Source organism: Pecten maximus, chromosome 5 (genome assembly GCF_902652985.1).
Source record: "Pecten maximus chromosome 5, xPecMax1.1, whole genome shotgun sequence".
NCBI lineage: Eukaryota > Metazoa > Mollusca > Bivalvia > Pectinida > Pectinidae > Pecten > Pecten maximus.
In genome coordinates this window covers 31,966,874-32,038,962 of record NC_047019.1, presented here as the reverse complement: position 1 = coordinate 32,038,962, position 72,089 = coordinate 31,966,874, and the positions used below count along the sequence as shown (strand labels likewise).

At 38.4% G+C, this 72,089-nt stretch overlaps 3 protein-coding genes across 3 annotated transcripts in view; 2 read left to right on the top strand and 1 right to left on the bottom strand.

Moving 5' to 3' along the window:
* The first annotated feature begins 19,346 nt into the window (after positions 1-19,346).
* On the top strand, positions 19,347-54,299 carry LOC117328562. Its single transcript, XM_033886088.1, has 2 exons — positions 19,347-19,435; positions 52,920-54,299. The coding sequence occupies exon 2, from the start codon at positions 52,931-52,933 to the stop codon at positions 54,152-54,154; it is 1,224 nt and encodes a 407-aa protein (XP_033741979.1). The 5' UTR covers positions 19,347-19,435; positions 52,920-52,930; the 3' UTR covers positions 54,155-54,299.
* Positions 27,528-28,370, bottom strand: LOC117328411 (G-box-binding factor-like). The gene has a single exon (XM_033885939.1). It carries the CDS (start codon positions 28,368-28,370, stop codon positions 27,528-27,530), a length of 843 nt encoding a protein of 280 aa, XP_033741830.1.
* Positions 54,300-68,017: 13,718 nt separating the features above from the next.
* The window catches only part of LOC117327806 (cystatin-A-like), a 5,849-nt gene continuing 1,777 nt past the window's right edge, over positions 68,018-72,089 (top strand). Inside the window, exons 1-3 of the mRNA XM_033884991.1 lie at positions 68,018-68,229; positions 70,525-70,626; positions 71,381-72,089. The exon at positions 71,381-72,089 is cut by the window's right edge and continues 1,777 nt beyond it. Of these exons, the coding sequence (XP_033740882.1) occupies positions 68,083-68,229; positions 70,525-70,626; positions 71,381-71,509 (378 nt within the window). The 5' untranslated portion in view covers positions 68,018-68,082 and the 3' untranslated portion in view covers positions 71,510-72,089. The remainder of the gene's footprint in view (positions 68,230-70,524; positions 70,627-71,380) is intronic.

The following is a 72,089-nucleotide window of genomic DNA, read 5'->3' as shown; positions in this document are numbered from 1 at the left end:
ACTTCATTTCTGCAACTAATATCGATACTGATTCCTACTATTCGTTCCTTTATTTGCCCATTTTCATTTGATAGCAGAAGATTGTGTATGATATTACACTGCACAGGATAACGTAGTTTTTCTAACTCTCAAAGAATATTGGAACTAATTAAGCATTATGTGTATTACATAACCAAGATTTGTCTTGAAAACAGAATTTTATCAGGTTTACCGGAAATATAAATTTAAGATATTTTGACGCATTTTTTTTCTCCTTTGTGAGGTCACAATGAATATGACGTCACACAGGTATTACGTAAAAATAATGCTATTACAACATATAGTCACTCACAGGTTTGTTATGTTATTTCCAGGTTTTATCGCCCCGTAAACAACTTACAGATTATTACAATCCGACATAGTTAGGCAGCGTCGAACTGATGATTTTTGTTTTTTTGTTTTTGTTTTTGTTTTTTTTCATGTTTTCCTTTAAAGATTATGTGCTATTATACTCATCAAACTAAATACAGTTGATGGTCAGATGTACATAATTCGTTTAAGAATACTTCTTGTGCGGGTATCTAGTGTAATTCTCCATTATTATTGGGCATTTCATTTGATCTTACTAAGGAAGATATCACCAAACACAATTTTGAGTTATGGAATATGAATGAGGAAGGATTCATGAAAATTTCACAGGAATTCAATAGTTTTTAGTGTAATATTATTCAGATATGGGCCTCGATCTTGTCTGGTACACCTCCCACAACCCCTGATGAGCTAATCTCTCAGCCACTGTGGCTAAATGATCAAATATTAATAGATAATAGGCATGTTATATACTATAAGTGGATAGAAGGTAATGTCTTCTTTATAAATGACTTAATAAAGGAAATTGGTGAATTCTTATCTGTGAATGAGTTTAAACAGAAATTTAATATAAATACAAATTTTGTAACCTATCAGGAGCTACTTTCTGCTATTCCAAGAAGTTGGAAACAAAATATCATACAAAATGGTAGAAATCTTAACAATATTTTAAGCAAATTTACAAGTCTACTTAAGATAAACATTAAAGTTACAAAATATTTCTATAACCTTATAGTAAGTAAATACCAGAAATTTCCAGTGAAAAACATAGACAAAAGGAATGAAAAACTGGAAACTACATTCAAGTCAGAAGAATGGAAGTTAATGTTTAAATCTCCGATTTGGCTGACTGATGATACAAACATGCGAACATTTCAGTACAAATTGCTTCACAGAATTATTTATACAAACACTAGACTGATGAAAATGAAATTAGTAGAAAGCGAGCTTTGTACGTGTTGTATGGCAAGTAGGGAATCCTTAGAACATCGTTTTTAGGAATGTCTTCACTCCCGTGTTTTATGGGAATTTCTAAAAAAAATAGGTCTGATACTTTTTCCACTATACATTTTCATATGACATGTTCTTCTGTGATACTAGGTTCAAACAACGATCCACAGTTTGATAGCATAACTTATTGTATTTTACTTGTGAAAAAATATGTATATGCTTGCATATGTAAGTACACTACTCCATCCGTTGATGGCGTCTTGTCAATGTTATCCTTCTACAGACAGGTTGATAATCATAGTTTAATATTTTATCCCCATACGAAAGCAGAGACAGTTAGGGATAGATGGATAAATATTGCCACAGCATTGGAATTAGACAACTAATTTATTGTGAGACAATACAGGCACCATATCTACACTGTATCAGTTTTAATATAAAAATATAATTTAACACTGTTGTTTTTTGGGGTTTTTGTTTTGTGTTGTTTGAAAAAAAAAAAAAAATTTAAATTTTTTTTTTTTAGATTAACCATTAATGTAAATAAAAAAGTTTTGTTTAGTTCAATTTTTGAATGAATATTAATATGCATATAAACATTAGTTAACTGTATATGTCAATCAACTCTGTTTTGTTGTTGTTTTTTGTTTGCTTGTTTTTTTTCATTAACCATTAACTTAAATAAACAAGTTTTGTTCAGTTTCATTTTTTAAATGAATATTAATATGCATATAAACATTAGTTGACTGTACATGTCTACCAACCCTGTTTTTTTGTATTTTTTTTGTTTAAATTAACCATTAATTTAAATAAAAAAGTTTAGTTTAGTTCAGTTTTTGAATGAATATTACAATATATATAAACATTAGTAAATTGTACATGTCCATCAAGCCTGTTTTATTTTGTTTGTTTGTTTGTTTGTTTCTTTAATTAACCATTAACTAAAATAAAAAAGTTTTGTTCAGTTTCACTTTTTAAATGAATATTGATATGCATATAAATATTAGTTAACTGTACATGTCCTTTAATGGGAATTGATAGGTTGTTACCCGGTACTTGGACCCGAGGGGGAAATATGTGGCAGTGACTGAGAATCACGGAGGGGTAGTAAAGTTAAATACACATTTATATGTATTAATATTACAGTTTGGTATAAGCCCAGTATGCTTGTGCAATGTATTAGGATTATGTTATCATGTATAATGTAAACATTGAAAAATAAAAAATGAGAATAAAAAAAAGAAGAAATGTATAATTCTCCACCAAGTTACATGGCTTTTTATAGGCTTTTGAAGATAGACCGGTGTTGTGCGTCGTTTTAAAATTTTATATGATCATGCAAGCGTTAAATAAGAGATACACCAAGCACAGCCTACACAAACTACCTTCCCAACAGTGCAACATGGGTCACACACAGATAAATCAGGCTGATATACGGGCAAAATGAGTTTGTCAAACATTCGGGGAAGGCCTATCAATAGACGAATTATGCAATGATCCGTGTATATGAAATTCAAACATTAAAGTACATTGTATTTAAAATGATAATTAAGTAATCTTATAAACAATGATAAAGAAATAACACATATAATCAAAATCAATCTAATTAACCTTAACAAATCAAGATGACACTGTCAAGAGAGGGGTAGGTAATGGTCATGTTACTATCATGTCAATTTTGGTCAATTTCAAGTAAAAATGTTCATGTCACAATCAACGTAAAATGGACATGAAGAAATATTATACAAAACGATAGTTACTTAAACATGGAAAATACATGTATCATTTTCTAAAAAAAGTCCGGTACCAGTAGAATATATATTAAACCAACAATGTCCAAAACAAAAAACAGTGTTAACAGATTCAGCAGGAATTTACAGGATTATACGTAAACAACATTAATAAAAAAAACACACCTACCTGTTATAACACTATGTATCTAGACAAAGATGAACACGCAAAATATATCCTTTGAAATTAGCTGGGCCATTACAAATATACTTCCATTCTTCACTGACATTTTAAACATTACCAGTAACAATTTAGATATATAATCGTGACTAAACTTTTAGAAGTTGATATTGCATTATTATGGTGAGAATATGAACTAACTATATTTGGTGCTCGTGAAATATCTTGTACAATCGCTTTTTATTCCCTTCAATGATGCCGATGACCAGTAATAAGTGAACTACCAAGTTACGTGTTAGATGGCAGGGATGATACATACATAGGAACATACTGCGCAGATGAGCTGAACATGCTATGGTCTTTAAATGTCAATTGTGACACTTATCTTATATCCTTAAACTGGTCTTATGATGGATACATTCCAAACGCATTGACGTGCGAAAGTCTCCGAATTTGCTTCGCTGTAATTGCTATATGAAATCCAACAATGCAGCTAAGATTTTATTTGCCTCAAAGACAATAATTCAATTTTTGTTTGTCAAAAAATAATTAGATATGCATTCTTAACAAAACATTTTTCAGCTGTTTATTCCTTTCTAGGAGGATTTTATAATGTTGATGAAAAAAAACATACAGATCCAAAACTAATCACGGCATCCCGGATAACTTTTGGGTAATGAACGATGATAAACGGATGGATGATGGATGAGATATCCCTCTCCACGAAACAGATTCATGTAAGATTTTATTATCGTAGATACAATTCAAAGAAAATTATTAGTATCGGTCCAGTGCGAAGACCTGTGCATACTCTGACTGGGTTCTCAAGAGGTTAAGTCATCAAAAAGGAAATAACAAGAAAATTATCACCAAGTAAAAGAACAGTAAGAAAGGGTCCTACAGGGATTATCGAAAACCACCTGAAGGATATATCGAGAATATGGCATCGCAACAGCCATGGAACCCAAAATGATGTGTTCATTGTTTACCGCCTTAGTGTACATAGAATTATAGTGTAAACGAAAAGTACTGGTCATTTGTTTGTTGAAGGTGACAGAGTGTAGTCACCAAAATGTCCACCTGCAAAACTGCTGTGGCAAAAATATCCTTTACTCGTAAAAACATGCCTTCATGAATACATATGAACGTTTCTGTTTGGTGATGTGTTGTTCCTTCAGCAGCTGAATCGTCGTCTGGTTTCTTTGAATAGACGGTTACTGTACTTTCAGACGTTTCTGACCGTAACTGTTTGCTAGATATGATTCATAAAGTTTAAACGGGCTTGTTGATTCAGTTTGAAAACATTCCGATGTAATGTTATATTATCAACCTTGCTGAAATACGAACAATTCGAGGAAAATTGAAGTTTCACTTCAACCCGATTGTTTTGACATTTACTTGATGTTTTTATTTGATTGAGTGTGGTAGAGATATAGAATGTGTTGTCTGGCTAATAATGTCTAGTAATTTGTATAGTTGTGGTTTCAACGCCCCCCTCCCCCTCCCCCCCCCCCCCCCCCCCCCCCCCCCCCCCAAAAAAAAAAACAAAAAAACCCAACACATTTGGGCTATGTTACGAAAAAACTATATTGCTCTTCATGCTCTTCATTGCGTTGAAGTTGTTCGTTTTTAGTTTACGCTGATAAATTTTCTATGGATGCTAGTAAGTATCCCTATTGTCAGAAGTACAAATCATTTTCAACAAAATCTTATTGAGTTTCAATAAGCCTGTTTACGTCCTATCCAAACTTTTAAATCAATATTAATATCTACATTTGTAATTCCGCAGTGGTATCCACTATCACAAGTAAGGGGAGATAACTCTTAATTAATTTGAGTGTTATAGAAATTAATTAAATTTATTATTCTATAACATATCATTTTTTAAAAAGTACAATAAGAACACGTGGGTTAAATGACCTTTAATAAAATGTGGTAAGGCTAAATAATGCAGCCAGTCAACTATTGTATGCTCACGGCTACGGCTACATTATGAATACCGTGAATCACTTCCAATGTTAAAAAGGCCAAAATAGACCTTATTTTTTTTCGTGTAATGACGCTGACGGTCAAGGCATGTGGCTAAAACAGACCCTTGAACACATTTTTGTTTCAGTTTGTCGTATTTACATAGTGGCAATGTTATATTACTCACGACAGGTAAATGTGTGACCTTATGTCTAAAAATAAATACAAAGATACATGCGAAATGCGTGGACTGCCATATGTTTACATTTTGCTATCTTTCGAAGTTTGACCTGCTCCTGCTGGACACCAGCATAGAAAAGAAAAAAAAAAAACAAATATTCATGTACATTTCGAAAAAAAAAAAAAAAATATAACGACCTCATTTCCACACGCAATTTCCAGATATACTACAAATCTCGGACTTCCGTTGCAGTTAATGTGTTAATTATCAGTACAAGAACAAAGTTGGACCTCACACAGGGTAGCCTAGAGGAAAACCGGACATTCCAAAAACCTCTCACTGTGCAACCCGGGCCACATTATATATATATAATATGCGACCACATTGCCTACACGATCTTATCGTTGTATTTTATTTACAAACATTCGTGGAAAGCGTATTTATAGATGTATAATGCAATGATCAAATACGGACATCAAAATATGTTGTGTTAAATTGGTGGATATACTCAAAATATTTACATTGATAAATAGGTAATCTTATAAGACTCAATAAGGAATTAACACAGATAATCTTTATCGATAATACTGAGTTGCCTAGGTGACAGCTCTAGACATAGGTAGGTAATGGATGTTACTGTAATTTCAGTTCTGATCAGTTTTATGTAAACATGTACTGGTCTGTTTTATATTGAATAGTCAACAAGTCCAGTACAAACCAATAAACACATGAATAATATACCATTTGAAAATAAGTCAAACAGTTAGCGACTCCAACACAAATATACCCCCTCTTTTATCTGTTAACATAACCGATTGTAATGCCATTGGGCGAATATGAACTAATTGTGTCGATGGGCTCAATATATATATGTATATTTTACAGTTGCTTTTATTTCCAAAATACTTAGATGTGGACTTTAACCGTTTATTATTGACCGATAACCACTTATTAGTGAACTAACAAGTATTGTATTTACAACAAAATGTAAGTAACATGACAATACATTGTAAGTAAAACAATAAAATACTAACACTGATTATCAAAAGTAGTAACAATCAAGTTGAATATGAACTGGATATGTAGTGCACGGCTCTGTTCTGTATCGGACGAATATTAGCTTTTATCCTTACACTCAGCTAATGATCTAGGTATTCCAAACACATTTAAATGCTAAAGTCTCAGTAAATCCCTTCATTGATATTGCTATATGAAATCTTACAATACAGCAAAAATTCAGAAAAAAACAGAAAATGTTCCAGCTATTTATTTGTTTCAAGGTGGATTTGATAATGATTATGAAAGAGGATGCATTGTTTAGTTTATAAATTAAGTGAAGACTTTGAAAATATATGTATAGTAGTAATGAAACATCAAAATGTTATGTGAATGAATGGCTTTGGTTTCCTTTTTAATAAGTATTTTTCTTTCGTCGACAGCATGGCAGTTTTAGAAAATTTGTTTTATTCCCGTTTGTTGTGTTTTAGGTATATTTGTGGCAGGACCATGTTTGGTTTAAGAGTGATGAGAATATTACTACTGGATTAACAAACCTATTTATATGGTTTACACATCAATGTAGAATAGAATAGTATTTCTCTGGATTAATAGGATTAACAAACATAGTGACAATAATCAACGTACTCTGCCCCACGCAGTGTTGAATGGTTATGAAGTTATAAAGGCAAAGTATGTTTCATACCAACAAAACAAACGTCACATTAATTTCAAACAATATTGTCAAGCATATATCATTAACATTTACTTTGTAAGCACAATTAAGATTTACATTATCATGATATAGTTTTTCAAACGAAGTGACACGGATGACTTAGCATTGCTAATACTGGCATTAAATCAATAATTACTTCAGTTCTGCAACTAATATCGATACTAATTCCTACTATTCGTTACTTTATTTGCCCTTTTAATTTGATAGCAGAAGATTGTGTATGAGATTACACTGCAAAGGATAGTTTTTCTAACTCTCAAAGGATATTGAAACTAATTAAGCATAATGTGTATTACATAACCAAGATTTGTCGTGAAAACAGAATTTTATCAGGTTTACTTCAAATATAAATTTAAGATATTTTAACGGCATGCTTTTCTCCTTTGTGATGTCACAATGAATATGACGTCACACAGCTATTACGTAAAAATAAAGCTATTAAAACATATAGTCACTAACAGGTTTGTTTGGTTATTTCCAGGTTTTATCGTCCCGTGAACAACTTACAGGTGAATACAATCCGATATAGGTAGGCAGCGTCGAACTACTCGCCTCGGATCTTCACATAAGGTTATGTGACCGGCTGTTTCACCGACTGAGCTATCGCGGCCAATAACAGGACAAACTGCTTTCTTGAAAATGATTTAATCGGTTGCCATTTCAGATTCGATTTAAACACAGGAAATAATAAAAATGTAGGAAAAAATACCTGCTTATATTAAATCGTTATTACAATCTTATACTTTATTTTTTAAGTAACTATCACGGCACCATCAAACTTATTTGAATGTCATTCGCTATTTATCTCCTTTTAATCGTTTTAGAGATCATTATTGTCTTCTTGTTTTCCACATTGATCGTCATCACAAAATCATTTATATACATATATATTTCAACATCAACACCTAAACTTCAACAAGTCAAAGGAAGTATTAAAACGTAACAATAATCGGGTAGAAGATTTATCAACGGTGGATTGCTTGGGGTCGACCCTAACGAATGCTTCATTTTGATTGAGACAGTTGGTACGCCGGATAAATCACTCGTTTACCAGTCAGTAGAATCCAATATTACCACAAACACACGACCTTGGTTTATAAAGCTGCACGGAATTGATCTTTGGTTTGTCTTGATTCCTTAGATTATCGTAGCCTCAAAAACATTGATTTCGACAATTGAAAAACCTTGATACAACCTGGTATAATGAAATAAATGTTTCGAGATCACCGGAATCGAAAATCTAAGTGTAAGTCACTGGACAAAATCAGAGATGTAAGAATCTTCCTAACAAGGGGAAAAGCAAATATATCTCAAATAGACACCATGATATTAATCTGGATACTAAATTGAAAATAATTTAATTCCAATAAGTATGATTAGATATTCCGTTAGATAATTTTAAGACCGCATGACAGTGTTCAATTGCCTTAAATCTGTTTCGCGCTACATTCTGTATGTCCGTTGGAAAAAAAACATAGAAGAGTGATACTGTTTACTGCTAAGTATATCAAAGAGGTAGGTGTAGAAATGTTTGTAATGGTGATCAATTCAAATAAATGTATAAATTTACATATATCTAGGATATGGTCAGGTGCGAAGCTACAAGCTACAAACTGATTCCAATGTATCAATACGACTCCCCCTTTTTATGACTAATCTACCTATCACTCAACATAGAACAGCGAGAACATCTGCACGGGTGAAGGAAGGATATCTCTATAGTCTAAGTAGATACAGGAATTACTCAACTAGGATTTCGACACTGTCTTATTTAGATACAGAAAAGACACAAATAGGATATCCCCATGGTCTAGATAAAAAAAGATTTCTCCATGGGCTAAGTAGATACAGGAACGTCACGACAAGGATTTCTCCACGGGCTTAGCTAACACGGAAATGACTGAACAAGGATTTCTCCACGGGCTTAGCTAACACGGAAATGACTGAACAAGGATTTCTCCACGGGCTAAGTAAATACAGGAACGTCACGACAAGGTTTTTCCATGGGCTTAGCTAACACGGAAATGACACAATTAACACAATAATGAAACGACAGGGATTTCTCCACGGGCAAAGTAAACATAGGAATGACACAACAAGTGTAGCATATACGTATTCCGTGAATCCGCGATCCGATCCGTAAACCAATCCGTGATCCGTTTCGGTGTATTTATGATCACCTGATGTACCTTCGTTTTTACCTTTGTATACGTGTGTGTGACGTGGTGTATTGTGTTTGTCCATCATGTGTTGACTGTACTTGACTAATCATGACTGACCACGGACAGCTCGTGGGACTCGCTTTGTTTTCCCGCGCTCTTTCCTTCTTTCTTTCCTTTCTGCTCTCTCCCGGCACTTCCCAGCTGGCCGTGGAGCGAACCACATCTGACGGGTCCATGATACATAATTACTATATATTTTATACTGGGTCCCCCAGCACCACATGCAGGGTGAGTAAATAGTTTTAGCTTTATGATTATTGCTTATATCCTATAAATTATTGGAGTATCATATCTAATTTATATTATCCAGTCTAATTATCTTTATTTCCGTCCGGGTCAGAACGTTTTGTTGTTAGTTCTTGCTGCTAAGATGTGTGGCGCATTCGTTTGTATAATGTTTTATTAGTTTTATCCATGTCTTATTACAGGGGATTTATTCTACCCCAGAAACTCCGCAATACCAAATAAAGTATTGAAACTCTGACAATGTGTTGGGTCTTGGCAATTTGGATGACGGAAGGAACCCGATAAAACCCTCATACCTTCACATTGGCGCCCATGTTTGCTTCTGTCATCGAACGCACCCGTTGTGATATTCACCCGGAAAGTATCGGGAATCTTCCTAATGTATGATGGTACAGACGGGATTGTGTGTACGTAAACAAGAAACACGTGTGATTTATATCTTTTCATGGACCGGATTATTCCCAGGACTGTGCCCCCAGGACTGGCATGGATTCTCGTAATGGTGAGCGATACTAGTACTAGAGACATTGACAATTTATTTGCGTGTTGCCGTTCCCAGGCGAAGATCTATGTGCTGTGATAATTGACATTTTATATTTGTTTATTGTGTGGAATTGATATAACTTTACTACCTTAGTCTACCTTGTGATTGGTTATACCATTTTTGCTGAATTTTTAGGTTTTTGTTTGCATGATTGACCTTGACCTTGCTCGTTTTTTTCGATTTCCGGTTTTGTACTTCCGGGAAATATTTCAATTTTCTTGATTGATCAATTTTTTTTGCGTAAACGTTGTTGTATTTTGATATTTTCAACCCTAGGATTTTTTTTTTATTATTATTTATTAGTGGTAAATACGTTTGTCTAGGCCCGATTAAGTTGTGGTACTATTTACATGGTATTTTTGTTTATTTATTGTTTTTTTTTTTTTTGCTGTTTCGCTGTAATTCTTATTAGGTTTTGGGCAGGGAATATTACTTAGTTGTTTTTCCCCACACAAAGGCCACCTTGTTTCTTTTTCATTGCTCATCTGTTTTCTCTAGTAATCATCAGTACCTTTCATTTCAATTCTATTTTCTTAGACATTGATATACTGACATTTGACTTGTGACTTTATTACTTTATCATTTGTTTGGATTGACTAAATGTTCTTGTGTGATTTGTGTTCACCGTTTTTTACTTGATTCGTGATTGATTATAGTTTGCGCAAATTGATTCGTGTGCGTTTATCAACATATATTGGCCAATCTCGCGTTATTTTGGGTTGCTGAGACTACACTTACCGCTACTCCGTTCATAAGAATATGATATAACAAATTGTGTTGTCTTGTTTCTTAAAACTTGTACTTATTTATAATCTTCAACCTAGCATATTTCAGGGTTTTTGTTTTTGTTTTTTTGTTTTTTCATATTTCAGGATTGTACAGTGTCATTATAGAGGTACGGTACAATACATGGTGGTGGTAAGTAACCTGTGTGTACTCTTTGTTTATTTTTATTACTTCACCTTGAACATTATGGAACTCAGCCCCGAGGAAACTGCAGAGGCTACTGCTTTGTTTAGGGCATTTCAGAACCTAGGTGCTAGGCCTAGTGATCCAGACTCTATTAGGGATTGGATACTTGAGTACGCCTCCCAGCAGAAGGAACCGGAGACAGAGGAAAAGGTTGACACTAAGGCCTTAGATATGGCGGTGATGGCCGCATCATTATCCTCGTCGTCCAGGCCTAGGCTCTCTACGTTTTCTGGCGACCCACCACTGTCCAAAAGTGATGTTACCTATGAACAGTGGAGATACGAAGTTAAATGCCACATGACAGAGTCACGTCATTCCATGCAGAGCATTTGTGAAGCAATGCGGATTTCCCTTAAAGGTGAGCCTAAAAATATTTTGATGAGACTGAAGCCAGATGCCAGTTTGTATACTATTCTGGAGAAGATGGAGTCAGTGTATGACAGGAATGAGACGACAGAGACGTTACTTGGAACCTTTTACAGCTCTAAGCAGAAGGAAGGCGAGTCTGTCAGCGCTTGGGGACTCCGGTTGGAAGACATGTTATGCAAGGCTGCAGAGAAAACTGGGTATACAGACGCGAAGATAAACTCTATGCTCCGTTCTGTATTTTACGAGGGATTATTACCTTCCCTGAAGGATGTCAGTGGTCATAAGTTTGATTCTATTTCCGATTTTGATCAACTCCGACAAGCCATTAGACGGATTGAATTCAGTAGAGGTTTTGAAGCTAAGGAACAGGTTGACAAGCCGAAAGACCCTAAGCAGGCCCAGGTTAGGATGATGTCAGGGAACTCTGATATTGAAGAGTTGAAGGAGATGGTAGCACAACTCACCACAAGGTTTGAGAAGTCGGAGCAGGACCGTAAGGGTAAAAATGGAAATGGTAAACATGGACGTGGACGAGGACGAGGGAGGGGCAATGGCAAGACTCACTTCTACGGTAATGGACCACCTAACGGAAATGGGAGACCAGCTCATAGTGATGGACAGCAACGACCATTTGTACCTGAACCACCTGTCCAGTATCAGGAATACCAACAGCGGGATGAGCCCCAGTGTTTTAGATGTGGGCAGTATGGCCATCTACAGCTTGGATGCCGTGTTCGTGTGGATCATCAGCGTGGACATTTAAACTAGACAGGACCTGTAGGAGGAGGTTGTCTGCAGGTCTGGATATACAACCTCAAAATATGGAATCGAGGGGGATTCCAGATGAGGGACCACCTGGTCTTACAGGGAGGTGCAACATAGCAGATCTTTTTATTGAAGGAAAACCTGCCAAGGCACTTTTGGACACAGGGGCTACGGTATCGAGTGTCGCTGAGGAATTCTACAAAACCCATCTTGGTCATCTACCTCTTCATGAACTGAAGGATGACGCACTCAAGATTGAGGTGGCTGGGGGAGAACTTTTACCATATCTAGGCTATACAGAGGTAGACATCCAGGTCGATCGGTTGAAGAGAGAGGATGGGACCAAATGCTTGCTGTTGGTTATACCTGATTACGACTTCAATCGTAAAGTACCTGTATTACTTGGAACCAACATACGCATTTTATGGAGCGGTGTGAAGAATGGTTCGGACCAAGGTATCTGCAGGAGGCACCTCTCACCACGCCTTGGTACCTGTCATTTAGATGCGTATCATTGCAGGAGAAGCAACTTAGGCATAACAGCTACTGCTTAGCTGTTTTGAAAAGCTCGGAGAGGGGGAACGTAGTGATACCACCAAACCGACAGGTTGATATTAGCTGCCGTGTTGATAAGGAGATGCTTTATCCAGAGGTGTGTGCAGTGATACACGCCGCACCCAACTCAGTCCTTACAGATGATTTGGATATCTCTCCAGGAGTATTCACATACAAGTACAGGAGAAATGGAGTCGTTAACGTCAACATATCCAATATCACGACCCGGACAGTTGTTGTGCCACCACGCGCATTAGTTTGCCAGCTGCAACCCGTTACCGTGTGCAGTTTGTTGACCCCAAAGGACGCGGATAGAGAAGGGAGCCAAACACCAGATGTACTGGAGCAAGTTACTTTCTCTCCGATCCTGGATGACGCTTACCTACGCCAAGGCAAGGAGGTAATCGGGGAATACCTAGATGTTTTCTCTCAAGGAGAATTGGACTTGGGGTACACCAAGGCGTTTAAACACCGTATAGAGTTAGACGATGACCGCCCTTTCAAACAGCGTCATCGAAGGATACCACCTGGGATGGTACAGGAGGTTAGGGACCACCTCCAACAGCTTTTAGCTTGCGGGGTTATCAGAAAGTCGTACTCCCCTTGGGCGTCCGGAGTGGTGTTGGCACGCAAGAAGGATGGGAAGCTGCGGATGTGCATTGATTACCGGCAATTGAACAATAGGACTATTAAGGACTCGTACGCCCTACCAAGGATTGAGGAAATCCTTGACTCCTTGTCCGGTGCCAAGTACTTCTCCGTGCTAGATATGAAGAGCGGGTACCATCAAGTTGAAGTCGAGGAAGAACACAAAGAGAGAACCGCCTTTACCGTTGGACCCCTAGGGTTCTACGAGTACAATAGGTTGCCGTTTGGATTAGCCAACGCACCCGCAACGTACCAACGGTTGATGGAACAGTGTCTGGGGGAACTTCATATGGTTGACTGCTTCATATATTTAGATGACGTAATAATTTTCGCAAAGACTTTTGAAGAACACTTGGAGAAGCTGACCAGAGTGTTGGATAGGCTACGTCTTCACGGGATTAAGCTATCACCGAAGAAATGCAACTTCTTTCAGCAGCGGGTGAAATATCTCGGTTTTATTGTGAGCGAGAAAGGGATAGAGGCTGACCCTGAGAAAATTTCTAAGGTGATGTCGTGGAAAACACCAACCTGCCCGGAGGATGTACGCCGCTTTTTAGGGTTCGCAGGGTATTATCGAAAATTCATCAAGGATTTCGCGAAGATCGCCAGACCTCTTACTGACCTTATGCCCGCCCCAAAGAAAGCTAAAAAGGGGGCCGATAAGAAGACTTGGGACTGGGGAGAGAAACAGGAGATTGCTTTTACCCTGCTTAAAGACGCCCTTTCTTCACCACCAGTACTGGCTTATCCTGATTATAGGAAACCTTTTGAGCTTCATACCGACGCAAGTCAACAGGGGCTTGGTGCCGTTTTGTATCAACAGCATGAAGATGGACACAAGGTCCTTGCCTACGCCAGCAGGGGTTTGTCTCACTCAGAGAGGAATTACCCAGCCCATAAACTGGAGTTCCTGGCGCTGAAGTGGGCGGTAACGGAGAAATTTCGGGATTACTTGTATCAACATAAGTTCACGGTACTTACGGACAACAATCCCTTGACCTACGTGCTGACCAGTGCTAAATTGGATGCCACCGGACATAGGTGGTTGGCAGCCCTTTCGGCGTACGATTTCACTATCAGGTACAGGCCTGGGAAGTCCAACATCGATGCCGATATCCTGTCAAGGCTACCCACAAAGGAGGAGTTTGAGCGGTTATCTGTACCGAGTGAGTCCGTTGTAGCTGTATGCCAGATGACGCAGGCACAGCCCCACGCCAACAGTTTGCAGCTGAACGCTACTCCGGCGCCTGTCACGCCCGATCTGGATGACATAATTCAACAAGATCTGAAAACTGCCCAGGAAAGGGATCCAGTATTGGGACCATGTCTGGAGGCCATATCCAGTGGCCGTAAGCCCACGAAGGAGACCATGCCTTTTGCAGCTTGGGACCCGCAACTATACCGTCAGTATAGTTCGTTGAAAGTCGAGCAGGGAATCTTGTACAGAGAGGTTAAAAGTGACGAGGGACAGAAGAAACAACTGGTTCTACCACGTGAGTTAGTCAACTTCGTCCTCCACAGCTTGCACAACCAGATGGGACATCTTGGGATTAGCCGTACCACCTCGCTATGCAGAGATAGATTCTACTGGCCGTCCATGAGGGCGGATATCGAGCAATGGGTCGCCGGTTGTCCAAGATGTCTTCGAAGGAAAACTCCTACCAACGAGCGAGCCCCTATGGTATCCATATCAACTACCCAACCTTTGGAACTAGTCAGTATGGATTTCCTGACATTGGAACCATCAAAAGGGAATTACCAGCACATCTTAGTGATGACAGACCACTTCACCAGGTATGCTGTAGCGGTGCCGACTAAGAATCAAACATCCAAAACCACAGCCGATGCCTTCTTCAATCACTTTATTGTCCATTATGGGATGCCGCAAAGGATACACTCCGATCAGGGTGCTAACTTCCAAAGTAACCTCATGAAGGACTTGTACAAGCTTGCTGGGATCGACCAATCGAGGACCACCCCGTATCACCCTCAAGGGAATGGCCAATGCGAGCGATTTAATAGAACTCTGTTGAGCATGCTCGGTACCCTGGAGAAGGATCAGAAGAAAGACTGGAAGGCGTACGTCGCATCACTAGTGCATGCCTACAATGCCACCAGGAACGACATTACAGGGTTTTCACCCTTCTACCTGATGTTCGGGAGGGAGCCCCGCCTACCCATAGATCTGGCCTTTAACATCGGGAGGGATATCGGAGAATCGGTCTCCTCCACCAAGTATGTTGAAGATCTGAGGAAGAGGCTCCATTCATCGTACGTAGCCATATCCAACATCACTCCAGCGCAACAACGTCAGAAGGGTGGTTATGACCGCCGGGTGCATGGAGCGTGTCTCAGCATTGGAGATCGCGTCCTCGTGAAAATTGTAGCTTTTGAGGGCAAGCACAAGCTAGCCGATAAATGGGAGGAGGAGGTGTATACTGTGCTCGAACAGCCGAATGCGGATATGCCAGTCTATGTGGTGAGGAAGGAGAATGGGGAAGGCAGGAAAAGGACACTTCACCGGAACCTCCTTTTACCCGTGGGATTCCTTGACAGCTCTTCTAACCCCGACAACGTGACACAACCGAAACCGAAGCCAAGACCGGTACCCAAACCCCGTCTCAGGCGCCAGCTTCCACCGCCACAGAGCCCATCTGTGGATGACCGGACTGAGAGCGAGGCCAGTGATAGCGACGGAGAAGGTGGTTACTGGGTGACGGTACCTCCAATGATACAGGATCCACCCGACACTCCTGAGAGTGTTGATGAAGGGGATGCTGAGGATACCGACCGCGAGTCGACAACAGTCGGAGCCACTGTAGGATCTGAAGCCGACGAAATTGGAGTCGAGGCTGAAGAATCTGAAGCCAGTGGAGGGGAGGTGGACGACCATCGGACCGCAGTTCAAGATGACCAGTCAGCAGACGAGCCCTCTGTTAGAAGGTCAAATCTAGAGCGACGTAAACCAGAGCGGTTCCGGGATTTCGTTATGGCAACGGAGGGAAATTGGAAACTAAAGGCTGACTACCTAAGATCCCTCGCCCCAGAGGGGTTGTTTGTCCCTGGTGCGGAAACGCTCCTGGCTGCCGTTATCAAATTAGTAGTAGAGTAATTTTCTTATATGTACCCAATAGGTTTGTTAAGTTAGTTTTTTGGGTTCAATCTTCATTTTTAGGTTTACATTTAGCCTGTTATACTTAACATGTTGAGGGCAACATATCTCTCAACAGGGGGGTGTGTGTAGCATATACGTATTCCGTGAATCCGCGATCCGATCCGTAAACCAATCCGTGATCCGTTTCGGTGTATTTATGATCACCTGATGTACCTTCGTTTTTACCTTTGTATACGTGTGTGTGACGTGGTGTATTGTGTTTGTCCATCATGTGTTGACTGTACTTGACTAATCATGACTGACCACGGACAGCTCGTGGGACTCGCTTTGTTTTCCCGCGCTCTTTCCTTCTTTCTTTCCTTTCTGCTCTCTCCCGGCACTTCCCAGCTGGCCGTGGAGCGAACCACATCTGACGGGTCCATGATACATAATTACTATATATTTTATACTGGGTCCCCCAGCACCACATGCAGGGTGAGTAAATAGTTTTAGCTTTATGATTATTGCTTATATCCTATAAATTATTGGAGTATCATATCTAATTTATATTATCCAGTCTAATTATCTTTATTTCCGTCCGGGTCAGAACGTTTTGTTGTTAGTTCTTGCTGCTAAGATGTGTGGCGCATTCGTTTGTATAATGTTTTATTAGTTTTATCCATGTCTTATTACAGGGGATTTATTCTACCCCAGAAACTCCGCAATACCAAATAAAGTATTGAAACTCTGACAATGTGTTGGGTCTTGGCAATTTGGATGACGGAAGGAACCCGATAAAACCCTCATACCTTCACACAAGGATTTCTCTACGGGCTTAGCTAACACGGAAAAGACTGAACAAGGATTTCTCCACGGGCTAGATTAACACAGGAATGACACAACATGGATTTCACTACGGGCTAAGCTAACACGGAAAAGACTGAACAATGATTTATCCACGTGCTAAGTAAACACAGGAATGACACGACAAGGATTTCTCCACGGGCTAGGTAAACATAGAAATGACAGAACATGGATTTATCCACGGGCTAGGTAAACACAGGAATGACACGACAAGGACTTCTCCACGTGCTAAGTAAACACAGGAATGACACGACTAGGATTTCTCCACGGGCTAGGTAAACACAGGAATGACAGAACATGGATTTATCCACGGGCTAAGTAAACACCGGTATGACACAACAAGGATTTCTCCACGGGCTAAGTAAACACGGAAAAAACTGAACAAGGATTTCTCCACGTGCTGAGTAAACAAATTAATGTCATGGCCAGGATTTATCCACGGGCTAAGCAAACACACACATGACACAAACACATGTGCCGTGCAAACAAAACGTGTGGCATGCATGCAAAGGAAGGAAACAACTACATATTTGTTAGACAAATATGCAATATACTCGTAAAAATATATAGAGGTTCAATGAGGCAATATTTAGTGCAAATGTCACCACGGTAGCAAATGGATTACCTCTTGCATAACATTACAAACCTGTCATGTTGTCGAGTGCCGTGCAAAGGCCACCCGCGTTCTTCTTCATCTTTTAATCTGGTTGCGATATCTATACGACGTTTATGAGGTTTTTGTCGTGCCCTCCTTTGTCTCACTGATTCCATTTTCAGTGACCCATTAGCTAATTACTTGCGCATCGTCCATCTTTTTTTCTTTACCTAATAGCAACTCATCTGCGCATGTTTGTAGTGATTGTTGTTAGCGGCGATTAATTTTCATACTTCCGTAGAAGTTCCATTTTCAAATAATTTAATTTCTAATAACATTTACGTTTACATTTATTTTGATAGTATCAAGTCTTTTCAATGAGAAAATGTCCCTTTAAATACTCTAACTTAGTAGCTGTGTCATTATGACCGATCCCCCCCCTCAAGTTACCATTTACATTTCAAAGAGAACAGCCTAGAAACGACAATAAGTACCTTTTTTTGCTGCTCTCAGTTTTTATTTGATTACTATGTACACCAACAAGCAGTAAACTGAAGAAAGGTTTAGTCTAAATCAAAACTTAATCCTACAATAAATTCCACTAGCCTAATACCTAGCTATAAACGTTAAAATAATGTGGCTTTAGGATGATTGATATAGTAATAAATTATTATTCTATTGTATATTCAACTTTAAAGTTATAGAAGGGTTTAGTATGGAGGCCTAGCTCTGATATTTCAGGCTTAAACATATATACCACAGGTTGTCTAAAAGGAAGCAGTGTCGTTTTTATACAGTGGATATCATTATATTTCTGATTGATTGACTCTCGTAAAGATTAAATGCAATAAGCGTCTTGATGGGTGAGATGTATATATCGTTTAAAATAAGATTGATTTGAGACATTTATGAGTTTTAACTTTACTGATATTTTGGTCCAGAAGTTTTATACGGGAGAGAGTTCAGATCGATCGACAAGCCCCAGACCTAGGTACCCTTCATTCCCTATCATTACTCGTATACGTACGGCTATCATGTCATGTGTGATTTACTTTTGCCATCCTGGCTTGCTAAACATTTTAGTATTTCCGTGCTCCAGATCATTAACCTTGCTTGAATTATCCGGAGAAGATTTTTCATAAAAAAGTGTTTTCTTAAGCGTCTTATTGGAAGAAAACGAAATCACGAACAGTTTTCGTCGTAATGACTCCTTAGGGCAGCAGGGCTGATTACAGCCACTATTTCCAACGAAATGTACATTTACTGCCTGAAATGAACGTTTATTGGCTAAATGAGGAATCAGTAGATATATTGATTGCTGTGTGCTTCATTTGCTTTTACACTTGTACAGTAACGAACCAGCTCCGGAAAACCAATTGGGCAGGGAGATAGTAAGTCGCTGAAGCAACGTCCGATCTCCTCAGTCTCAGATTGTACACACCATTACCTGACCAGCTCAAGTGTTGGAAGGTAAGGACTTCTGATGTTTTTTATCCTATAGTTCTATTACGAACTTCCTCTGTTGCCGAAGATATCTGTGGGTTTGAATGTTTAGTTTTCTTCATATAGCTGTGCACAGGTAAGCTTATGTTCTTCTGTACACGTATTGATTATCATATTCCATACAGTAGTGTGTATGGAATCAATAAGTTCATGCAATGATGTACAACTAAAGGTAGGTTTGGAGTTGAATAAGGTTTAAAGACTGTTATGAATTGTCTATCAATTCAACAAAACTTAAATTAATATATAGTGTATATCTTTTATCCATAAATATGTGTATATACGTCAGACATTCCCCATATGGGCACGTACAATACTATACAGCTTTGTATAAAAGTAGTGAGGTATATGGCGTCTTCTAGTCCACCGGTATAATCTGACATCGGTATAATGTGATTTTTGAAGGCCTTGTAGTCCCTAGGAGAGGAACCGTTTGTTGTTCAGCTGTACATATTACAGGGGAGTCATCTCTCCTTTCTGTGATATGCGTAACAACACAGAGTTGATGCAATGAACATCAGTAACAATTGAAAAATCGAAAACTTGATAATTCGCTTCGTCATTTTCACAGTTTTCTGTTATCTCCTGTAATGGCCAAGACAAGTTGTTTTTCAGCTTCAGTTAGATGATTCAGAATTTGCCATAAACGGTACATTCTACTTACTTCATATTCCATACACGCCTAAATTTTAATTTGCCATCTGGTATGTTTGTGAGTGTTGGTCATATCTAATAAGACCACTGAGCTTGTTAGACGTAATTATAAAGTATATATATTGACATACAAATGGCGATGTAAGGCAGCTATATGAATCTTGCCCTGAACGGGCCTCGAACTCACAATCTACCTCATATAATCACCTAGGCAGAAATACCCACAGTTTATATACTTACATATATAACATATACCATATAAAGCTGTAGCGATCATATATATATGTAGTATTAAATATATCTGTTAGGATAGGGGTAGTTTACATTCTAGCTGGACTGAATAGTATGTCATAGGTGATTAATTGGCTGACAAATACATTATCGACCAGAGCACATCAAGATGCTATCAGTATGAAGTTCATTTATGATAAGGATATTGAGTATGAATAAAAATCGAGAGGATGCCTGTGTCTGTACCGCTGTCTCTTTGCCTGATCGGTTAACATCAGCATCATTTTTATCAGAAACAAAATCCCACGGGTTTGAATACAGCAGATACGAATTGCAATTCTAATTGGCTATTATTACAGGTGATATCATCACCTCATTATGATTGACAGTTTAGATTTAGACATTGTAACAACTGAACATGTAATGTGAAACATAGAGATGTGTGGGTGTCGAAGCGTTTAAGGATAACATAAATAGCAAATCCGGTGGTATTTTACAAGCATATAAATCACTAGTCTGAAGCAAAGGAAAACAAAGAAAGCTCATGTGGATCAGAAATATTGCACAAAATAACCATGTCGTTATGCTTACAAGTATCTATAGCAGGTAGTGTGACCTTTTGTTTGACCAGATTTGACTTTAAAAAAACCCATCAAAGTTGATTCTCAGTTGGCCATGAAATGCAAATGAAGAATGCGAATTATATTGTAAATGTAAACTTTATTTGTTTTACAACAATTGCGAAACAAGTTATATTAACTTATATGTATCACGCTGGTTGGCCTGGATAGAAGCGCGCGAGGGGTCTTACTGTACCCGAGGAAAACCCACGTGGTCGGGCAGGTGACCCCATACCTTTTCACGTCCGATCGGGGAATTGAACCCCGGCCGCCTAGGTGAAAGGCAAATGTGTTACCACTGTGCCACCCGACCACCCATGCGAATTATATTGCCCAAATATGGCATAGGGAGGCGTTACAGCTATTAAAAATGCCCATACTGTTTAGACATCTGAGTACAGTAAGAGGAATATTCTCGAGATTTTGTGGCTATTTTCAGACATCTGTATATTTTACCTCAAACTCTGTGGTTGAACTATTTTTCCTAAAGACGGGCTACTTGCTTTGATCAGAGTTCTCCTTAGTGTCTAGGTATTTTGAGTTAAATTTGTATTCATCTTTCATTACCGCCTGGAAAACACAATCCATAAATCGTTATGTTCCTGGCAATACCCACGGCGTTGGGTACATAGTGAATTGTTACTATTAGAACGGCCATATAGAGATTTTCAGAGACGTTAAAATGTTGATAACAGTTAACCTCTCCGCGATCCTGATCATTCCGCTCCCTAACGCAGATATAACGATAACACACATATTTAAAGCAATACATGTCCCATACCGGCTAAACATTTTTACAAAGACATTGACCTTGACCCAAACACCCTGAAAATCAAACTAGTCCTATATATGCTGGACCTTTATCATTGTGTGAAGTTTGATCAAAATCCCCCATGGAATGGAGCCGCCGGAGTGCTGACAAACTTTAACGTTAGGGACATACGTACGAGACAGTCGAAGAGGAAACCTATAGTCCCAGGTTCACAAGTAGGGGACTAATAAAAAGGCAACTTATTACAATTAAAAGTATGTGTTTTACGATATAACAGGGATCTGTTCTGTAAGAGAGTTACTGAGATACCAATAGGTAAACAGGTCTGTCTTATGGATCATGGCAGGGAAATCCAGTGAAAACAAATCAAATGAATAAGTACGAACGGACCGATATGTTTATATCAATCTTTCTAGCTAATACCTTGACAATAGGTTGTTTATTATATTAATGATATATGGTTCAAGCTCTGGAATACTATTATAAATGCTATAGGGGACAAGCTCCGGAATACAATTAAGATCCAATAAAGCCGACCAGTTCATGTTGAGAGCCCATCACCCGGAACTAAAGCTAGATTAGCTTAATGCATATGTACAAGATACATTGCACTACTTCTTCTCGATGACAGGAAAACAGAAAAAACATTGCATGGATTCTTATCAAAACAAAATACCTTACAACAGAAACAAAATAGAGCCCAGCGTTCAATAATTATTATACTAAAATAGTGGACAATGAAAAAAAGAACATGTTAAAATCAGGATTATTAAAACTACAAGGAAGGTATATATAATTACATCCGGGCCTTTGGGGACCCAAATATATTTCTAGAATTCTACTCTGTACCAACGTCTGGGTGTGTAGTATTGTATACGGAAAACAGAACTCACCAAACCGCCGGTAACATGGACATGGTGTGAGGACTACCGTACTAGTTTATGTATCTTTAGCGTGACCTTTTATATGGAGTATAAACCTAGCTACGATATCTTCTGTTTGCTTGATTAACCCTGCACATAAAAATCTATATTTCTGCGTGTTTACTTTTTCTTATTAAAAAGTATCGATATATCTGGGAATCAATAATTACTTGCTTTATTACATCAAGCACATTAATCAAATATATAAATGTTCATCTCAGTCCTGCTTAGTCTACGCTTTTGTCAAGTTCACTTAGATTTCAAGAGTTGAATGAGCCTTTTATTATAATTTTGTCTATTGTCGCTGTCATTTGTCTAATATGATATGAAAACAAATACGATAAGGGTAATGCATCATACCATAACATGCTAACAGACAAGGAAAATGATCGGTACACGTGAAGTCTGGCCCCGGCTAATTTCTTAACTTAATTTTTGTTTCACAGGAAACAACATTCTTAGATTTAGAAAACTTTATGGAACTTTCATTTAAATAATTCTGGACTGCTTTTCTATTTAAGATTCCATGTAAATTAATTTCCTTGAGTAGAGAGTTTGTACTACTTTTGCAATCACATCTACTGGCTAGTGCGTACCAAATGACCACACAAATGAGTCATTGGAAGCCCAACGTCCAGGTGTTAGCTCTGCCTGCAGGCATGGAAACACATGTGGATGCAGACCTATATACGTGTTGTTGAGCTCGTCATTATCAGAATTGTCCTAGACGGTTTTCACGGAATGACGCAAATGGTTTTTACATTTCCCGAACGACAAATCGACCAGCCAATTTAACGAGACCGATCGCTATTTAATCTAACTTAATTATTTCGTACTCTCTAAAGAGATATGAAAAAAACATTCAGATATCGAACATCCAGTGCGCCGTTCCATCACGAAATGCAATAGTTGCGCTTAACATATACTTTTTCGCAAACTGTTCCCCAGATACTAGTGGTTCCATTTTCTTAATCATCAAATGACTTCAAATCATATAAATATTAGTTGAATAGCAATGAAAAAAAATCATCCGTCAAGCATGTGCACATTCTTTCAAATAAAATTTACTTCGACTATAAATCAACGTTCTTGGGTTTGTTTGTTTGGGTTATCTAACGATGATGTCCACTGAAGGTAGTGCCAATGACGAACGGTTTTCTATGGTCATCACACCGAAATATCTCACACGGTCATATATTGGTGAACGGCCTTACTGATATCCTTTTAATGCTGGATATCAGAAGGAATAAGTTTGGTCTCCACCAGGGCACTAAACTTATAACTCATTGACTTTCATCAGTAGTAGCAAGGCAGATTCCAACCAACACTGCTATGGCTATCTAACGCAACATGCTTCGCTGAAGAAATGTGAGGTGACTTTGATAACATGATACCCCGCGTTTTCATGTTTATCATAACATACTTGCAGATGACTATTTGGCGTCTGGATGTTTCAATATACAAAACATAGATATCGAACGCAAATCCCGGTAATTCGGACATGTTATGTGTACATGTTATAAAGCTGCCACATAAATTATGGCTTAACGACATTTAATCAAAAATTGACAAAGTCTCTAAATGCTTTATGGTACGTTAATCGTGCTGAACAGGTGTTAAGGATGTCCAGGACCTAGTCGTTTCTGATATATTATTTATTTTATGAAGCAGGGTGTTTATTTAGACTTAGAGTCTACCGGTCTACTGAGGATATGTTTACATAACTAACGTAACACGTGACGTAGATCCCTGTCAACAGAAATGTCGACCGTTTGGACCAGTAAATTAGATTAGTGGCGAAACTATTACCATTCGCTGTCTTCATTCCATAGCTCTGCTAAATCTACATAATAATTAAATGGCGTATACGACTGTATATTAAATGAGGAAGCAATCGCCTACACTGGTTATAGTAGTTATTTCTAGCGAATAAGAATGTTAATTACTCAACTAACAATAGAACGTATTGCTACAGAAAATTTTATAAAGTGTTGCCCCAAATCAGTAAATTATCTCCCTTTTAATTACACAAGTGTTGTTGAGGTTTATTTTCGCGGTATTAGAATTATACATTTTAAAACTGTAACGACAGACCAATTCGTCAACACAAAAGGATATATATCAAAATACAAGTAAAAAAACAAAGACGACAAAGGATATCACTTTCATTGACTTCCCTTTTTGACTTGCAGTTTGTTTTTGGTTACTATATAATGAAATCACTAAAAGTCCAGTTTTCGGACCTCCAGATAACAGTGTCGATATATCAACAGGACAAGTAACAGACATCCTATTTTCAGATCTCTGTTATGGTACAATAAGAGTGCAAAAGTTTAATTAACCAATACGATTTCATTCTGTTCACTATGCTCGGCAAGGTAGCATCGCTGAAATTATGTTCGGGCATGTGCTGGCGACGCATCTTAGGTTGTTCTATGACGCGCACTCTTTATGTCGTTAGTGGCGTAAGTTCTAATGTTGACATGGACATAAACTATATAAATATTGAATGTTTATTTTCTAAGTAAAACGTTTTGATACACAATCTGTCCTCAAGGTATAAATGTTTGTATTTTTCAACATAATTTACCAAAAGGAGGAGCTGATCTTGAAGGATGGACTCTCCATTGTCGGTTCACTCTCTCAATACCAAGTTCTTCAAATTCATGTTATAGTGTCCACGTATGATAATTGCTTTCACGAGCGGTCAATGAATACAAACAATGGGATGGACAACATCTTTATAAATATTCATTAGTTCGATTCCTTGTCACGCTTTGCAGTTGAAAATTTCTGCAGACACTAGAACTGTTTCCACTACTTTCCATCAATTATCATTATATCAAGCTATAATTGTTTACATGATAAATATTTTCCCAAATCGAAACTTACAGACCTGCAGTGAAAGTGACACCAAGGTAAGAGCAGGTATCTGGTAAATGATAGGGGAAGGGTGTAGGATAGTTTAGATAAGACTTTTTTTTGTAAATCGCCCATCGCTACTCGCCATATGTAATCGATCTCCTCGTTATCCGCATCATCACAGCGGAAGTCATCCGAGATCTTTTATTGGGAATCAAGTGACGTGCTTATTCTGGACGGCATCTGATATGTTATCCGCCTCGGACACTGACCATTGAACAATTTCATGTATTTCTCATCGTGATTAAGTTGCATCCTCCGTCCAGTAAACATTCACTTGAATCGTAGGCCTGTACAAATCTATAAATCTATGTCCCCTTTTCCATTTTTAAATTCAAATGTAATTTCAACCTTGTGTGGTCATCAACATTGCAGTGAAAGTTCATATGTTTTGTGCCAATATATTAAGGTATTGGAATAATCACCAGTATGAGGTTAAATTAAGCATACCGATGACATTCTGATGGGTCTGGTGAGGGTTGCTGAGGATCGATCAGTTCGGTTGTTGTGTTACTTTGTATCTATTGCTGGCCAAATACAACTCATTAATCAGGTACAGAGTAGGGTGAATGGATTCTCGTATGATACATGTCTGTACGTTGAAGGTCTGGTCTAAAACATATTGGATGTGTATGGTAATGCTCAAAATCGGCTATCACAATCCACAACAGCCGTGTGACCGTTACACTTGTCAGAACAACATTACGATCATCAGACAAGTGGTAGTTTATGAGATTTTTAAAGACAATTTTAATTATTATCTTCGAGATTTGCATATACAAGTTAATACAAGTAAATACTTGGAAAACTGTGGTAAAAGGACAACGTTTCACAGTCATTTTAATGGTTATGGTAGCACACTACAGTAGGACAGCCTGGCCATGGGCATTTTTTTTGTTAAGCAAATAACTCCTGTATTATGATTTGCATAAAAAAATGAAAAAAATAAATGTAAACTATAATTGGTATATTCAGTATGAAGAAGTACATACAGGCTTCACATTTGTTAAAACAAAAATTAATAAATTGGTTCCGGATTTTAAATTTCCGGATTTTCCGCAAGTGTGTTTACACAGGAAATTTAGTTTTGCCTACAGCGAAAAATGGATGCCCACAGTAAAGGTGAGATAGCGGGAAAACTTAATTTACAACATATGTCAAAACAAGATTAATTCTGTCTGTGGGATAGAGATATTTAATTTTAAATAGGTTTCAGAAAAAAAATTGTGTAGAGAATTGTGTCATTTTGGGTCAAATATCATAATATTTTGCAATTTTTGAGCATTTTTTAAGCTGTTACCATGGTATTCACAGCTCTAAAAATCACAGAAAATATCAGTTAACTTATCCTTCAGAGCTGTATTAAAATTGCAAATGTTGTACAGATTACAAATATATATACTTTATTAGAGTGTATATGTAGGGTTAACTGGCAATGTTTACATATCTAAGACATGTGTCATATTTTTCAAAATTGGGCATTTTTACTGTACACTGCTACCTATATTGCCTTCCTCTGTCTATGGTGTCAATGGTTAATTTTGATCTCTGTTTTAGACTTTCTCCATTATTATAACCTTATAGAGTATGCGTCGATGATCACATACTTGTCTATTGTTGCATTGATACATGTAACGGCTATTCTGTTTACCCTATATGGTTATACATTCACGGTTCAGTGTTTGTGTTCCAGTTGTTGCGTTTTCCATTTAAGTGTTCCCTCAGTGTTGTCTGAGTTCTAGCTGTTGCGTTTTCCGTTCCAGTGTTCTCTCGGATCTAGTTGTTGTGTTTCCAGTTTTGATATTATGTCTGTTTCAGTTCTTCGTTTTCTGTTTTCATGTTCTCTCTATGTTGGCCTGTCCCTGTTGTTGTGTTTCTGTTTAGGAGTTCGCTCTCTTCTTGTAATTGTGTGTTCTGTAATGGTGTTCCCTCTGTTCTTATTGTGTTTTCTGTAATGGTGTTCCCTTTGTTCTTTGTCGTTGTGTGTTCTGTAATGGTGTTTCCTCTGTTCTTGTTTTTGTGTGTTCTGTAATGGTGTTCCCTCTGTTCTTGTAATTGTGTGTTCTGTAATGGTGTTCCCTCTGTTTTTGTTGTTGTGTTTCTGTAATGGTGTTCCCTCTGTTCTTGTCGTTTAGTTTTCTGTAATGGTGTTCCCTCTGTTCTTGTTGTGTTTTTTCTGTAATGGTGTTCCCTGTGTTCTTGTCGTTTAGTTTTCTGTAATGGTGGTCCCTCTGTTCTTGTTGTTGTGTGTTCTGTAATGGTGTTCCGTCTGTTCTTGTTGTTGTGTGTTCTGTAATGGTGTTCCGTCTGTTCTTGTTGTGTGTTCTGTAATGGTGTTCCCTCTGTTCTTGTTCATTTACTTTTCTGTAATGATGTTCCCTGTGTTCTTGTCGTTTAGTTTTCTGTAATGGTTTTCCCTGTGTTCTTGTTGTTGTGTGTTCTGTAATGGTGTTCCCTCTGTTCTTGTCGTTGTGTGTTCTGTAATGGTGTTCCCTCTGTTCTTGTTGTGTTTTTCTGTAATGATGTTCCCTCTGTTCTTGTTGTTGTGTGTTCTGTAATGGTGTTCCCTCTGTTCTTGTCGTTGTGTGTTCTGTAATGGTGTTCCCTCTGTTCTTGTAATTGTGTTTTCTGTAATGGTGTTCCCTCTGTTCTTGTTGTGTTTTCTGTAATGGTGTTCCCTCCGTTCTTGTTGTTGTGTGTTCTGTAATGGTGTTCCCTTTGTTCTTGTAATTGTGTTTTCTGTAATGGTGTTCCCTCTGTTCTTGTCGTTGTGTTTTCATTCGTTACATTTGTTCTGTCGGTTTTATCGGTTTTCCCCAGTTTTTGGGCTCTCTCCTTCGTGTTTATTTCTTTTTGTGTTTCTCATTTACTGGCTTTGTAAATGTATACAAAGTATCTGATGTAAATCCTATTATATTAAGGTAAAAAGTCGTCAAACTAATAGTAATATGTTTACAATTTGGAGTTATTTTCACCAAGAAAACCACAGTATTACCAATTGCCTTAGCTAAATAACGATCTTCTACCAAGTGGATGTTGTCTTGGTCTGACGTACCGATACTGAGTCGATACACTTTTATTACTCTCCGTTATCGCGAAATAAAGGTCCACACTGTCTAGATCCATGTATACCGACCATTACAAGTATTCCTGTGTAGCCTCGTTGCATGATTAATGAGACCCTCTGCCTGGATTCTGATCCAGGATTTCTTTCCTACGTTTAAAACTACTTTTAGAGTAAACCAGTCGGTAAACATGATCTAGGGATTTCTTTCCTCGTTAGAACTGTATCCGAGTATGTTTCGTCGTCCAAGTGGGGTCTGCGAACATGTGATCAATCAAAAACATACTAACATAGACTCCCATTCAATGTCTTATAGGGAGGATATAAACTGCCACGGTGGGCTTCTTTTGAGCGTTTCTCTCGCTGGGTTTGATCGATTTGTGTATACATACTCCATAGAATAAAATGAATTCATTTCCATAACAACTTGGAGGAAAGGAAATTTGATTGTATGACAATGACGGGTCTATCTATATGGAAATAACGTTGGAGAACTTTATCATTTTTTTTATTTGACATAGCTTTAAATTCAAAATGCGAATGTACCACCACTCTCGGTGTTTTCATTACTATCAGACAAACTACAACATGGCTGGCTTTGCTTCAGTAGTTTTATTACATGTAATGCTAGGTTGCACCATAACTACAAGTACAGTGTTCGTCGTAGTGTATGTCCTTTTAATGAAGGCCGTCCTCGCGGAGCAATAAAGCCGCACCAATCATACTGAATACTGTTTGCCTGTTTGAGTAATGTGTGATACAGACGAAAGTATTCACAAGGGGCCCTCTACAAACTTTATCAAAAGTATGAAATAATAATTGATTTTGTGCCAAGCGTGAGTAGGGAACATCACTATAAAATTGTTGATCGAATTGATATCGTTTTATCGTTGTTTGCCCGGGTTACGACGAAAGATAAGGAAATTGTCATCCTATCAGCGAATAAAATAAGGACTGATTAGCTCGGTGAACATCATTAGAGACGGTATCAGCCAAGACCCTGTCTCTTTAGTTAATAAACAAGACGTTCTCTCTTGATTAGTGTAGTCAGGTACACACACCAGATCAAACTGCAGTATCGAAAGCTCTATAGACAACGGTATAGACAGCTCTATAGACAACGGTATAGACAGCTCTATAGACAACGGTATAGACAGCTCTATAGACAACGGTATAGACAGCTCTATAGACAACGGTATAGACAGCTCTATAGACAACGGTATAGACAGCTCTATAGACAACGGTATAGACAGCTCTATAGACAACGGTATAGACAGCTCTATAGACAACGGTATAGACAGCTCTATAGACAACGGTATAGACAGCTCTATAGACAACTGTATAGACAGCTCTATAGACAACGGTATAGACAGCTCTATAGACAACGGTATAGACAGCTATATAGACAACGGTATAGACAGCTCTGTAGACAACGGTATAGACAGCTCTGTAGACAACGGTATAGACAGCTCTATAGACAACGGTATAGACAGCTCTGTAGACAACGGTATAGACAGCTCTGTAGAAAACGGTATAGACAGCTCTATAGAAAACGGTATAGACAGCTCTATAGACAACGGTATAGAAAGCTCTATAGACAACGGTATAGACAGCTCTATAGACAACGGTATAGACAGCTCTATAGACAACGGTATAGACAGCTCTATAGACAACGGTATAGACAGCTCTGTAGACAACGGTATAGACAGCTCTATAGACAACGGTATAGACAGCTTCGTAGAAAACGGTATAGACAACGGTATAGACAGCTCTATAGATAACGGTATAGACAGCTCTATAGACAACGGTATAGACAGCTCTATAGACAACGGTATAGACAGCTCTGTAGACAGCTCTGTAGACAACGGTATAGACAGTTACATAGACAACGGTATAGACAGCTCTGTATACAACGGTATAGACAGCTCTATAGACAACGGTATAGACAGCTATGTATACAACGGTATAGACAGCTCTATACACAACGGTATAGACAGCTCTATAGACAACGGTATAGACAGCTCTATAGACAACGGTATAGACAGCTCTATAGACAACGGTATAGACAGCTCTGTAGACAACGGTATAGACAGCTCTGTAGACAACGGTATAGACAGCTCTATAGACAACGGTATAGACAGCTCTATAGACAACGGTATAGACAGCTCTATAGACAACGGTATAGACAGCTCTATAGACAACAGTAAAGACAGCTCTGTAGACAACGGTATAGACAGCTCTATAGACAATGGTATAGACAGCTCTATAGACAACGGTATAGACAGCTTTATAGACAACGGTATAGACAACGGTATAGACAGCTCTGTAGACAACGGTATAGACAGCTTTATAGACAACGGTATAGACAACGGTATAGACAGCTCTATAGACAACGGTATAGACAGCTCTGTAGACAACGGTATAGACAGCTCTGTAGACAACGTCATAGACAGCTATATAGATAACGGTATAGACAACTCTATAGACAACGGTATAGACAGCTATATAGACAACGGTATAGACAGCTCTATAGACAACGGTATAGACAGCTCTATAGACAACGGTATAGACAGCTCTGTAGACAACGGTATAGACAGATCTATAGACAACGGTATAGACAGCTCTATAGACAACGGTATAGACAGCTCTATAGAAAACGGTGTAGACAGCTCTGTAGACAACGGTATAGACAGCTCTGTAGACAACGGTATAGACAGCTCTATAGACAACGGTATAGACAGATCTGTAGACAACGGTATAGACAGCTGTATAGACAACGGTATAGACAGCTATATAGACAACGGTATAGACAGCTTTGTAGACAACGGTATAGACAGCTCTGTAGACAACGGTATAGACAGCTCTATAGACCACTGTGAAGACAGCTCTATAGACAACGGTATAGACAGCTCTATAGACAACGGTATAGACAGCTCTATAGACAACGGTATAGACAGCTCTATAGACAACTGTATAGACAGCTCTATAGACAACGGTGTAGACAGCTCTATTGACAACGGTATAGACAGCTCTATAGACAACGGTGTAGACAGCTCTATAGACAACGGTATAGACAGCTCTATAGACAACGGTATAGACAGCTCTATAGACAACGGTATAGACAGCTCTATAGACAACGGTGTAGACAGCTCTGTAGACAACGGTATAGACAGCTCTGTAGACAACGGTATAGACAGATCTATAGACAACGGTATAGACAGCTCTATAGACAACGGTATAGACAGCTCTGTAGACAACGGTATAGACAGCTGTATAGACAACGGTATAGACAGCTGTATAGACAACGGTATAGACAGCTCTATAGACAACGGTATAGACAGCTCTATAGACAACGTCATAGACAGCTCTATAGACAACGGTATAGACAGCTCTATAGACAACGTCGTAGACAGCTCTGTAGACAACGGTATAGACAGCTCTGTATACAACGGTATAGACAGCTCTATAGACAACGGTATAGACAGCTCTGTATACAACGGTATAGACAGCTCTATAGACAACGGTATAGACAGCTCTATAGACAACGGTATAGACAGCTCTATAGACAACGGTATAGACAGCTCTATAGACAACGGTATAGACAGCTTTATAGACAACGGTATAGACAACGGTATAGACAGCTCTATAGACAACGGTATAGACAGCTCTATAGACAACGGTATAGACAGCTATGTAGACAACGTTATAGACAGCTCTATAGACAACGGTATAGACAGCTCTGTAGATAACGGTATAGACAGCTCTATAAACAACGGTATAGACAGCTCTATAGACAACGGTATAGACAGCTCTATAGACAACGGTATAGACAGCTCTGTAGACAACGGTATAGACAGCTCTATAGACAACGGTATAGACAGCTTTATAGACAACGGTATAGACAACAGTATAGACAGCTCTATAGACAACGGTATAGACAGCTCTGTAGACAACGGTATAGACAGCTTTATAGACAACGGTATATACAACGGTATAGACAACGGTATAGACAGCTCTATAGACAACGGTATAGACAGCTCTGTATACAACGGTATAGACAGCTCTATAGACAACGGTATAGACAGCTCTGTATACAACGGTATAGACAACTCTATAGACAACGGTATAGACAGCTCTATAGACAACGGTATAGACAGCTCTATAGACAACGGTATAGACAGCTATGTAGACAACGTTAGAGACAGCTCTATAGACAACGGTATAGACAGCTCTGTAGATAACGGTAATGACAGCTCTATAGACAACGGTATAGACAGCTCTATAGACAACGGTATAGACAGCTCTATAGACAACGGTATAGACAGCTCTGTAGACAACGGTATAGACAGCTTTATAGACAGCTTTATAGACAACGGTATAGACAACGGTATAGAGCTCTATAGACAACGGTATAGACAGCTCTGTAGACAACGGTATAGACAGCTTTATAGACAACGGTATAGACAACGGTATAGACAGCTCTATAGACAACGGTATAGACAGCTCTATAGACAACGGTATAGACAGCTCTATAGACAACGGTATAGACAGCTCTATAGACAACGGTATAGACAGCTCTGTAGACAACGGTATAGACAGCTCTATAGACAACGGTATAGACAGCTCTATAGACAACGGTATAGACAGCTCTATAGACAACGGTATAGACAGCTCTATAGACAACAGTAAAGACAGCTCTGTAGACAACAGTATAGACAGCTCTATAGACAATGGTATAGACAGCTCTATAGACAACGGTATAGACAGCTTTATAGACAACGGTATAGACAACGGTATAGACAACGGTATAGACAACGGTATAGACAGCTCTGTAGACAACGGTATAGACAGCTTTATAGACAACGGTATAGACAACGGTATAGACAGCTCTATAGACAACGGTATAGACAGCTCTGTAGACAACAGTATAGACAGCTCTGTAGACAACGTCATAGACAGCTATATAGATAACGGTATAGACAACTCTATAGACAACGGTATAGACAGCTATATAGACAACGGTATAGACAGCTCTATAGACAACGGTATAGACAGCTCTATAGACAACGGTATAGACAGATCTATAGACAACGGTATAGACAGCTCTATAGACAACGGTATAGACAGCTCTATAGACAACGGTGTAGACAGCTCTGTAGACAACGGTATAGACAGCTCTGTAGACAACGGTATAGACAGCTCTATAGACATGGGTATAGACAGCTCTGTAGACAACGGTATAGACAGCTCTATAGACAACGGTATAGACAGCTCTATAGACAACGGTATAGACAGCTCTATAGACAACGGTATAGACAGCTTTATAGACAACGGTATAGACAACGGTATAGACAACGGTATAGACAACGGTATAGACAGCTCTATAGACAACGGTATAGACAGCTCTATAGAAAACGGTATAGACAGCTATGTAGACAACGTTATAGACAGCTCTATAGACAACGGTATAGACAGCTCTGTAGATAACGGTATAGACAGCTCTATAAACAACGGTATAGACAGCTCTATAGACAACGGTATAGACAGCTCTATAGACAACGGTATAGACAGCTCTGTAGACAACGGTATAGACAGCTCTATAGACAACGGTATAGACAGCTTTATAGACAACGGTATAGACAACAGTATAGACAGCTCTATAGACAACGGTATAGACAGCTCTGTAGACAACGGTATAGACAGCTTTATAGACAACGGTATATACAACGGTATAGACAACGGTATAGACAGCTCTATAGACAACGGTATAGACAGCTCTGTATACAACGGTATAGACAGCTCTATAGACAACGGTATAGACAGCTCTGTATACAACGGTATAGACAACTCTATAGACAACGGTATAGACAGCTCTATAGACAACGGTATAGACAGCTCTATAGACAACGGTATAGGCAGCTATGTAGACAACGTTAGAGACAGCTCTATAGACAACGGTATAGACAGCTCTGTAGATAACGGTAATGACAGCTCTATAGACAACGGTATAGACAGCTCTATAGACAACGGTATAGACAGCTCTATAGACAACGGTATAGACAGCTCTGTAGACAACGGTATAGACAGCTTTATAGACAGCTTTATAGACAACGGTATAGACAACGGTATAGAGCTCTATAGACAACGGTATAGACAGCTCTGTAGACAACGGTATAGACAGCTTTATAGACAACGGTATAGACAACGGTATAGACAACTCTATAGACAACGGTATAGACAGCTCTATAGACAACGGTATAGACAGCTCTATAGACAACTGTAAAGACAGCTCTATAGACAACGGTATAGACAGCTCTGTAGACAACGGTATAGACAGCTCTATAGACAACGGTATAGACAGCTCTATAGACAACGGTATAGACAGCTCTATAGACAACGGTATAGACAGCTCTATAGACAACAGTAAAGACAGCTCTGTAGACAACAGTATAGACAGCTCTATAGACAATGGTATAGACAGCTCTATAGACAACGGTATAGACAGCTTTATAGACAACGGTATAGACAACGGTATAGACAACGGTATAGACAGCTCTGTAGACAACGGTATAGACAGCTTTATAGACAACGGTATAGACAACGGTATAGACAGCTCTATAGACAACGGTATAGACAGCTCTGTAGACAACAGTATAGACAGCTCTGTAGACAACGTCATAGACAGCTATATAGATAACGGTATAGACAACTCTATAGACAACGGTATAGACAGCTATATAGACAACGGTATAGACAGCTCTATAGACAACGGTATAGACAGCTCTATAGACAACGGTATAGACAGATCTATAGACAACGGTATAGACAGCTCTATAGACAACGGTATAGACAGCTCTATAGACAACGGTGTAGACAGCTCTGTAGACAACGGTATAGACAGCTCTGTAGACAACGGTATAGACAGCTCTATAGACATGGGTATAGACAGCTCTGTAGACAACGGTATAGACAGCTCTATAGACAACTGTGAAGACAGCTCTATAGACAACGGTATAGACAGCTCTATAGACAACGGTATAGACAGCTCTATAGACAACGGTATAGACAGCTCTATAGACAACGGTATAGACAGCTCTATAGACAACTGTATAGACAGCTCTATAGACAACGGTGTAGACAGCTCTATTGACAACGGTATAGACAGCTTTATAGACAACGGTGTAGACAGCTCTATAGACAACGGTATAGACAGCTCTATAGACAACGATATAGACAGCTCTATAGACAACGGTATAGACAGCTCTATAGACAACGGTGTAGACAGCTCTATAGACAACGGTATAGACAGCTCTGTAGACAACGGTATAGACAGCTCTGTAGACAACGGTATAGACAGCTGTATAGACAACGGTATAGACAGCTCTATAGACAACGTCATAGACAGCTCTATAGACAACAGTATAGACAGCTCTATAGACAACGTCGTAGACAGCTCTGTAGACAACCGTATAGACAGCTCTATAGACAACGGTATAGACAGCTCTGTATACAACGGTATAGACAGCTCTATAGACAACGGTATAGACAGCTCTGTATACAACGTCATAGACAACGGTATAGACAGCTGTATAGACAACGGTATAGACAACGGTATAGACAGCTCTGTAGACAACGGTATAGACAGCTTTATAGACAACGGTATATACAACGGTATAGACAACGGTATAGACAGCTCTATAGACAACGGTATAGACAGCTCTGTATACAACGGTATAGACAGCTCTATAGACAACGGTATAGACAGCTCTGTATACAACGGTATAGACAACTCTATAGACAACGGTATAGACAGCTCTATAGACAACGGTATAGACAGCTCTATAGACAACGGTATAGACAGCTCTGTAGACAACGGTATAGACAGCTTTATAGACAACGGTATAGACAACGGTATAGACAACGGTATAGACAGCTCTATAGACAACGGTATAGACAGCTCTATAGACAACGGTATAGACAGCTATGTAGACAACGTTATAGACAGCTCTGTAGATAACGGTAATGACAGCTCTATAGACAACGGTATAGACAGCTCTATAGACAACGGTATAGACAGCTCTATAGACAACGGTATAGACAGCTCTGTAGACAACGGTATAGACAGCTTTATAGACAACGGTATAGACAACGGTATAGACAACGGTATAGACAGCTCTATAGACAACGGTATAGACAACTCTGTAGACAACGGTATAGACAGCTTTATAGACAACGGTATAGACAACGGTATAGACAACGGTATAGACAACTCTATAGACAACGGTATAGACAGCTCTATAGACAACGGTATAGACAGCTCTATAGACAACTGTAAAGACAGCTCTATAGACAACGGTATAGACAGCTCTGTAGACAACGGTATAGATAGCTCTATAGACAACGGTATAGACAGCTCTATAGACAACGGTATAGACAGCTCTATAGACAACGGTATAGACAGCTCTATAGACAACAGTAAAGACAGCTCTGTAGACAACAGTATAGACAGCTCTATAGACAATGGTATAGACAGCTCTATAGACAACGGTATAGACAGCTTTATAGACAACGGTATAGACAACGGTATAGACAGCTCTGTAGACAACGGTATAGACAGCTTTATAGACAACGGTATAGACAACGGTATAGACAGCTCTATAGACAACGGTATAGACAGCTCTGTAGACAACGGTATAGACAGCTCTGTAGACAACGTCATAGACAGCTATATAGATAACGGTATAGACAACTCTATAGACAACGGTATAGACAGCTATATAGACAACGGTATAGACAGCTCTATAGACAACGGTATAGACAGCTCTATAGACAACGGTATAGACAGCTCTGTAGACAACGGTATAGACAGATCTATAGACAACGGTATAGACAGCTCTATAGACAACGGTATAGACAGCTCTATAGACAACGGTGTAGACAGCTCTGTAGACAACGGTATAGACAGCTCTGTAGACAACGATATAGACAGCTCTATAGACATGGGTATAGACAGCTCTGTAGACAACGGTATAGACAGCTGTATAGACAACGGTATAGACAGCTCTATAGACAACGGTATAGACAGCTCTGTAGACAACGGTATAGACAGCTCTGTAGACAACGGTATAGACAGCTCTATAGACAACTGTAAAGACAGCTCTATAGACAACGGTATAGACAGCTCTATAGACAACGGTATAGACAGCTCTATAGACAACGGTATAGACAGCTCTATAGACAACGGTATAGACAGCTCTATAGACAACTGTATAGACAGCTCTATAGACAACGGTGTAGACAGCTCTATTGACAACGGTATAGACAGCTCTATAGACAACGGTGTAGACAGCTCTATAGACAACGGTATAGACAGCTCTATAGACAACGGTATAGACAGCTCTATAGACAACGGTATAGACAGCTATATAGACAACGGTGTAGACAGCTCTGTAGACAATGGTATAGACAGCTCTGTAGACAACGGTATAGACAGATCTATAGACAACGGTATAGACAGCTCTATAGACAACGGTATAGACAGCTCTGTAGACAACGGTTAGACAGCTCTGTAGACAACGGTATAGACAGCTGTATAGACAACGGTATAGACAGCTGTATAGACAACGGTATAGACAGCTCTATAGACAACGTCATAGACAGCTCTATAGACAACGGTATAGACAGCTCTATAGACAACGTCGTAGACAGCTCTGTAGACAACGGTATAGACAGCTCTATAGACAACGGTATAGACAGCTCTGTATACAACGGTATAGACAGCTCTATAGACAACGGTATAGACAGCTCTGTATACAACGGTATAGACAGCTCTATAGACAACGGTATAGACAGCTCTATAGACAACGGTATAGACAGCTCTATAGACAACGGTATAGACAGCTCTGTAGACAACGGTATAGACAGCTTGATAGACAACGGTATATACAACGGTATAGACAACGGTATAGACAGCTCTATAGACAACGGTATAGACAGCTCTGTAGACAACGGTATAGACAGCTCTATAGACAACGGTATAGACAGCTCTATAGACAACGGTATAGACAGCTCTTTAGACAACGGTATAGACAGCTCTGTAGACAACGGTATAGACAGCTTTATAGACAACGGTATAGACAACGGTATAGACAACGGTATAGACAGCTCTATAGACAACGGTATAGACAGCTCTATAAACAACGGTATAGACAGCTATGTAGACAACGTTATAGACAGCTCTATAGACAACGGTATAGACAGCTCTGTAGATAACGGTAATGACAGCTCTATAGACAACGGTATAGACAGCTCTATAGACAACGGTATAGACAGCTCTATAGACAACGGTATAGACAGCTCTGTAGACAACGGTATAGACAGCTTTATAGACAACGGTATAGACAACGGTATAGACAGCTCTATAGACAACGGTATAGACAGCTCTATAGATAACGTTATAGACAGCTCTATAGACAACCGTATAGACAGCTCTATATACAACGGTATAGACAGCTATATAGACAACGGTATAGACAGCTCTATAGACAACGGTATAGACAGCTCTGTATACAACGGTATAGACAGCTCTATAGACAACGGTATAGACAGCTCTATAGACAACGGTATAGACAGCTCTATAGACAACGGTATAGACAGCTCTATAGACAACGGTATAGACAGCTCTATAGACAACGGTAAAGACAGCTCTATAGACAACGGTATAGACAGCTCTATAGACAACGGTATAGACAGCTCTATAGACAACGGTATAGACAGCTCTATAGACAACGGTATAGACAGCTATGTAGACAACGGTATAGACAGCTGTATAGACAACGGTATAGACAGCTCTATAGACAACGGTATAGACAGCTCTATAGACAACGGTATAGACAACGGTATAGACAGCTCTGTAGACAACGGTATAGACAGCTCTGTAGACAACGTCATAGACAGCTATATAGATAACGGTATAGACAACTCTATAGACAACGGTATAGACAGCTATATAGACAACGGTATAGACAGCTCTATAGACAACGGTATAGACAGCTCTATAGACAACGGTATAGACAGATCTATAGACAACGGTATAGACAGCTCTATAGACAACGGTATAGACAGCTCTATAGACAACGGTGTAGACAGCTCTGTAGACAACGGTATAGACAGCTCTGTAGACAACGGTATAGACAGCTCTATAGACATGGGTATAGACAGCTCTGTAGACAACGGTATAGACAGCTGTATAGACAACGGTATAGACAGCTCTATAGACAACGGTATAGACAGCTCTGTAGACAACGGTATAGACAGCTCTGTAGACAACGGTATAGACAGCTCTATAGACAACTGTGAAGACAGCTCTATAGACAACGGTATAGACAGCTCTATAGACAACGGTATAGACAGCTCTATAGACAACGGTATAGACAGCTCTATAGACAACGGTATAGACAGCTCTATAGACAACTGTATAGACAGCTCTATAGACAACGGTGTAGACAGCTCTATTGACAACGGTATAGACAGCTTGATAGACAACGGTGTAGACAGCTCTATAGACAACGGTATAGACAGCTCTATAGACAACGGTATAGACAGCTCTATAGACAACGGTATAGACAGCTCTATAGACAACGGTGTAGACAGCTCTATAGACAACGGTATAGACAGCTCTGTAGACAACGGTATAGACAGCTCCGTAGACAACGGTATAGACAGCTGTATAGACAACGGTATAGACAGCTCTATAGACAACGGTATAGACAGCTCTGTAGACAACGGTATAGACAGCTTTATAGACAACGGTATAGACAACGGTATAGACAGCTCTATAGACAACGGTATAGACAGCTCTATAGACAACGGTATAGACAGCTATGTAGACAACGTTATAGACAGCTCTATAGACAACGGTATAGACAGCTCTGTAGACAACGGTATAGACAGCTCTATAGACAACGGTATAGACAGCTCTATAGACAACGGTATAGACAGCTCTATAGACAACGGTATAGACAGCTCTGTAGACAACGGTATAGACAGCTTTATAGACAACGGTATAGACAACGGTATAGACAGCTCTATAGACAACGGTATAGACAGCTCTGTAGACAACGGTATAGACAGCTTGATAGACAACGGTATATACAACGGTATAGACAACGGTATAGACAGCTCTATAGACAACGGTATAGACAGCTCTGTATACAACGGTATAGACAGCTCTATAGACAACGGTATAGACAGCTCTGTATACAACGGTATAGACAGCTCTATAGACAACGGTATAGACAGCTCTATAGACAACGGTATAGACAGCTCTATAGACAACGGTATAGACAGCTCTATAGACAACGGTATAGACAGCTGTATAGACAACGGTATAGACAACGGTATAGACAGCTCTATAGACAACGGTATAGACAGCTCTATAGACAACGGTATAGACAGCTATGTAGACAACGTTATAGACAGCTCTATAGACAACGGTATAGACAGCTCTGTAGATAACGGTAATGACAGCTCTATAGACAACGGTATAGACAGCTCTATAGACAACGGTATAGACAGCTCTATAGACAACGGTATAGACAGCTCTGTAGACAACGGTATAGACAGCTTTATAGACAACGGTATAGACAACGGTATAGACAGCTCTATAGACAACGGTATAGACAGCTCTATAGATAACGTTATAGACAGCTCTATAGACAACCGTATAGACAGCTCTATATACAACGGTATAGACAGCTATATAGACAACGGTATAGACAGCTCTATAGACAACGGTATAGACAGCTCTGTATACAACGGTATAGACAGCTCTATAGACAACGGTATAGACAGCTCTATAGACAACGGTATAGACAGCTCTATAGACAACGGTATAGACAGCTCTGTAGACAACGGTATAGACAGCTCTATAGACAACTGTAAAGACAGCTCTATAGACAACGGTATAGACAGCTCTATAGACAACGGTATAGACAGCTCTATAGACAACGGTATAGACAGCTCTATAGACAACGGTATAGACAGCTATGTAGACAACGGTATAGACAGCTGTATAGACAACGGTATAGACAGCTCTATAGACAACGGTATAGACAGCTCTATAGACAACGGTATAGACAACGGTATAGACAGCTCTGTAGACAACGGTATAGACAGCTCTGTAGACAACGTCATAGACAGCTATATAGATAACGGTATAGACAACTCTATAGACAACGGTATAGACAGCTATATAGACAACGGTATAGACAGCTCTATAGACAACGGTATAGACAGCTCTATAGACAACGGTATAGACAGCTCTATAGACAACGGTATAGACAGCTCTATAGACAACGGTATAGACAGCTCTATAGACAACGGTGTAGACAGCTCTGTAGACAACGGTATAGACAGCTCTGTAGACAACGGTATAGACAGCTCTATAGACATGGGTATAGACAGCTCTGTAGACAACGGTATAGACAGCTGTATAGACAACGGTATAGACAGCTCTATAGACAACGGTATAGACAGCTCTGTAGACAACGGTATAGACAGCTCTGTAGACAACGGTATAGACAGCTCTATAGACAACTGTGAAGACAGCTCTATAGACAACGGTATAGACAGCTCTATAGACAACGGTATAGACAGCTCTATAGACAACGGTATAGACAGCTCTATAGACAACGGTATAGACAGCTCTATAGACAACTGTATAGACAGCTCTATAGACAACGGTGTAGACAGCTCTATTGACAACGGTATAGACAGCTTTATAGACAACGGTGTAGACAGCTCTATAGACAACGGTATAGACAGCTCTATAGACAACGGTATAGACAGCTCTATAGACAACGGTATAGACAGCTCTATAGACAACGGTGTAGACAGCTCTATAGACAACGGTATAGACAGCTCTGTAGACAACGGTATAGACAGCTCCGTAGACAACGGTATAGACAGCTGTATAGACAACGGTATAGACAGCTCTATAGACAACGTCATAGACAGCTCTATAGACAACGGTATAGACAGCTCTATAGACAACGTCGTAGACAGCTCTGTAGACAACCGTATAGACAGCTCTATAGACAACGGTATAGACAGCTCTGTATACAACGGTATAGACAGCTCTATAGACAACGGTATAGACAGCTCTGTATACAACGTCATAGACAGCTGTATAGACAACGGTATAGACAGCTGTATACACAACGGTATAGACAACGGTATAGACAGCTCTGTAGACAACGGTATAGACAGCTTTATAGACAACGGTATATACAACGGTATAGACAACGGTATAGACAGCTCTATAGACAACGGTATAGACAGCTCTGTATACAACGGTATAGACAGCTCTATAGACAAACGGTATAGACAGCTCTGTATACAACGGTATAGACAACTCTATAGACAACGGTATAGACAGCTCTATAGACAACGGTATAGACAGCTCTATAGACAACGGTATAGACAGCTCTGTAGACAACGGTATAGACAGCTTTATAGACAACGGTATAGACAACGGTATAGACAACGGTATAGACAGCTCTATAGACAACGGTATAGACAGCTCTATAGACAACGGTATAGACAGCTATGTAGACAACGTTATAGACAGCTCTATAGACAACGGTATAGACAGCTCTGTAGATAACGGTAATGACAGCTCTATAGACAACGGTATAGACAGCTCTATAGACAACGGTATAGACAGCTCTATAGACAACGGTATAGACAGCTCTCTAGACAACGGTATAGACAGCTTTATAGACAACGGTATAGACAACGGTATAGACAACGGTATAGACAGCTCTATAGACAACGGTATAGACAGCTCTGTAGACAACGGTATAGACAGCTTTATAGACAACGGTATAGACAACGGTATAGACAACGGTATAGACAACTCTATAGACAACGGTATAGACAGCTCTATAGACAACGGTATAGACAGCTCTATAGACAACTGTAAAGACAGCTCTATAGACAACGGTATAGACAGCTCTGTAGACAACGGTATAGATAGCTCTATAGACAACGGTATAGACAGCTCTATAGACAACGGTATAGACAGCTCTATAGACAACGGTATAGACAGCTCTATAGACAACAGTAAAGACAGCTCTGTAGACAACAGTATAGACAGCTCTATAGACAATGGTATAGACAGCTCTATAGACAACGGTATAGACAGCTTTATAGACAACGGTATAGACAACGGTATAGACAGCTCTGAAGACAACGGTATAGACAGCTTTATAGACAACGGTATAGACAACGGTATAGACAGCTCTATAGACAACGGTATAGACAGCTCTGTAGACAACGGTATAGACAGCTCTGTAGACAACGTCATAGACAGCTATATAGATAACGGTATAGACAACTCTATAGACAACGGTATAGACAGCTATATAGACAACGGTATAGACAGCTCTATAGACAACGGTATAGACAGCTCTATAGACAACGGTATAGACAGCTCTGTAGACAACGGTATAGACAGATCTATAGACAACGGTATAGACAGCTCTATAGACAACGGTATAGACAGCTCTATAGACAACGGTGTAGACAGCTCTGTAGACAACGGTATAGACAGCTCTGTAGACAACGATATAGACAGCTCTATAGACATGGGTATAGACAGCTCTGTAGACAACGGTATAGACAGCTGTATAGACAACGGTATAGACAGCTCTATAGACAACGGTATAGACAGCTCTGTAGACAACGGTATAGACAGCTCTGTAGACAACGGTATAGACAGCTCTATAGACAACTGTGAAGACAGCTCTATAGACAACGGTATAGACAGCTCTATAGACAACGGTATAGACAGCTCTATAGACAACGGTATAGACAGCTCTATAGACAACGGTATAGACAGCTCTATAGACAACTGTATAGACAGCTCTATAGACAACAGTAAAGACAGCTCTGTAGACAACAGTATAGACAGCTCTATAGACAATGGTATAGACAGCTCTATAGACAACGGTATAGACAGCTTTATAGACAACGGTATAGACAACGGTATAGACAGCTCTGAAGACAACGGTATAGACAGCTTTATAGACAACGGTATAGACAACGGTATAGACAGCTCTATAGACAACGGTATAGACAGCTCTGTAGACAACGGTATAGACAGCTCTGTAGACAACGTCATAGACAGCTATATAGATAACGGTATAGACAACTCTATAGACAACGGTATAGACAGCTATATAGACAACGGTATAGACAGCTCTATAGACAACGGTATAGACAGCTCTATAGACAACGGTATAGACAGCTCTGTAGACAACGGTATAGACAGATCTATAGACAACGGTATAGACAGCTCTATAGACAACGGTATAGACAGCTCTATAGACAACGGTGTAGACAGCTCTGTAGACAACGGTATAGACAGCTCTGTAGACAACGATATAGACAGCTCTATAGACATGGGTATAGACAGCTCTGTAGACAACGGTATAGACAGCTGTATAGACAACGGTATAGACAGCTCTATAGACAACGGTATAGACAGCTCTGTAGACAACGGTATAGACAGCTCTGTAGACAACGGTATAGACAGCTCTATAGACAACTGTGAAGACAGCTCTATAGACAACGGTATAGACAGCTCTATAGACAACGGTATAGACAGCTCTATAGACAACGGTATAGACAGCTCTATAGACAACGGTATAGACAGCTCTATAGACAACTGTATAGACAGCTCTATAGACAACGGTGTAGACAGCTCTATAGACAACGGTATAGACAGCTCTATAGACAACGGTGTAGACAGCTCTATAGACAACGGTATAGACAGCTCTATAGACAACGGTATAGACAGCTCTATAGACAACGGTATAGACAGCTATATAGACAACGGTGTAGACAGCTCTGTAGACAATGGTATAGACAGCTCTGTAGACAACGGTATAGACAGATCTATAGACAACGGTATAGACAGCTCTATAGACAACGGTATAGACAGCTCTGTAGACAACGGTTAGACAGCTCTGTAGACAACGGTATAGACAGCTGTATAGACAACGGTATAGACAGCTGTATAGACAACGGTATAGACAGCTCTATAGACAACGTCATAGACAGCTCTATAGACAACGGTATAGACAGCTCTATAGACAACGTCGTAGACAGCTCTGTAGACAACGGTATAGACAGCTCTATAGACAACGGTATAGACAGCTCTGTATACAACGGTATAGACAGCTCTATAGACAACGGTATAGACAGCTCTGTATACAACGGTATAGACAGCTCTATAGACAACGGTATAGACAGCTCTATAGACAACGGTATAGACAGCTCTATAGACAACGGTATAGACAGCTCTGTAGACAACGGTATAGACAGCTTGATAGACAACGGTATAGACAACGGTATAGACAGCTCTATAGACAACGGTATAGACAGCTCTATAGACAACGGTATAGACAGCTATGTAGACAACGTTATAGACAGCTCTATAGACAACGGTATAGACAGCTCTGTAGATAACGGTATAGACAGCTCTATAAACAACGGTATAGACAGCTCTATAGACAACGGTATAGACAGCTCTATAGACAACGGTATAGACAGCTCTGTAGACAACGGTATAGACAGCTTTATAGACAACGGTATAGACAACGGTATAGACAGCTCTATAGACAACGGTATAGACAGCTCTGTAGACAACGGTATAGACAGCTTGATAGACAACGGTATATACAACGGTATAGACAACGGTATAGACAGCTCTATAGACAACGGTATAGACAGCTCTGTATACAACGGTATAGACAGCTCTATAGACAACGGTATAGACAGCTCTGTATACAACGGTATAGACAGCTCTATAGACAACGGTATAGACAGCTCTATAGACAACGGTATAGACAGCTCTATAGACAACGGTATAGACAGCTCTGTAGACAACGGTATAGACAGCTTTATAGACAACGGTATAGACAACGGTATAGACAACGGTATAGACAGCTCTATAGACAACGGTATAGACAGCTCTATAGACAACGGTATAGACAGCTATGTAGACAACGTTATAGACAGCTCTATAGACAACGGTATAGACAGCTCTGTAGATAACGGTAATGACAGCTCTATAGACAACGGTATAGACAGCTCTATAGACAACGGTATAGACAGCTCTATAGACAACGGTATAGACAGCTCTGTAGACAACGGTATAGACAGCTTTATAGACAACGGTATAGACAGCTCTATAGACAACGGTATAGACAGCTCTATAGATAACGTTATAGACAGCTCTATAGACAACCGTATAGACAGCTCTATATACAACGGTATAGACAGCTCTATAGACAACGGTATAGACAGCTCTATAGACAACGGTATAGACAGCTCTGTATACAACGGTATAGACAGCTCTATAGACAACGGTATAGACAGCTCTATAGACAACGGTATAGACAGCTCTATAGACAACGGTATAGACAGCTCTGTAGACAACGGTATAGACAGCTCTATAGACAACTGTAAAGACAGCTCTATAGACAACGGTATAGACAGCTCTATAGACAACGGTATAGACAGCTCTATAGACAACGGTATAGACAGCTCTATGGACAACGGTATAGACAGCTATGTAGACAACGGTATAGACAGCTGTATAGACAACGGTATAGACAGCTCTATAGACAACGGTATAGACAGCTCTATAGACAACGGTATAGACAACGGTATAGACAGCTCTGTAGACAACGGTATAGACAGGTTCGCCTCGGGAAATAGTTAATGTCTTGGGGACATTAAAACTGTTACTTCACTCAAACCCATACAATACCTGTTTAATAGCGGTATAGGCAGTTATATAGACAACGGTATATACAGGTTATATAGACAAGGGTATACACAGTTATATAGACAACGGTATATACAGGTTATATAGACAAGGGTATATACAGTTATATAGACAATGGTACGTACAGTTATATAGACAACGGTATATACAGGTTATATAGACAAGGGTATACACAGTTATATAGACAAGGGTATATACAGTTATATAGACAAGGATATAAACAGTTATATAGACAAGGGTATATACAGTTATATAGACAAGGGTATACACAGTTATATATACAACAGTATATACAGTTATATAGACAACGGTATATACAGTTATATAAACAATGGTATATACAGTTATATAGACAACAGTATATACAGTTATATAGACAATGGTATATACAGTTATATAGACAATGGTATATACAGTTATATAGACGATGGTATATACAGTTATATAGACGATGGTATATACAGTACAGTAACAGAGCGCATGATAAATTAAATTTAAATCACTGCCTCCGCTAGGGATCGAACCCGGGACCTCTGGCTTACTAGTCTTACGCTCAACCGATCGAGCTAAAGAGAAGATCTCTCTAGCCGAGCGGTATATTGCGGCTAGTATTTACCAGGGTTACATACTCCCCCTCCAGGAAAGAACTCGTCCTCGAGTTTCCAGGGGTTACAGCGATGCTTTCGCAAGCAGCGATGAGTATCATTCCCGAGTCCCTACATGGGCGCCAATGTAACAGAGCGCAGGAATTAGATAAATTTAAACCACTGCCTCCGCTAGGGACCGAACCCGGGACCTCTGGCTTACTAGTCTTGCGCTCAACCGATCGAGCTAAAGAGAAGATCTCTCTAGCCGAGCGGTATATTGCGGCTAGTATTTACTAGGGTTACATATAGACGATGGTATATACAGTTATATAGACAATGGTATATACAGTTATATAGACAATGTTATATACAGTTATATAGACGATGGTATATACAGTTATACAGACAACAGTATATACAGTTATATAAACAATGGTATATACAGTTATATAGACAACGGTATATACAGTTATATAGACAACGGTATATACAGTTATATAGACAATGGTATATACAGTTATATAGACAACGGTACATACAGTTATATAGACAATGGTATATACAGTTATATAGACAATGGTATATACAGTTATATAGACAACAGTATATACAGTTATATAGACAATGGCATATACAGTTATATAGACAATGGTATATACAGTTATATAGACAAGGGTATACACAGTTATATAGACAACGGTACGTACAGTTATATAGACAACGGTATATACAGTTATATAGACAACGGTATATACAGTTATATAGACAACGGTATGTATAGTTATATAGACAACAGTATATACAGTTATATAGACAACGGTATATACAGTTATATAGACAACGGTATATACAGTTATATAGAAAACGGTATATATAGTTATATAGACAACGGTATATACAGTTATATACACAATGGTATATACAGTTATATAGACAACGGTATATGCAGTACTGTAGACAACGGTATAGACAATTATATAGACAACAGTATGGGCAGTTATGTAGACAACAGTATAGGCAGTTATATAGATTAAAAATGTTATCAACCGGGTAATTAGTCAAACGTGATATTTACCAGGAATTAGTTATTTAGCCCTCATTCACATTTTCATGGATATTTTTCTTCGTTCATTCAGATTGAACAATGCATTGTCATATTCCTTCGGTTCATCTCTTCCGCAATCCCTCATATTCCGATAAAGTCAAAAAACGTTTACGTAAGCGTTTTCGAGACCAAGACGAAGCTGACACAATTTGTTTACTAGAAACGGCAGGGTGACCAACACGAGAAGCAAAATTACTTATATCTTTTTCTAAACGTATTTATTTGACTTAGAATGATGTGAACGGGTTGATGGAATGTTTCGGTGACTTAACTGTCTAAAAGATTTAGTGCAATTCCCTGCTGAATGTGCAAACACTCCTGGACAGTGTCAATAACTAAATTCGCTGTGCATGCGAACATTTTCTTCAAATATATCGGTATTACATGTTTTAATGAATAGGATTTCCGCATCTTAGGAAGTTAATAAGAGTTGCGCGATATAATTCAAGAAATGGTTTTATGTTAAAGTCGCTTTTAAGCAGTAAAATGTGATATTGATGGTGAAAAATCAATGTAGGTACTAGGGTAACGGTTTAAGAGAGCAAAGGGGTTTCGGTTAAATCCTTGTTTTATGTACGATTCCAGATGTCTTGATTAACATGGCGAAGAAACAACAGGATTGTTGCTAAATATAGCCTAGTGACAGAAACAGAGACTTAAAATAATTTACATCAAATAAGTTGTGTATTGAAGTTAGCAAATGTGTCACCTAGTATCCAATATTATGTACCATGCTCATAACCATAGCATCCTGTACCGACTACACCACGGTTTCCGCTAACTAAGATCATGCGAGAGTCAGCTTTTAGACTTCCTAGAGGATGTATCACAGACTGTAGATGATGGAAAGCAGAGCGATGTCCTCAGCATGGACTTCTCTCAGGCGTTTGACAGAGTGAATCATTTTCTACCCTGTCATAAGCTTAGATACATTGTACTATGGAGTAAATGATAAGGTCAACACCTGGATAGAAAGTTTACAGACAGAAAACAGTGTGTACTTGTGAGTGTCCAAAAATCTGAACCCGTCAAAGTAACGCCATGGGTGCCCCAAGAATCTGTCATCGACACATGTCTTTTCCATCTCTATATAAACGACATCCCCCAAAAACAACTCTGCTGTTCAGCGTTTTGCTGATAATGCCTTCGTGTGTCTGACAGTGAGTTTTTAGTGAGATACAGATAGGCTACAGAAAGACCTCGACAAGTTGGCACTCTGGGAAAGTCGTTGGGGATATGTCATTCCGTCCCGATAAATGTTCCATCCTATCCTATCCATCTCCAACAACCTAGTGCAACTCTCTCACAAGCTACATGGAACCAGAACATTGATATTACCTATTAATGCATTCTACTACATACATTGTATATTGCCGTAAAGGCACCAAAACATAATTATATAGCATGAATTATATCATTTATCGTGCGATAAATAATACCCATGTAAGCTTACTTAACACATTTACATGCATAGTGTCTCCAAATAATCTCCTTAACCGTAACCCCAGTACCCTCACAGATTCTTCTGGATAAGAAAATAAGTTTACTGCTTTAAAGCGGCATTAACATATAACCAAGCCTGAATTATATCGCACAAGTCTTAATTACTTCCTTAGATGCGGAAATCCGATTATACACACATGTAATACATATATATTTGAAGAAAATGCTCGCATGCATAGCGAATTCAGCATAGGTATTGACACTGGCTATGAGTGTTTGCACATTTTAGACAGTGAAGTAACCGAAACATTCCCTTCACCCGTGCACATCATTTTAAGTAAAATAGATACGTTAATAAAGATATAAGTAATTTTGCTTCTCTTGTTGGTCATCCTGCCGCTTCGGTGCCGACACCCCATATCCCACAATACCGCATCCCCAATTTTGAGGCTGCACACGGTGCTTCAGGAATATTTCAGAAAATGGCCTTATCTACAAGATTCGATAATATTTATGAAGAAGCGATGGAGAGCATTGTTTCTGAAAAAGACAGCACTAACACACAAGTAGTAATAAAAATGGCAGTTAGCATACTTAGAGACTATCTTCGGGAAAAAGCATTAGAAACACTAGAAGATATGATCACTGTTTCGAGATGATTTAAACGTGGGCATAATAAAACAGTAATTGTATTGGTATTTCTGGAAATAGCACTTTCATTTCCCCCCTTGGCAATTGAAATATCCCTCGGCTTTTATATTTAATATCTCGGGGACAATAAAAGTGTTATTTCTCTAACAACCATACAATAACTGTATTGAAACTATTGAACACCTGTGACGTTTCGGAATTTAGTCCTATCCTTTCAAGCGTCATGGTCACTCAGATGCCAACACTGCCAGACGACAGTCATGACGACTTCTAGTTTACTGGTTTACTGGAAAGCCGAGATTTCAGTGATTCAAATGGTGTTTTAGTGATTATGTAATCACTTTGACCTTCAGCCACATGTAATAGAACATCGGTTTATTACAAGTACCTCGTGTCAAATATTCTTGAATATTTACATTTGCCTGGCAATGCCACTAAATAAACTAACCAAAACAAAGTGTTGTCTATGAGAGTATAACTGACACCCAAAGCATGCCATGATTCCAGTGCGTAAGAATATATGTACATGTACAATGTAAACAAAGGTGGCGGCCAATGTGAATCGAACTCTGAACTCCTGAGTGACCAATCACAAGAAATTTGAAACAACTAAACTAAATGGTATAATATCGACAAAAACACATCAAATAAAGAAAATATGATAATAAATAAAACATTGTGAATACCAATATCATTATTTTTTTTCGTTTTTGCATGCACTATTTTGTTTGGCAATCTGCACGTGAGAAGAAAGGCTGTTCCAGTTTTGAAACGGTAATTTCGCGATTGACGATAAGGCGGGAAATTTAAATTATAAGTCGAAACCAATATATTTTTTAAATAAAAAAAATTCATCATTTGTCTGCAAAGCTCTGTCATTTATATCGAACAGAGATGCCATATCAAGACAGTTTAATGCTTAACTATTACACAGAAACTTATGATATATAAATTTGTAACATGTCTTCCTTCGTCACTTGTGTTTCTAAGTTCTACATATACATGTATATACAGTGTATACAGGAGACAGATAACAAGGTCAAAGGTCAAAGTAGCATGAAATATTATGTTACTTTACTTTTGTGTTACACTGCATTTTGGTACAGTACATGCATGCGTTACAATGTAGGTTACATTACTTTTCGGGTACACTGCTTGCATGTTACACTGCTTGATGGGTACACTGCTTGTGGGGTACACTGCTAGCATGTTACACTACTTGTGGGGTACACTGCTTGCATGTTACACTAATTGTAGCGTACATTACTTAAATGTAACATTAATTGTGGCGTACACTATTTGTATGTTACATTATTTGTGGGGTTACACCACTTTTGTTGCATTACTTGAGTATTACATTACTTTTGTGTTGTATTACTTGCATGTTACAATTTTTTTGGGTGCACTTCGTTATTGTACATCACTTGTTTCGTTACATTGTATGTTCGAACGCTTGTAACATTACTCATATAACATTACTTATGCTTCATTTCTTTACTTTCGTGTTGAATTAATATGTGTTTGGATTGTTTCATGTTACTTGTGCGCTACATAACTGGCAGGTTTACCTCCTTTTTATACAATTCATTGTCATTTATATGTATATTTTCTCTGGTTTTGTAGATGCTGCTGAGATGATGGCTTCTAACGGCACAGCAATAACCATTGACACTGCGAATTCAGGAGCAATAACACTATTCGCAATTGCTCTGTTCTGTACTATTGGAAATCTCGGAGCTATGACAATGATTATTTTCAACCCTAGATATAGAAAAACGTCTATGGCCATTTTATGTCATCACTGTTTTCTGGACCTGTTGAAGTCGCTTTACTGTTTCCCGTACGCATACAGTTTGTGGACGTCTATAGAAATTCCATACTGTAGTTTCATTGGATCTTCGTACGTATTCATAATGACAACGTCGGCGTACAATTTATTGGCACTAGTTGTAAACGAAGAATACGAGTTAAGTCAATCGGACGATAAGAGCAAAAAAGGCGATAGGCCTTGTATATTTTTTGGAATACTTATCATATGGTTCATGAGCCTATTGCTTAATCTTGGAGTGGCAATAATTCCTTCAAATACGACATTCATCCAGGAGACTGGGAATTGCATGTTTCTTTATGGAGTTCCGAACGGCTTTGTATTACACCTTTTATGGATAACTCTGGTATCCATGGCAATAATTCTGGCCCTAACGAGTTTCTTCCAAATCTACAGAAGAATAACTGTGCTAACCAAAGAAGCAAGATGGAGTTACATACACAAATCATTAAGTGGCGACTTCGAGAGTGAGACCCAGACGGACCCTGTTGTAAGTTATCAACAATTAACAAACGAAAAATACCGAAAATCACATTTACAATTTCATTTGAGGAGAGTTCTAATGTTTATTTCCATGGTAACGTCATTTGCATTATTTTGGTACCCGTTATTTTTTCTCACTATATTTGATCCTGGATTTAGCGAGTCCCGTAAGATGTACAGAATACTAACAATTACTGCGTGGAGTCAGCCAGTAACAACTCCTGTCTTTTGTGGTTTGATACTGCGAGATATTCGGAGACGGGACAGCATGATACGAGAGTTGTCCTCCTGTTCCTTCCCAATGAGACGCCGGGAAAGCAACCGAAGGAACGGACCAACCAGCATAGAGGAACTTGAAACATTTGATCTAGGAATTTCGAATGTTGATTTCGACCAAAGTGGCAGGACACCAGAACACGAGAATGTCACCGCCTCATCCAAGGTATCGCCTGAGAGTGCACCAGGTGAAGTCGAGTACCAACCATCATCTTCTTTTTCACCTGCCAAGTCGGACACGGGCAGAACCTACCGAATGAGTCAAGTGTAGTGTGTATAGTTAAGTCGTGTATTTGTTATATAAATGTTTTGTACTGTTGAGCCCAGCTTTTGGCTGTTTAATGATATTAAATTTTTACATGTCATGTTCGTACATCAACATCTTTATTTTATATTGATTAAAACGAACAAATGTGAACAAATTGTTATTTTTTCTTTTCAAATCTAAGGTAGACAATGTAACGCTGTCCATTAAGAATCATATTGATTTACAAGGACATCCATACGAGTATTCAATGGAGTTTTAATTAATATGCAGTTACAACCACCTAGGGTTTCATGTCGACGAGATGAATTCCCTAATGTTTGCCGGGGTATCGTCAGTCAGCACGTTAGCATTCCTCCCTGAATATTCCAATATAGATGTTGGCCTTTAGCTATAAATTATGCCTAACGGGGAGGTATAATCAAACTGTGCTCTTGGCTTTGAAATAAAATGTTTTTCAGGAATGTCTATATACTTGTAATGGAAAAGTATATTTTAAACTTTTAAAGAAATATGTCGTTTGCTTACGAAGTCTTCATTTTTAATTTTCAATCTAACAAGTACTAAATTATACTACTACCAATGATAATATTCTTTTACCTGAACATCAAACAAGACATTAACAGGAACAAGATAACAATGTCTGTCATAATCACAACAGGGACATAGAATGTTACTATTGCATCATCACGAGACGGGAACATTATAGTGATACAGCAAAACAAGACACGATGACAACACGTGGAATGTTACTACACCATCCCCGCGAGACGGGAACATTATAGAAATACAGTCACAAAGGACACAATGACAACACGTAGATTGTTACTACTGCATCATCACGTGAAGGGAACATTATACTAATACAGCCAAATCAAGACACAATGACAACACGTACAATGCTACCACAGCATCACCGCCAGACGGGAACCTTATAGTTACGGCCACATTAGACATTGAAAAGCTGAAGTGTAACCATCGCCAGAAGGAACATTGAGATGTATCTTTATCAATGCCAAAAACATGCATACCGTAGCAACACTTAGGGATAATAAAGTAACCCTAATGGTATAACTATACCAACGACGACACTTAGGGATATCATCTTCAATTTCATTACTTTCACATAGCGTACATAATCTTTTAGATCTAGGAATACCATGGTACAGTATCTAAAAGTTTTAAAATTCAACGAATGTGCACTCATCGTATATTTAGCTAAAATATGTTTTATTTTCAAAGTCAGAGGCTTGCTTAGGTAGACCTGTGTAACAAAGGTGTCGACAATGTGTACATGTATATATATAATACACTTTAAAGAATTTTCTAAATCGTTTCTTAATTCTTGAATAAAAATATCATATATACGTTGTTTATATAGCAACACAAATATTTTTCATTGAACACATGATGTGCCAACCACACATCTCCAAAACCCGATAAATATAAATCATATTTCAAATGAAAAAATCCAGTTTGCCTTCCAATTCTGGTTTTTTTGCATTAAGTTCTACTATTCGTTATAACAAGCCCTCAATATACAATTATCGGTCTTCAACAATTTCAGCCAGTATTTAATAATAGAAACCTAACGCTGTATATAATACGGAGAACGACCAAGTTCAAATAAACCATAGAACTATTAACAGCTTTTTTCACACCCAAAACAGATTTCAAAAACGAGAATTGTAGCTTATCAACCTCTGGCGCGGTGTTGAAGCCCCAGATCTCACAACCATAATTCAAAATGTATGTTAGTATCAAATAATGATAACTTAGTATTTTCATTCAATATGAACTTCTTTATCTTACGATTGAGGAGATAATAAGCCTTCCTGCCTTACGCAGCAATGATACTCTGTGCCCCTGTAATTTTCCCATTATATTTAAAACCAAGCCTAAGTAACAATACTAACCTACTAGAACGAATATTCATACCCTGCCTACACTGCTCTCCGGCAGGGTATGAAGTCCCTCCCATTGCCGATAGTGTAGCAAGCCCCGATGTGATTCACATCGGGCAGTATTAGCAGTGGTAAAATTTTTCTCGGATAAAAAAACACATGTAAATTGATGATTCTGGTATCTATCATGAATATTCAAGCAACAAACCTGCACATTACTTCAAATGTTTGACAATAAATAGTAAAATCCAAAACGAGCAAGACACACGGAGATATCAGTGCAAACATACCGCCATCTTTGATACAAGTGTAAAGGTCAATTTCCTTATAAGGAAATCAAAATAAATTGATGCTAATGAGGTTTCCCGCGAGATTTCAACAGAAAAACAGATTCGGAGTAATATATCTCGGTAAGGAAAGTCAATTCATTCTGAAATTATTTAATTACGCAAAGTAAGATTCGCTTTCTTCACAAGAGTTACAAAAGAGTGGTTAAATATCTCTGATTATGTATTTATTTATCGTAGTAGCTTCATCCATATATGGATCACGGGTTCCATATTTGGGTTAGAATCCTCGCGAGAGTTCTTCGAGAAGTATCATGGCGGATCACGGAGACAACTACGAGCAGTATGATATCAGAATATGCGAATTAAAGATTTCTAGATTAGACGGTAGGCTAATACATTGCAAAATTGTATTAGAAATGTTTAATTATACGAACTATTACTCCAAAGTTAAACGATATCCGCTATTTGTAGCATTTTCGAGGTTCACTGTTTTGCTACATTACGAGCAATGGGAGGGAATCGTAGCTCTGACGACGACCATCTGTCAGAAATTTCCGTCCGTCGTCCAGAGCTACGTTATCGCAGCTACTAACCTACCACCTCTATAACTTTTCCATCATATTTCTACTGTTCATTTGGTAACAATCGCTTTTTTTCAAAAAATAACTATTTTCGTTTTATCTACATTTACAGTCAAATTTCAACACTTCGAATACATCTTTAAAAAGTCAAGTATATTTTGGAGGTCAACAATATCTTCAGAAAATGACACAGTATCATCTGCATACATAATTAAGAACAGATTAAATAGTTGAATATGATAACTTTGGCAATTGGATCCAATTAATTCTGATTCAATGCCATTGACAAATAAAGAGAATAGAATCGGTGACAAAGATTACACTTGTAATAAACCGACCTGTTAGTCGAACATTGGGGACAATTTACCATGGTAAAATTAGCCTTACACAAAATAAGACGTAATAACTTTCAACAAACGTTTCCTTACACCTGATTTCCATAGTTTAAACCATACGTTATCATGCGATATACAAAATGTACTATCAAACGCTTTTCTGTAGTCGACAAATACACAGTAAAGTCTTTTGTTCCTTTGTAAAGATTAGGTTATTAAACTATTAAGAACAAAAATTGTGTCTCGGGGTACCGCTTCCCGGCTTAAAGCCTAACTGGGCATCAGGTAACACCGTCGCTCTTACTCCATTTAAGCAGACGTTTATTCAAAAGGGAGGTAAACCACTTACTGTAGCTATATGGATTACCAATGTAAAGCCCCTATGATTATTAACATCAGTTTTATTACATTTCATATGCAAAAGATGATGACGCCTTCCGACCAAACTTTCGGGAAAACCCCACATGCGATATGGTGTTAAAACAATTTTAATAGAGCTGGTGGTAAACATTACTGTACACAATAAAATATTAATTAAGTACCCCATTTAATCCAGATGACTTAACCCTAGATAATCCCTTTTGTGAAACTAACAACTCATCTATACTAAAATCGTTATCAAGATCAGAGTAGATACATTCGTTATCTTACATGGTCTGTAAATTAGCAATGCCTTCAAAATGTTCGCAAAAGCAAATTTAATGATTAATTTCCATTTTTTTAGTCTTCAGCTTAGAAAAAATGTTTAGAAAAAGATTTGGGATCGTTTTTCCTTAAAAAATTATCACATCACCCTCCATCTGAAGATAATTACTTTTCCATCCTTGCTTCATATATCTTGTGCTTTTTTCTTATGACAAACTAAAGCCTCTCTATTGTTTGAAGATCTACATTTATTGAAAGAAAACAGAAAGCTATTCCTACATCGTCGGTAATCCAGGTTACACTGCACAGGACGTGAGCGACTGGGACCGTAGTCATTGTTACGGGTCGCAAATCCTAGGCCTAGGGCCCAACTATCGTCAAAAACTCGTTTAAAGTTTAGATGCTTTTAGGAAACCAATCAAAGGGAAATTATGTAAATTGAGAGCGAATATTCTACCAATATATGGAATTACAAATAAACTGACTGAAAAAAAATTAACATAAACATACATGTACGTCTATGTCAAACTGCATGAAATATATCTAGGTATAGGCTAGCGGAAATATAGGTCATCAGAATACTTTCGTCCAGATCCTGTGAGGCTGTAGGCCTAATATTTCGACCGCAATGGCTACCCAGTAAACACACAACCTTTTCGCAACGTTGCTGGAAAGTTGCATCAACGTTATATTGGAAATAACGTCGATGTAACAGCTTCAAAGTATTGTAACATTCTCTTGTAACATTCTTTAGATGTTATCAAAATATGTTTTTATCACGTTATATAAAAGTTCTGACCAAAACGTTCATTTTGTAACGCCCATCACATGTACCACAGAAGCGCTGTGACAGAAAATGTGTTGCCTAAAAAGTAAGTTGCTAAATGGGCGTTTACGCATGCGTCAAGCCCGTCTGAAAATGTTGACGCGTGCATAAACGCCCATTTAGCAACTTATTGTATAGGCAACACATTTTCTGTCACAGCGCCCCGTGTGTTTGTCTACGACCAAGTTCTTGCCCAGGGTTCGACTGCCGCTTTCGTTTACAGATTCTAAATACATATGAATTATGAAGCACTTTGATAAACTGGTGAGAATGAAAATATACTCCTCGTATAAAATTAAACAATTTATTAACAGGCATAAAAAAACAAAGTACAAAAAAAAAAAAAAAAAAAACCCGCGAGGCACAGTGAGAGTTTTACATTAGATCTCTTTTATTAAGTTGTTCATCTGTATTCTAATTGATTCATCTCATCTTTGTAGTGCATGTTTTTGTCCTTTGATTTCTCTCTCTCGTCACGCATTACACTTATTTCTTTTTTCATATTTTCCATTTGTAACGCAAAGTCAGCTTGTTGATATCTAGAAGATCTGTGTTAAAGATTACAATAGATTCTTTAGGGTTTTTAACCCTCCTTCTTCGGGACTCTGTTGTGGTTTGCTATCCTGCTCCTGTGCTGTCCTTTGCTTTGGATTAATCTCGTGTAGATCTTCTGTGTATTCTCCCGTAACACCACGGAGAAGAACGAAACAGTCTCTAGCGAGTTTGTAGTAGATCCTGGGAGAACCAGCTCTCCTATAAGCCAGCCTTTTCAGGAGATATCCTTCTTTGATTCGGGAAATCATCCATGGCCTTAGCAAACTCGTATAGTTTGTACATCAAATGTTCAAGGTAGGGAACACTGTCGTGTGTAAGTTCTCGGATTCGATCTATAAGGAGATCTCTATGGATATCAATGGCCTCTTTGAGTGCCTCTAGATATGCCGGAATATCTCGACCAAACTCTGTCCACGACGCCTGAGTTCCAGGGACATGGACAAGTTGAGCCGCGCCCCTTACTCCACCCCGGTCACTGCCCGGAACCGGGAACGAGGGAACACCCTCATAACCGCAACACGGGTCACTCCCACCTATCCTAAGGTTAGCCAGAACGCCCCCCTGAAATGCCTCCATTCCTCCCCAGTGAGTCTAGGTCTTTTCTCCCCATTTATTTGCAAGATTACTTCCGCGGTCGAAATCCCTCCCCGGTCATTTTGGCCACTAAACTTACCACGTCCCATATCCTACCCCCTGACATCCCGTACAACCTCATCTCCACTCCTTACCCGAAAGTTTGTATTAGCCCCTAATCCGGTTTACAAAGCTATATTCCACAATGCCCATCTTTCCTGTCACTTGCCTTTTCATTTTTAATCGTACCTACAATAAAAAGAAAGAAATTTCTGTAACATGAATTCACCCCAATACCTTACGTTATACCATACTCCTCACATTCAAGCTATTGAAGTAATATAACTACAATTACTGTCCATGGTACTACTGTCAATATAGTGTCACTGAGAAACTTCCTGGGGAAGGGAATGGATTCCAGGGGAATACACCCCCAGGTCTATCCGAGGAAAGGTCTCTCTCATAAAAGGGCTTAAGACGGTTAAAACGAATGACTTGTTGATTCCTGCTACCGGTTTACAGATAACAAAGTTTACATCTGACAGTTTCTTCTTTATGAGGAAAGGGCTCTTCCAATAATTCATCAATTTAGGCTTAATCCCCCCCCCCCCCCCCCCCCCCCCCCCCCCCTCGCTAGGTATGAAGCCAGACTTTCTCGCCCACTTCAAATGTGGCCCCATGGACCCTTTCGATCGTAATTTAATTTTTGTCTACGCTGTTGCTGTTGAACATGGGTTCTCACAATGTCGAAGGCCCGACTACTATTGGCCTGTAATATTTTCCACGAAAGCGTTTTGAGGGACTAGAGTACTAGGTGGAGGTTTAACCATCAGAGTTAGCGGGATGTTTATTTCCCTCCCCAGCATAAGCCTGTCCGGAGTAAAGCCTGAAGTTTCCTGCACACTGGAACGATAAGCCATAGCTACCAAGGATAACCTTATATCCCAATCTATTTGGTCCGTAGCAACATAGGAACGCAAAACCCCTATCAGGGTCCGATTGAATCTTTCAGCCAAGACGTCGCCACTGGGGTGATAGGGAGTTTTCAATTTTCTCATTTCCAGCACCCTCTTTATCTCCTGGAAAAGCTTGGATTCAAAGTCCGGACACTCATCGGAATGTAACACCCTCGGCACACCGAATCTACTGAGAAACTTACTAATGAACACTTCAGCCACCGTCCTAGCTTCCTGATTAGGCAGGGGGTAGGCCTTTTTCTATTTAGAATAGTAATCCCCTACTACTGTACCAAGATATATCGGTTGTCACGTTCTGTAAGGGGAAAAGGCCCTAACAAATCTATCCCCACCTTCTCCATGGGTTCACATGCCCCCATGTTCACTAGCGGAGCCCTACATGTCTGAACAGGATTTTCCCTCGCCCCACAAACCCGACAGGACCGGACTCAGCGAGAGACATCCCGGCGCATTCCGTTCCAATTAATTTTTTGCAATAATTGATTTAATGTTTTTTTAGTTCCAAAATGCCCACTAGTCGGCGCGTCATGAGCATTTGGTAGGACTTCAGACAACAATTTCTGCGGTATTACCAAAAGTGAAGACGACTCCTGGGTCCGGGTATTATATCATTTACGGTACAGAAGTATATCTTTGAGCTCTAGCTGTTCCCACTGTCCAATTTACAGTTTAACTGAAGAAGTCAGATTCTCCAGTCTGACACCTACATGTTTCCCTGTACCTTCTTACTATAATTCAATTACTTTTCTTAATGTGGGGTATTCGCTCCAAGTCTGTTTGACCTCTGCCCGTGTCCAGTGACCCTCAAAAACAAGGCTACTACATAAACTTGGCCTTCTACTCAAGGCATCCACATCGGGTTGTTTATTACCACTTCTATGTTCAATTGTATACTGGAATGTGTCAAGATACTCTATCCAGCGGGCTACCTGTCCCTCGGGCTGTTTAGATGAGGCCAACCACTTTAAAGAGGCATGTATGATCGGTTCTGATGGTAAACTCCCACCCATAAAAGTAGTGCCGAAAATGTTTAACTGCCTTGATAACTGCCAGCAATTCCTAACGGGTAGTACTATATTTACTCTCAGCTGGGGTATGCGCAGTACTGAAGTATGCCAGAACTTTTTCTTGACCATTTTGAATTTGGGACAAAACTGCCCCACAGCCATGCTCGCTGGCATCAGTGTCTGGAATAAAAGGCTGATCAAAATTTGGATACGCCAACACTGCCGAATCATTTGGAGCCCGCTTTAGCTTTCCGAAGGACTCCTGACACTCATGACCCCAGCTGAACCTAGCATCCTTCCTAGTAAGATTGAACAAGGGGACAGCTATATCCGAGAAATTAGGTACAAACTTCCTATAGTAAGAGCACAGCCCTAAGAAACTCACCTCGGTCACACTGGAAGGCGCGGGTCAGTCCCTAACTTTTTTTATTTTCTCAGGGTCAGAACCCGAGGTACAATATTTCCAATCTAAAAAAATGCATTTATGCGGTTTCAACTATAATCCCTCCTGGTTTAGATAGTCCAACACTTATTTTAACCGTTCTATGTGTTGTTCAAAACTACTGGAGTAAACAATACTATCCTCTAGGTAAACGAGGCATATTTTCCATTGTAACCCAGTGAGAACCCTCTCCATCAAACGCTTGAAGGGAGGTGGGTACAGAGGCCAAAAAGGATCACGTTGAAGTGATAGTCCGGAGCCTGTGGTAAAAGCGGATTTTTCTTTCGCATTCTTTGTAAGTCCTAGCCGTCAATGACCGGACGCTCAGTATAAGGTGGTAAAGTAATATTGGTATTAGTATTGGTGCAGAAACGAGACGCACTGAACGAGTGAGGACCCGTTCAGTGCGTCACCCGTTCAGTGCGTCACCCGTTCAGAGCGTCACCCGTTCAGTGCGTCACGCGTTCAGTGCGTCACGCTTTCAGTGCGTCACGCGTTCAGTGCGTCACCCGTTCAGTGCGTCTAGGCTGTCGTCTATGCGCGTCTTTACGGGTGACCAAGTTAAGTTTACGGTTATCGATGCAGAAGCGCATCGATCCGTCTCGTTTCTGCACCAATACTAGTGGGGAGGCCCAAGGACTATCAGAAGGTTTTATATTCCCCTGTGCTAACATTTCCTTAACTTGCCTATCAACCTCCTCCCGTTTGTGTATGGACAGACGGTATGCCCTTTGTTAATTGGGAGCGCATCCCCGGTATCTTTGTCATGGAGGTATTTTTCACAACGACCCAACTGCTTGTCCTCATAAACACCTCACTGTTGGACCGCAACAATTCGTCCACCATTTCCCATTTATCTGAGCTGATTTCTAAGTCAAAGTCGGGTACGGTATACCCCTCCATTCTCGCCAGTTTTTTTCTTTCTTTTTTTTTAACCCAAAATTATCCCCGTGAGCTTGATATTACATAATTACTTCCGAATATATTACTAAAATACCCTACATCTTTATTTTAGCACGTGTACCGCATGGGTGCAACGTGTGTCGGTCTGCTACCAAGCTTTTGCCCAGGGTTCGACTGCCGCTTTCGCTTGCAGATTCCAAATACAAATGAATTATGTAGCAATTTGATAAACTGTTGAAAATGAAAATAGACTCCTAGTATAAAGTTTAACAATATACTAACATATCTAAAAATAACTAAGTATCAACAACAACAACAAATACCCGCGAGTCACAGTGAGGGTTTTACATAAATACTTTTCTGGACATCTAGCCTAAATCATATACAATTGCCAAACATCGTTTAATTACTAATGAAATATAAAAAGTAAGTCTATGCTACCCCGAGTCTCAAGCACGTGGCATGTCCGGTCAGAATACAACATCTACTAACCACCCGTCTTTTCTCCAGTATCTACTCACAGGGGCATGTCTAGTTTTATATTACAAAAAACAGTCAGAAATACCTATATATTCAATATATATAGGTATTTCTGACTATTTTTTGTAATATAAAACTAGATATGCCCCTGTGATCTACTTACAAGGTTCCCAACAACCATCCCTCGCCTTACCGGTATAGAAACAGCCCGAGAGGCGGAAATATTCACTCCGAGAGTGCTCTCTAAACGGAATAATTCCTTCAAGCAACAACCTGACTTCCGACTCGACACCGGCGCACGAGACCCAAAGTAAACACAAAGTTCTACCTCGAAAATGCATCGAATTATTTCACAAGAAAATAAAAATACATGTACGATAGTGGGAAATAATATCCAGCAGACAAGCATATATCAAATTTAGGACAGGATGGGCGACAGTTTAGTAAATAATTTCACAGATTAAAAGTCAACACAACTTACCCTGCTGACATCCGGACGAAATGTGATTGATCCCCACAGCAGCACGGGTATCTTGCGCAACCGGATGTTACAATTTCCGGAATGAGTCCAAAAAACGAGCAAGCGGAACGCAATTGTGTTACAATTTCAAAATATATATTGAACGCTGTTTAAACGTTATTTCAAACCCTTACACTAACATGTTAAAAATACATTTACTACATGGCAATTAACGTTTCTCCAACGTTTTTAAACGTTAACATTAACGTTTTTATGATGCGTTCACTAAATGTTAATTCATCACATTCTAATTACAAAGGTTTGAGATAAAACGTTAATTGAAAACGATGCATACACGTTCTTCAAACATCGATTTAATTCAAACATATATTCTTTACACTTGAATAACCGCCTTTTATATCGTATATTGATTAACGATGACGTTGTTATGACGTTCATATCAATGTTTTTACACATACGTCATCAAAACGTTGTGAATTAACGTTTTCCTAACGCCAGTGTTAACGTTTTTATTATGTGCCCGAAACACGTCTTTCGCGTTGTGTATGATAACGTCATCTTAGGTTTCAATAAAACTTTAACTGGAAAACAATTTATACACCCTTTTCAAACGTCATCACGGTATTAACAAGTAAAGATAAGAAAACGAGAAATGAATATCATCAAGGGAAGCAACTCGTGCAAGACTAACACGGCATTGAATTTGGGAGAAGGGTCTCTTGAGTATAATCTATTTTCAAAAATACCATTTGATCTACAACAATAAGTTAGACAGTGTCAAGTTATCTACTGCTATACCGAATATTATACCCGCGGCATCGTTTACCACTTTTGTTTAGCAAAATCAAATTCTCTCGATCACTTAATATTATTATGTTAACATATCACGTGCATATATTGTTTATGTATTTCCCAGTTTATATCAATTTTAGACAAATATTACAATAATATCCATCAAGAAATCCATTGACGTGGTTCTTTATAATATACTTTGGGAATTAATCCTATAATTAATTCGTCCTGTTGCCACATTATTTTATTGAACTGTTCACAGTTGCGTGTGATCCCTAAATACATGTAATTCACAAGGCTGTGAAGGATTACGCGAATTACCCTTTCTTTCTATGAATTATCCCTAATTTCTGATTTAATTTCCTTAATGTTTCTAATAGATAAAAACAGATAAAACAAATGATATTATTATTAATATTTGAATTATTTTAAAACATATATAAAACAGGTATTGGATTCAATAGATTCTTTTGACTATCGCAACGCAGGAGAAGAGGAATTAAATGTTCAAAAGATGAATTATTGTACACTGTTAAAGTTTCCTGCGAAGCTGTGAGAGCTTAATTCCCACTTTTATGTTTGGGGAAAAATATATTGTAGCGATATTATTTTTTTTCATGTAATTACAGCAATATAATAAATGTTTAACTGTTGACTTAATTTAAATGATATGCAGCAGCGGAGATACGCGAGACATATATAATTACGTGTAATTCTTGTTCTATGTATCTTAGGATTCATCTTGTAACGCGCTCACTGTTGGCTACTACATTTACAAAAGTAACACGTTACTTTTGCTTTTTAACACGTTTGTATTTTGCATGGTAACGATACTTTATGTAGATATTGGCAAGGCCGCCACCCATATGTGTGTCTGGCCAGAGTCAGTCATGCATGGTCACTAATTAACATAAATAACATATACTGATAAGTAGTGGGTAGTACATAACTACAGTGAGTGTACATACTTGTGTGAATATTGTATCAGACGATAAACCAGGTAATGCTCGTAAATATATACTAAATATTTGTTTAAATGATACATTAAAATGAACTGAATTGATTTATTTCATTTTATAATTACTTGTCAGTCAATTAGCAGTTTACATCAAACCTGCACCGAGTAGTCCTATTTTCCTTCCGTGTAAAGAATGTCTTATGATTGATATGACAATTATTTAAAAAAACACAGAATTCATTAATACTATAAAATTTGAATAATAATAATTAACATGATATAGATATGTTATTTAAACTTAAATTAAGCCTTCAAAGTTAAACATATCTGTACATAAATATATAATCCATTTCATTTCAAGTTCCTTAATAAACTGTATTATTGCATGTTTGCCGGTGAAATATATAGAGGATATTGAATGGTTTACCGTTTAATATAACATATATTTCACGAGTATGACAGAATATCGATATTTTCACGAGTGCGAAGCACGAGTGAAAGGTATCGAAATATTCTGCCATACGAGTAAACTTTCATAAAGAACAAAATTAAAAACATCGAAAAATGAATACTCAAAAAGTGCGGGAATCAGTAATGACGTCATCTCTTTGTGACGTTACTCCACGTCAATTTTATATATACATTTTAATGGCATTTTGATAACATATGGAATAATAAGCAATACAATTTCACAGAAACCTGATTAGACGTACATATATACATCTATATATTGTATAGCTGTCTTTTATACATCTTTATTAATATCAATAGAACATGTAGACATTAATGATAACATATATTACTAGTATATGGAACGCCAAATTAACATATATTCAATTAATTGAACCTATCTTCAATTATTTGAAGATAGGTTCAATCTAATTGAAGATAGGTTCAATTCAATTGAAGATAGGTCCAATTATTTGTACCTATCTTTAAATATTTAAAGATAGGTACAACTGAATTGAACCTATCTCTAATTGAATTGAACCTGTCTCTAATTGAATTGAACCTATCTCTGATTGATTTGAACCTATCTCTAATTGAATTAAACCTATCTTCAAATACAACATATCCTTAATTAAATTAAACCTATCTTTAATTCAATTGAACCTATCTTTAATTCGTCTCTTTTCCCTATTTGTTCGTAATTGAAGATAGGTTCAATTCAATTAGAGATAGGTTCAATAAGTCTTATTTAAACCTATCTTTAATAGAATTGAACCTATCTTCAATTGAATTAAACCTATCTCTAATTTAATTGAACCTAACTCTAATTTAATTGAACCTATCTCTAATTTAATTCAACCTATCTCTAATTGAATTAAACCAGGGACATATATAGATCTTATTATACGTCCCTGATTTAACCTATCTTTAATTGAATTCAACCTATCTTCAATTAATTGAAGATATATGTTAATTTGGCGTTCCAGAGTATTTAACAATAAACAAATATTCTTAGTAGACAAATTATATATAAACATCAAAGAACGCCGATGTGGCGCAGCGATAAGTTGCGAGTACTTCTGGCTAGGCGATTGCCGTAGATCGTGAGTTCGAGGCCCGGTCAGGGCACGAGTCACAAAGTTGTCTTCCTTCGTCATTTGTGTTACTATGTTATATAGGCATCAAAGTATAAATATATAGAGAGTATACATTGTATATGATATAGATCTAGACTAATCTTATAGAACTCCAGGTAGAATAATCGGAGTGCACTCTAAGTTTACCTGGAGTCCGAACGGAGGGCACTCGGAGTGCACTTGGGTGCAACCACAGGGGCATGTCTAGTTTTATATAACAAATAATAGTCAGAATATATATTATATAGGTATTTCTGACTATTTTTTGTAATATAAAACTAGACATGCCCATGTGGTGCAACCTTTAGCCTTCATTCAGCTATTATTAATTATATTTCATACCAAAAACTGATTTCCTAATGTCTAGAAAGAAAAATAAAGGTCTAGTCGGTCATCGCGAACAGTTTGAGGAAAATAATAGGAAATAGCATGCTAAAAATTCATTAAAATCGAGATATTCTAGGCCTCTACTGTGACTAGGCTAATATATTTACAATATCTTTTCACAGTTATGCCCCTTTATAAATGGTTTGTTTATTTCCGGTTTCAGAGTCACAAGTGTTTGACGCATTTAGCATCATACGACATAATACGTCCGTATGTTACGTATACGGGCAAAACAAACGGGTTCACTCCTTTTCTTTATTTCTGTTCTAATTTATTTCTGTGAAGGCAGCAGGATGATGGTCGGAGGCGTGGGTGAAGTTAAAGCTGCTGATGAAGAAGTTCAACAGATCGCAAACGACGTAAGCATGTGACATGTACAACCTGATACTACGCCCACATGGGCATGTCTAGTTTTATATATAGGTATTTCTGACTATTTTTTGTAATATAAAACTAGACATGCCCCTGTGCCACGCCTATTCTACTTTCCGTCAACTATTCGTAGAACTTGTCTATGTAAAGAATGTACTGTCTAACTTGAAACTGATATGCCTTAAGCTTATTCATATAGATGTATAGATTCTGAAACCTTATAAAAATCAGGATTATCAATTGCGATGTATACAGTATATAGGTTATGTAATTATATTATGAATACATAATTTATGGTGTTGTGGTGGGGTGGTTGATGTCAGATGTTACTCGGAATCTAGAAACCGAGCCCCTGTGTGCCTAATCACGGGGGCTCGTTACAAGATGATATATGTGCATTCCATCACATAATGTGCATTCCATCACATATATCTTCTTGTAATATAATGAAGCCTATTGGCCTAGTCGCTCTCCCTTCATTCCTTGGAAAAACTTTAATTCTTATCTCATAAAAATTATGAACAGTGATAAAAATGTATATTTATAAATGTATTGATAAAACTATTTCTAAAAAAATCAAAATTAAACATGTTTAATTGCATTGTATATTCTGCGAAAATAAGCGAGATTTTTTTCTTTTTAAAGCATTGCTTGGGGTGGGAGGGGGATGCAAATGAAGTCTTTCCAATATTAATTTACTAAAGTGAGTTTTTATGATTAATTATGGTATAAATTTAACTGACAGCAAACATCATAATAACTAATGCATGATCAGAGTTTAGTGAAGTGAGTTGATGAGAATGAACGAATATGAGGAAACATTTAGATGTATCTATGATGATGAATTTAATCATTAATCATTCTGTGTCTTAACTCCAATTTAATGACTGTCACACCCTTATGGAGTATCCTACATGTCTCACTCTGATACATCAAATTCAAATACAAATTTTCAATAGTAATTAATGATATCAATGATTTTCATTGTATGCAGGTGCATATATATATATAATGAGGTACATTAGCTGATAGCATATTCTCTTATATTGACCTACTTTTAGACATGTCTACAGCTGCGATGAGCTGACTAAATTAAATTCTAAATTTAAGAGTGATACATTAACTGGCATTGGTTGCTTCCTACATGATGTCAAGCAATATATATGCATGTGTTGGGTAACATTTTACACTTATGTGCGTGTTTGCCTTCTGATCTTCAATTAAGCATTGAACTGTTTTTGTATGGTTATTATATGATCTCTTTGAATGCCAGAGCTTTGCAAGCAAACAACATAATGTGTGATCATGCATTACAATTCATTTACATTTATAATTTTACTTATATTTGCATTCCTCTTACTTTTTAAAATGTTTTTTGCTAAAAGATCATATATTTAAAATTCATAATTCCCATCTTACTGACAGTCATCAAAATTGTTGGTCAATAGATCGATGTATACATATGGAACAGCGCTGGAACATGTTTTCATAATAATTAATGTAGCCAGATTACTTTCTCCTTGACAATGATTTTTAATAATGTTTTGATTTTTACATTAGATAAGCTTGCATTGTAGTTCTGGTCTGTGTTGTATAAATACAACTGAGAATTGTGTCACATGATGTATGGTATCTAAACGTACATCGACACAGCTCTCAAAGAGACTGTGTAGTGACAAAGCCAACAAAAGTAGATATAACAATTATCATTTGTTTCAATTGATGATTTAATAAGTACTATTAGAATTCCAATGATTTTGTTAATAGGTCACCTGAGACTTTGTCTCAGGTGACCTAATGCGATCGCCTTTTGGCTGGCGTCATGCGTCGTTAACCATTGACATTTTCAAGTTCTTCTCTAAAACTGCTCAACCAAATTCAATGAAATTTGGCAAGACCGGAACAAGATAGATTCAAATACTTTCATAGTTTCAAGGGTCTTAAGGTCCTTTACCGAAATTGTGAATTTCATGACCCTGGGGTCTCACGTTTGCCCCTGGGGAGGGGGTAAACTTTACTTTGGTTTATATAGGAAAATCACATTTTTGACTATCATTTGTGTCATTTCTTTTGGAACTAGCAGTTTGGAAGGCAGTTTACTGGTATGTAATTATTGGTCCCTAGATGCTGGTGAGCAGGGTCAAAAAGGGTCGAATTTATAGAAATATTTCAAAACTCAGGTGTCCGTGACCATTAAGACCCATGGGCCTCTATATATATACAGTAGCTAGTTGTTTAATGCAATGATTGCATATAGCTTTATGGTTTAATTTGATTTACAGCTGAAAGCAGAGGTGGAGAAGGAATCTAATCAGAAGTATGAAATTTTCAATGCGATCAACTACAAAACTCAGGTGGTAGCAGGAACAAATTACTTTATTAAGGTTTGTGTTTTGTTTCTCTCTGTCATAGAACCCAAATATTAGTCAGCATAACTTTCTGATACCCTTTACATTTTACAAGCAGCAACAGCAATGTTTTGTGGTGTCTTCGAAACATGTGAACTTTTATTCTCAAATAATGCAAAAATGGTGTTCATATTCACAGCATTTTCAGATAAAACAGTATCATTATTAATACTTACAATTGTTAACATAAAGCCATTTAGTAGATCCCAACAACAAAGTTTAAACAGAACTTCTATATACCAAAATATTGGACATTTATTTACAAACAAATGAAAAAAAAAGTTTTAATAAAAGCAAATTAATGTAGCTGAAGATGGAAAAAATGATAAAATGTTAAACAACTCCATACAGCTGTCTTTCCAGGACTTGTCAATGACGCTAAGGGTCTAAGGTACCGGCATTGATCATATGCTGTGCCCAAAACATCAAATTAGCTAGGTCCAAAGAGCATATTCTAATCAATCATAAAAAGACAGTTTTAATGAATAAAACAGTTTTGTTAAAGAAAGTACCAAAATGCATTTTTTTTCAATGAAAGAGTTTAAAAATAAGCAAACAAAACTTGACGACAAACTTTCTAGCGCTTTCACTGCTATTGTTGCTCCTCAGGAAAGTTATAAATATGTAATGTGAAAATCAGATGAAGCAAAGTCATTGTGAAAGATAATTATAAGAAAAGTAAAACAAAACTAATGCATATTTAATATACATCTTTGTATTTATCCGCCAGGTTGACGTGGGAGATGGCACTTACATCCACCTCAGAGTATTCAAGTCGTTGCCTCATGCAGGTCCGTCAGTAGAGCTGGTTGGCTATCAGGAAAACAAATCCAAGGATGATCCCATCAACCACTTCTAATCATACGGACCATACCTAAATGTTGTATTCAAACATCTTGTGATGTTCTAAATTTTGTTATCTATATTATAAAGGTTAACATTGGTGTTTGAAACTTGTTCCATTAAGCATCCTTTGATGGTTGTATGAGATATTGTAATGGGAACACAAAAGGTGGTAATTTTTAGGTGACCTGAGATGAAGTCTCAGTTAACCTTTTGTGATCGCCTTTCGTCTGGCGTTGTTTGCTGTCTGCCGTAAAGAATTTACATTTTAAGCTTCTCCTCAATGACCAATTCAAAGCCTGAAATTCGGTCTTTAGCATGCTGGCATGAAGGGCTACCTAGTTTTTTTTCAAATAGATGACCTTGACCTTCATTCAAGGTCACAGGGGTCAAATATGATAAAATCATGAAAAAACTTCTTTTTGATAACCAAGAGACCCAGAGACCTGATATTGGGTTTGTAGCATGTTGGGATGAAGGGCTAACAAGTTTGTTCATATACATGACCTTGACTTCATTCAAGATCATAAGGGTCAAATATGCTAAAATCTTAAAACAACTTTTTCATGATAACCAATAGGCCCAGAGACCTGTCT

Bases quoted from the DNA above. Each gene is read 5' to 3' on its own strand.
- LOC117328411 (XM_033885939.1), bottom strand. From the start codon at position 28,370: ATGAAAACACAACGACAAGAACAGAGGGAACACCATTACAGAAAACAC.
- LOC117328562 (XM_033886088.1), top strand. From the start codon at position 52,931: ATGATGGCTTCTAACGGCACAGCAATAACCATTGACACTGCGAATTCA.